This window comes from Eucalyptus grandis, chromosome 1, assembly GCF_016545825.1.
Source record: "Eucalyptus grandis isolate ANBG69807.140 chromosome 1, ASM1654582v1, whole genome shotgun sequence".
Taxonomy (NCBI): Eukaryota; Viridiplantae; Streptophyta; class Magnoliopsida; order Myrtales; family Myrtaceae; genus Eucalyptus; species Eucalyptus grandis.
Window position 1 is genome coordinate 18,975,387 of NC_052612.1, and position 72,089 is coordinate 19,047,475.

At 39.2% G+C, this 72,089-nt stretch overlaps 6 protein-coding genes and 1 pseudogene across 6 annotated transcripts; 4 read left to right on the top strand and 3 right to left on the bottom strand.

Annotated features, from left to right (window-relative positions):
* Nucleotides 1-208: 208 nt before the first annotated feature.
* LOC104425367 (gamma-interferon-responsive lysosomal thiol protein) lies at nucleotides 209-4,274 on the top strand. Its single transcript, XM_010038086.3, has 5 exons — nucleotides 209-515; nucleotides 2,495-2,560; nucleotides 3,315-3,452; nucleotides 3,580-3,672; nucleotides 3,824-4,274. The coding sequence occupies exons 1-5, from the start codon at nucleotides 243-245 to the stop codon at nucleotides 3,989-3,991; spliced, it is 738 nt and encodes a 245-aa protein (XP_010036388.2). The 5' UTR covers nucleotides 209-242; the 3' UTR covers nucleotides 3,992-4,274.
* A 591-nt stretch (nucleotides 4,275-4,865) lies between these two features.
* LOC104453210 (protein NODULATION SIGNALING PATHWAY 2) lies at nucleotides 4,866-6,458 on the bottom strand. Its single transcript, XM_010067737.2, has one exon. It carries the CDS (start codon nucleotides 6,456-6,458, stop codon nucleotides 4,866-4,868), a length of 1,593 nt encoding a protein of 530 aa, XP_010066039.2.
* An 18,866-nt stretch (nucleotides 6,459-25,324) lies between these two features.
* LOC104453202 (lectin-domain containing receptor kinase VI.4) lies at nucleotides 25,325-27,846 on the top strand. The gene has a single exon (XM_018871184.2). It carries the CDS (start codon nucleotides 25,557-25,559, stop codon nucleotides 27,654-27,656), a length of 2,100 nt encoding a protein of 699 aa, XP_018726729.2. The 5' UTR covers nucleotides 25,325-25,556; the 3' UTR covers nucleotides 27,657-27,846.
* A 4,537-nt stretch (nucleotides 27,847-32,383) lies between these two features.
* Nucleotides 32,384-38,082, bottom strand: LOC104453191 (annotated as a pseudogene).
* Nucleotides 38,083-50,215: 12,133 nt separating this feature from the next.
* On the top strand, nucleotides 50,216-52,704 carry LOC104425283 (lectin-domain containing receptor kinase VI.4). Its single transcript, XM_010037971.3, has one exon. The coding sequence runs from the start codon at nucleotides 50,442-50,444 to the stop codon at nucleotides 52,542-52,544; it is 2,103 nt and encodes a 700-aa protein (XP_010036273.2). The 5' UTR covers nucleotides 50,216-50,441; the 3' UTR covers nucleotides 52,545-52,704.
* A 6,660-nt stretch (nucleotides 52,705-59,364) lies between these two features.
* LOC104453182 (lectin-domain containing receptor kinase VI.4) lies at nucleotides 59,365-61,946 on the top strand. Its single transcript, XM_010067702.3, has one exon. It carries the CDS (start codon nucleotides 59,600-59,602, stop codon nucleotides 61,676-61,678), a length of 2,079 nt encoding a protein of 692 aa, XP_010066004.3. The 5' UTR covers nucleotides 59,365-59,599; the 3' UTR covers nucleotides 61,679-61,946.
* Nucleotides 61,947-65,753: 3,807 nt separating this feature from the next.
* On the bottom strand, nucleotides 65,754-70,185 carry LOC104425200 (importin subunit beta-1). The gene is made up of 3 exons (XM_010037858.3): nucleotides 69,945-70,185; nucleotides 66,344-68,774; nucleotides 65,754-66,260 (listed from the first exon to the last, which is right to left on the bottom strand). The coding sequence occupies exons 2-3, from the start codon at nucleotides 68,761-68,763 to the stop codon at nucleotides 66,062-66,064; spliced, it is 2,619 nt and encodes an 872-aa protein (XP_010036160.1). The 5' UTR covers nucleotides 68,764-68,774; nucleotides 69,945-70,185; the 3' UTR covers nucleotides 65,754-66,061.
* Between the last annotated feature and the right edge of the window lie 1,904 nt (nucleotides 70,186-72,089).

Genomic DNA, 72,089 nt, shown 5'->3' on the forward strand with positions numbered 1-72,089 from the left:
CTCGTCTAAATGGGCAGCCGGTGCTTGGTCGACACTCTAATCCGAACATGTCTGCGGATGAGTCAGATCCCAACCCCTTCAAGTCCTTTTTTCTCATTTTAAAAAGGTGAGAAGAATTTATGAACCAGAAGAAAAAAAGAGATGAGTTAAAAAAAAAAAAAAAACAACAGAACTTACCCATATAAATAATACTTCATTAAAGCCCGAGAGAGAGAGAGAGAGAGAGAGAGAGGGAGGGAGAGATGGGCAATGGCAGCTTCTGTCGCCGCTCTCAACTCGCCGTGACGAACCTGGTGCTCGTGCTGCTGCTGCTGCTGCTGCTCGTATCTCCGTCGCAGTCGGATCAACGAGTCAAGCTCAGCCTCTACTACGAGGCTCTCTGCCCCTACTGCGCCAACTTCATCGTCAACTCGCTGTCGAAGGTGTTCGACACCGGGCTCATCTCCATCGTCGACCTCAGGCTCGTCCCTTGGGGCAACGGCTGGATCTCGCCCGACGGCTCCCTGTCTTGCCAGGTCTGGCTTACTTCCCCTCCGCTTTGCTTCGTCCCCTCCTGCCTGCCCTCGACATTTCTCTCCGTTGTTTCCTTGCTAACATCCTTCGATTTATCTTGAAAAGCTGCAACCTGTTCCCATCATTACTCGATTTGGGGTCCTCACATCTACTGATGTACATGTAATTAATAGATGCTATCCTTCCATTAATTACGTATTAAACAATATGATCAGTTGATAACAAAAAAAGAAAAAAAAATTGACATGTAGTTTGATTAAGTGGGTAACTTTTCTTGATATGTTGACAAATGCGGAGTTATAAAGTATACTCGAACACACAACGATACTAATCCTTATCAATTAGTAAATAATTGTTGTTTGCAGAACTCGGATACAAGCTTGGTTTTCATTTTATATGCTCTTTATATATGTAAGTTTCAGTTCGATACAACTATCAAATGAGTTACAAGCGCCCATGGGTCAAGAAATTGAAGTTGGTGTGGCCAAGAAAAAAATTATTTAGGAAAAGAAGTCGATAAAAATCCTAAATTATACTCATTGAGATACACTTACCTCATTTTTTTTTTCTTATGACACTGAAAATATCAAACTTATAATCGTGCGACATATTTATCTTTTGTCGAGGTTTTGTCAAGAAGCACCATAAAAAATATAATTACATAAACGCCTGAAGAGGAAACGGTGTTGGTATTGAAAATGACGTTATTTTGGTTGAAAAAACATTTAAAGAAACTTTGTTGGAGGGTAAATGTGTTAAAAGTGGAGTTTTTTATATCATATGAAATTTATGGTAAATATATCTGGGTTGGCATAATCTGGGATTTTTGATGAAAAAAAGCTCAAGATAAATATATCACTTTCTGCATAATTTAGAATTTTTTTATGATTTTTCACTTTTTGTTCAGATACTATCTATTTTGAATAATTTGTACCTACGAGGACGTGAATACTTCAAAACTTAGCAACAACGGACGGTGGCTCCATAAATTTCACTATAAAAACTTCCCTAATTTCCATAATTCAACTTTACTCTAATTTTTTATACTCTTTTATGGTGACTTTGCATAAAAAAATTAAATATAGTTGGTACGGTGGGGCGAGAGCAATAAATGGTGTCAGAGGTTCTGCCCCCAACGGTCCGCTGCACAATGCACGTGATGATTGCTTCTAATCTTTGGAGGTATTTTAAAAAGAGAAATTATTTAGTGAAATTTTAGTAATTTTGGAGTTTAAATTGTCAGACTTAGCAATATAACACGCGATACTCACGTGTACCTCGTCATTTTCAATAACTGCACATTTAATTTAATACATGCTAGTAGAAGAAATGCACATGTCACACTTGTGCTAGAGAATAATAAAATATACCAATTAAATTTCCCTCGCAAAAATATTTTTCCAGGAAAATAGAAAATGATTTAGTGGACATAAGTAAAATGACATTTTTATCCCTCCATAAATACGCTTTCGAGTAGCTTCGACATTCACTATAAGGACCGGAATGTGTTTAGTGAGAACATGGCTATTTTGGTCATTTGAAGGATATTTCACTGAATTTTGAAGTTGGCTTTATATATAATATACGATAGACACTATACGTATTAATTTCTTTAAAATGGCATGCCTTTCACATCAGTCTTGCCGATATACCAATTTTTAAATATTTATAGTCGAACTTTTTTTCACTTGTTTCTTTTAGGTACATCATATTTCACGGTTTTTTGTTTTTTTGGTCGTAATATGTGTTGTGTGAGCAACATTCATGAGATTTTTCATTAATTCTTACAAGAGCAATTTGAAAGGTCTATCATAGTATGATAAAATGTATAGTTTAAAATGTTAAAAAATGGGCTATTTGACACTTCAATTTTGAATCTAGCATGTTTAATTGGATGAAGAAAATATCATTTTTTTTTTCATCTGTAATCTTTTCTCTTCAATTTTTTTTTCTCCATCTGAATATTGTGCAAAATTTGCAGCATGGACCAGATGAGTGTCTACTGAATGCTATTGAAGCTTGTGCCATTACCATCTATCCGGACGTGGTGAGATGTAGAACTGCATTAATATACTGGCATATGCATCCTTATTTATTAATTAGTTTGTAAATATAAATAGAATGTAGCCAACCATGCTCATAAAAGTAATATCAGCTTCTTTGAGAATTCTATCAAATAGATATATGAATTTAGAATTGTAGTCTCCAAATTGTCAAGCACTAAGATTTGGAAATGCCTAAAATTAATTTCTTATCACAAAATTTCCATAAAGAACCGTATTGCATGATTTATAATAGTTTCTTGACCAATGAAATAGTTGAGTTGAAATTCATAACATGATTAAGATATTATTACCCAAAATATATATTTTTAGAAAAATAATTATCACGTGAAGATGAAAAACAAAAAGTTTACATACCTATTTATCTCTCACCAGACTATTTATATATAGTATTTCGTTGTTAGATATTGTGAAACTACATATAGATTGTTGCGTCCTAAAAAATGTTAGAAATGGTGTTATTTAATGAGTAAGATTTAGTATATCTTGGCTCAATAGAATTGGTGGATTCAGCGATGAATCAATGTTGCTGCTTGATCCAATGGTCCGTCGATTCGCACATAAATGAATCAATGTTGCTGCTCGATCCAATGGTCCGTCGATTCGCACACTGGATTTATGGATGTGACTTAGAGTTTGAATTGAATTGAAATGTCCATGGCGATATGACGTGTATAAATGCTAAGAATAGCACAATGCACATATTATATGACACATTGACTTTCACAATCTTTGTAGAACCGGCATTTCAGGTTCATCAATTGCGTGGAGCAATTGACCCTGCAGGGTAGGCAAGGCGAATGGCGCAATTGCTTGGGCGCGACGGGCGTCGGCAATGCTCCGGTGGATTGTTATAATGGAGGCTTTGGAAACAAGGTGATTTTGCTCGGTTCTAATTATAATTCACGCAAAAAATTCTTCATTTTGTATCCCTGCTATATCTTTGACATGGCAATCTGAAATTTAAAAAAGAAAATTTCAAAAAATCTGCTCTCCGTGGCAGCTTGAGCGGACGAACGCCGACGAAACTGGTCGTCTCAACCCGCCGCACAGATTCGTCCCGTGGGTGCTTGTTAACAATCGACCACTCCAGGAGGTTAGTTAACACATCTTTGTTTGATCATGCATGTAAACATGCACGCGCGAGACACTGAATCAACGCAATGACGAGTTAAATTGTAAATTCCGTCATCGTCGTTGTAGTCTATCGGACATAGATTATATATATGTATCTCTCTCTGTCTCAGGAGTTCCCGAATTTCATGAGCCATGTATGCAAGGCCTACAAAGGCGATTGCGTACCGGCGGCGTGCAAGTCGCTTCCGGCGACCGTCGATTCCTCCGGGGAGGAGATTAGGTCCATTCCGGTTTGCTATCCAAGCCAAGCAGGAAACGTCACTTCTGGGCTCCAATAACAAAGATGGTATTAAATTACCAGCAATCAGAAAAAATAAATTAAAAAAATGATGGTATTGCTGTTTATTTATCTCTCTAGGGAGTGATTATAGCTAATTTCTCGTGCAATGGAAGGGTGATGCAGATACAATTGATTTTGCATCTTATAACATATGATGCTGCTGAAGTCAGCTGTGGTTAGTGATTCTTTTTTTATATTTTGCTGTTCTTTTAAATCCACCTCTGGAGCTTGAAATGTCAAAATCATCTTATGATATAAAAGCTATTTACCACTTGTCCAAATATAACAATAATATAAATTTGCATCGACCACTCATGTCCTGCCACGTAAGCATAAATCAGAAAAGTAATTCTCTTTCTTCTCCTTCAAGCTGATATGGCATATTAGAGACGGTACTCGTTCGAACCCTGTAATGACGTATTTATATAGACATATAAAATATGATTTGATGATTTATAACATGAACGAGGAAATAATATAAACTATTCGTGATTACGTATTTCGCAAGCACACGTATTGTTTTGAGATGAAGACTGTATTCGGTTGAGAGTTACTGGATTGCTCCTGGAATTAGTCCTCTCATTTCAGATGAACACGGCTCTTCAGCATCTTCTTTTCTCATTCTCATGCCAGTTATTTGTCTAATCTAGACTCTAGTACATGATGCTCAGACTGATTAAATTAATCATTGAGATCACAATTCAAAGACAGGACAAAGTACTGGTTTAAAAAAATGTCGAAATCATTCGATTATCCGGCCGGGCGATCTTTACAACGGAATCTGTAATTACCGAGTTAATTTAATCTTCTTTTGTCTATCAACATATTGCTGCAATTTGCTTCTATGAACATGTTTCGGAAAGAAAACTTGTCTACCATCTCTTGGGTCTATATTCCCAGGAGGAAAATCTGGCCAGTTCATGTCCTTTCCATTCCAGGAACATCTCATTCCCTTGTTCTCCAAGCTTCACCTCATAGGATGTCTTACCTTTCAGCATTTCCTGGGCTTCCACTACGCTCTCTCTGGCTATTCGCAGCCGGTCTAAGCCTTGCGCAACCGGGGCGTCTGTGCCATTTCTCATTTCGCCCCATCTGTGGAGCCACGAGAGAGACGAGATGAACGGCGCGACGAAGAGCATCTCCATGGCAATTCGTGACTCTGAAAGCTGGGGAGGAAAATCGGACTGCATTGACTCTAAGATTGAATGGTATCGCCTTAACAAATTGTCAAAAAAATCCCCCAAGGTCGAGCAGTTCTTGAGCTTCTCGAATCCGTTTCCATCGCCGAAAGTTATGATCCCTGCGGTATGAGCAAACCAATCGGCGCGATCGGCCAAAAATTCCTTGGCCACTCTAAAGAAATCATTCACTCTTCTAGTTGTCGTAGTCCTTCCCATGTGGGGCAATCCGACCATGCAATTGAAGACCATCCACTCTTTGTTAGCGTCTCCTTCATTCCTCTTCCTCAGCTCATTCACTAGATTCGCAATGTTCATGCTATCAACCGTCAAATTTACGCCAAACGATCGGGCATGATCGTGAAGTCGCCTCTTTGTATCGTCAAAATTCCAGTTCAATTGAGCATCTTGACCACGACGCTCTTCGTCGCAAGTCAATGATGTGAGCTTCAACGTTTTGTTCCTCTGCGCGACGGCCTCGATCACCGGTGGCCATTGAATACCTTCTCCCATATCGAAATCCACGATATGGATTGTCTCTACCCCATCGGGCATCGCCTCGAGTAAGGCTGAGTTTGCAGCGAAGTGAGCGAACCTTCCGTAGGGAAACGCCTGGTAAAATGCGAAGAAAGCTGCCTCAAAGTTCTTGCACGACTCGCGTGTCAAGCAATCGCTCCGGTTCTCAGGAGTTTGGAACAAGTAGAAGGCAAGCCGCTCCAGCGCCTCGCCCAGAGGGCTCGATTTCTCAGCGATGCGCGTCGAGATGACCTCCATGAGCTCCTTTTGCTCGTGATTCCCGGCCTCACAATAGGCCTTGAGCAGGTGATGGAGGCTGAGCAAGTTGTCAACCTCCATTTCTTTGGCGGGCAAGGTCCAGGGCAACCGTGTCGTCGCAGACGCACCTGCAGAATTAGACTCTTCCGACTTTGACAAAGTGCTCGTTGGGCTCCATGCCTCCGCCGCCGCTTTTTGCGAAGCAAAACTCCCGTCACTCATCTCCGAAGTGTTCTCAGGTTCATCACCATTCAAAAAGGCCTCCAATCCTTCGAAATCCATGGTGAAATCCTCAAGCTCACACCCGACTCCTGGCGATGCATCGAAAGCAGTATGCATGCCGAACTGGACAATCGAATCGTCGGTAATATCGCTAATCGGCGAAGGGATCATACCATAATCACCAACCTGGAAATCAAAATTGGAGCTATAGTTTCCAAGTGGGTTGATCGTCGAAGTGGTGAGGTTGTGAAATGGCCAGGAAGCTGGAGGAGACCCTGATTGCATCACCATCTTTCAGGAAGGTCTCACCTTGTTTTAGCTGAAGAGATGGAAATCTGGATGAAGTTGATTAGACGATAAGGATCAGGACTATTTATATTAGATCTATATGATTAAACAATTGAACAGAAAAGGACATGATATAAAATAAAACCAATCAATCATTCTGAGTCTTTTACGTATTTTTCTATTAGAGTTTGGTTCCAGCCTAATTCCTTGTTGAAATCTTCCCCTTTGCTTGGCAGCTGCTAAGACGTTTCCAGGTTGCGGACGATGTATTTTTCACGAATGATCAAATTGATTTTACGTTACTATCATATTTAGTCTGTTGTTTTCAGTGTCGCTAGCATTAGGACCCGGGAAGGAATACCAGTCTTGTAAAACTGCTCGTCCTGAAAATTAGTGAGAAAACGTGAGCAAAGACAGCTACGGTCAACAACGTTAGGGAATATTTACGGGTCGGTTAACGTGTTGTGTAAGTAAATATATGTGGGGAATTTAACAATAAGTAAACTCAAAGGTGAAAGTTCCGAACAAAAATTCGAAACTAATCTCGTCTTCGATTAGTCCTAGGCAGGTTTTGTTACCGTGACGCAAATATCACCAAGCACAAAAGGACACCATTGGGGTCCAAAGCACAGAGTCGCAATTTGGTCTAGGACGCTTCTACTTTTTCATTTAAAAAGACGGGCTTTCTTTCACCGTGCTAGTAGATTTCTAAATAAAGTTTGTACGTCTTAAAACATCACTAATTAGAAGTATTACCGGTGACTTGATTTCCCTAAAACTTTGTTGCGATAACTTGCTCGTATTCTGGTGAAGTTACCAACTTTGTCCAACAGGTTGCAAATTATCGATATTTTCGTATCTTTTACTTCTTCTTTTTTTTATTACGAAGACTTTATACTTACCAACTCTCATTTAAATAAATTAGTCTTTAATTAGTGACATACCAAGTTTTTTTGATTAAATTGTCAATAAGTTTTGGATTACTAATTCTAATTTGAGTTAATTACTAACTTCATTTTATTTTCTTAAAATTCATCAACTTTTGTTATCTTTTACCAACTTTATTTGTTTTTCGGACAAAACGCATTAAGGTCACGAACTCGTGTAAAAATTTGCGGACCTTTGTTTGTGTGACTTACTACCGTTTTTCCAATTAGGTCACCAATTAGTTTTCATTTAAAAACTTAACATTCGATTTGCTTACATACATTTATTTGTTTCAACATAAAATTACCAACTTCACTATTGAGTTTCCTACTTTTATTTGACAAGCTTAACACTCCATTAATTTACTAACTCATTTTATAAAATTTCGACCTTAATTAGAGTAATTACTAACTTTTTTCCAATTAAATTACCAACTTTTTTTGTTGCACTAACTCTTATTAGAGTTAGTTACAGGCATTTTTTTTTCCATGAGTATGGTATACGTATAAGAGTTGGGATAATTTTTCAAAAAGTCGTAAACCTATCCTAATTTAGTTATAAGCATTTCAATTTGGCCAATTTAATTCGAAGCATTTTGACAATTTGTTAATTTAGTCCTTTAGGCCAATTCTCGATGTAAATTGACCATATGGATAACAACTGTCTTAAGTGGCACGGTTAGCGTTGACATGAACATTTTTTGCAATTTTTTTTTTTTTTTTATAAAAACTAAATTTTTCATAATTTTTATTTTCTTTTTTTTTTTTTGCTGTGCTTTTTCCCAAAAGGTCCAGCCACAGTCACCGACCAATAAGGGAGGGCCGAGGCGGCCTCGCTTTTGTGTGAGGCGAGGGCTATCGCCACCATCAATAAGGCCCCATGAACCTCTGAGGAAAAAGAACAGTAGAAAAGAAGAATAAACAAATAATTAAAAAAAAACTCACAAATAATTTCACATCATCGCCAACCATATCACTTAGAATGATCAATGTCTACGACATCAATATCCGGCCAAAATTCGTGGGAATGACTAACTTGGCAAATTATCAAAAGATTTATGATTAAATTTGCTAAATTAAAAGGTTTAGTGTTGAATTGACCATACAATAAGTTTAAAAAAAAATTGGACATTTTTCCTTTTAAGAGTTAGTTAAGGCAAAAATTCGTTAGTACTTTAATATGACAAAAGTTAGAAGTCACCGATGTCTAGGTTAGTAAATTAATGTAAAAGATAGTAAATTCGAAGCATTAATAAGTTATGCAAATAAATATTGTAAGTTGATAGAAACATTGTAATTTGCAAACTATTGAATAATGCTTCATAAAAATCTTAATTAGTGACTTGCCACTTTCTCAAAATAGTAAGTTATGCGTCATTTTATTTATCAAATTTTACCGGGATGGAAAAGAGTCAATTTTTGGGCTCGAGACAATAGAATTTTGCCCTCGTCTTTGACCACAAGTGTCATGCCCTGATCCTTCGAGCGCATGCCCATCCCGGCTTGGTCAATTAAATAGCGATGTCCCAGAACGCATTGCCAACCCATTCATTTTTATACGCATGCGGAAGCACATAATAATTCCCAGATAATAAGAAGATGGAATAGAAAAGCAGGGCCACAATTCACAAATAAAACAAGCCTTTTATAAACAAACAGGTTTATATATAATATCATGCTGTTTACAAAAATATCGGCTCAACAAAAAGGGAACCGTCCTTTGACCCACTAGTCAGACACTTTTGCCAATTCTTCGATCTCCACCTTCCCAGACTCCAGGGGTTCCGGTCCTCCACGATCGCCATCTAGGGACGTGAAATTGTTATCCCACAATGGGTTGAAATGACATCTCAGCGAGTTCACCCCCTAAGATCGGATTAGAAAGAAAATACGACCTAAGGGCTGTCTAAGCACAAACACGAGTCAGAGGACTTACCTTGGCCTTAGTCCTTTCCTGCAAGTCAATAAAATATGCACTTCATTGAATCACATCAACCAACCAAATCACCACATCAAATTGAATAATCGATAAATCGACTCAATCGACTCCATATCATCAAGACCATTTCCCGGTCATCTCAATCAATACTATCTATAAAGTTCGATCATAATCAGGACTGCTCACTCGAAACTGATAATAGATAGTATAGCTCACCAGAAACTGCCAAATATACTGATATAGAATACTAATAATGTTTACAAAAAGCTACCATATATACTATCATCATCAAATCATTTCACCATTTTTATCATACCCAATAAAAATAATCACGTGTGGATACACGGTCAACCTTAGCCAAAATACAATTTTCTGCCGCTTATAAATCCCACCAATTTTAATAGTCCACAAATCCATTTTTTGCGCTGGAAACCGACGCCCAATGATTTTCCCATTTAATTACTAAAATTGAATAAATTTGGGATAAATCCCCAAAATCACAAATCACACTCAATTTGCACAAAATAATAGTCAATTAAATAAACAGATCACACCATTGCAATCAGCACGAAATTCTGGCCACCGGCTATCTTGATCTAATTTCCGAAAAATAAATAAATAAATAAATAATTACGAAAATTAATTATTAAATACTAAAAATAGCAACTTAGGCCAGAAAAGTCTAAATTAAAAGCCGAGACAGGCCCGGAAAATTTCCGAACCACTCTAGATAAATACTAGAGCTTGTCCGACCCTAATTACACCACTCTAACCACCTAACATACAATAACGATTAATTAAATTGCTAATCTACTCTAACTATCCACCTAGTCCATACTTAGTCTAAACTAATTAATCCTTAAGCGTCATTAACTTACTAAGCATGGATTATTGAGTTAAACTCACTTGATTAATGATTCGCTTGAATCAAAACGATGGGGACGTAAAGGGGCTCAATAAATTCCAAAGCGGGACTACCAATCAAAGTCCAAAAAGCACCAAAGCGGGCCAAAACAGAGGCTGAAAACCCAGGGCTGACCGGTTCTGTTCTGGGCAGAGAGAAGTTGGACCAGTGGTTCGGCTAAAGTGGAGGCAAGTAGGGAAGGACGGAGGGGCTGAACCGGGTCCAGGCGGAGGTAGGCGGCGACTCCAGCGGTCACAGCAGAATGGACTATGTCTTGGTGAGCTGCTGGACGCATGAGCTAGGTGAGACGGTGGCCTAAGATGCACGGCGAGGAGGGGCAACACTCGATGACTTTGCGGCTGATGTGAGGCGAGCAACGGAAAACGGTGGTGGGAGGGGGTCCGGCGGGCTTCGATGGGCAAAAGGGGCTGCTGGTTCAGTTTCCTAGGCTTGTTGAGAGTTTCTTCAGTCTGTACAAGGAGGAGGGATTGACGGATTGGGGATGAAGAAGGAGGGGGGGACCGGTTGGATAGAGGGGACCACTTTGGTCTCTCTCTCATCCCTTTGTCTCCCTTAACTTGGTCCCACATGCAAGTTGTCCTCACAGCTAATTTCCAACCCTCAACACATCTTCTAGAAGCCTTGAAGTAGTCCAAAGGTTGGGTCCATGGGGGCATACGAATTTTGGTTCAATTTCCTTAATTTGAACTTCAATCCTCCCTTGAACCAACCCAATTCGACTCGATCAATTTGGTATTTTTCCTTACCAATTGAACTTATTTGCATCCAAATTTCGTGATAAAAAACGGTCATCTACATTTTTCAGTCGAAAACGGCCCTATGTCGACTTTTTCTGCCAAAACCTCTGTTTGCAGAAAAATTTTGGGAGACTGAGTCGATGTTCTTAAAATAACTCGTGACATGACAGAACTTTCAATTTCTAAAATCGGATTCAAATTCGCGGTTAATTTCAATTTAGTGCGATTTTAGCGCGACCTAGTATACCGGGTAACTTTCAGAAATTTTTAGTATAAATGACTAATGATCGATTTTCTTTGAGCCACAATGAAACTCTTCAACACATTGACAACTCTCGATTGTCGTGAAAATTTTGAGATTTTGATTACGGACACAGGGTACCAAAACGACAAAAAAATCAGTCTAGTGCCGATTGATGAGAATTTTGCTAGTTAGTGGAATCACCCACATTTAGCAACACATCTCAGTCAAATCGACTTATCTCTGATCTCTAAGCGATTTTTAACTGTGCCGTAATGATTTCTGCAGATGAGCATGGTCGAGTAGTCAATTCTTGGTCGAATCCTCAACTCTATTGCATTAAAATCCTTTAATGACTTTCCCAAATAGTCCAGTTATCTCAAGAGTGATCAGCTTTGAGAATAGCACTATAAGCGCGTCAATGAAATGTCTGATTAATTTAATTGAAAGCAGAACTAAAAAATCCATGATGTCACAATAAAGGTTACGGAAAACTTGTCCAAAAAATCATAAACTTTTCCAATTCAGTCATAAACCTTTTAACTTTACCAATTTAGTCCTAAACATTTTCACTTCTTGCCGATTCAGTCTATCCAACCAATTTTGGCCGGAAAATGCTAACGTGGATGTTGGTGGTGCCATGTAGGACTTCCGGCGCTAACGTGGACAATTTTTAATAATATTTTAATATTGTTTTGAATTTTTTGAATTTTTTTCTGTTTTTTCCTTCTTCTTCTTTTTTTTTTGGCTTTCTTGGCCTTTTCCAATGGCGGGCCATCACCTGTGGCCGGTGGCCGGCCACTGAAAAAGGCCAAGAAAGCCCAAAAAAAAAGGAAAAAACAGAAAAGATATTAAAAATTCAAAAAAAAAAAAAATATTATTAAAAATTGTCAACGCGCCGCGACGGTCCTACATGGCACCGCAGCAGCATCCACATTAGCATTTTTCGGCCAAATTTAGCCGATGGACTGAATCAATAAGAAGTGAAAAAGTTTATGACTAAATTGGCGAAGTTAAAATATTTAGAACTGAATTGGTAAAAGTCAAATAGATTTAGGACTTTTTGGACAATTTTCCCCAAGGTTGACCATACATTGGCCATGGCATTTAGGGTTAACCATAAAAGAGGCTCTTCTTAGAATGTCTCATTCATGAAAAGACTTAGGATAGAGATACAAAATATGGTTGGTCATATGATTTTGGTTGATTTTTGGTAGTTTTTCATGGACAAACTATTGGAGATTTAGTATTCTAATTTTTGGAATTAGAAGGCGAATTGTTCTTCTTGTATATTTGACAGAGTCAGTTGAGTTTAAGCCACTAGAAAGCCATTGAATCCCTAGGCCAAATGATAAATTTTACTCAAATGCAATTAAAATATGAATCGATTAAAGAAAAATGGTATTTACCCAAAATATCACTTGAGAGTGAACTTCAATTCAATTATCGTGTTTGGTGTTTGACAAGAGTTTCAATTCATTTAATTTTGATAAGGTAGTGATTATTATATAAATCTTTGGAACTACAAATTTGGAATTATGGTACAATACAAAAACCTTCGAATACAAATTCCTGCTAGTTGTCCTCAGTTGATAGAAGATTGAAAACAAACAATAAACGCTTTCATCCTCACAATTACTTAAATGACTTGAGGACTCTTTTGACTTCTTGCTTCATTTGTAGGCCATGCACAAGAATCTTGGTATGAAATTAGATGATCCAAATCTCTACTCCAATATAAAAATGACAAATTATGCTAGCAGATAAATATGGAATTTTTTAGGGTGGTCATTAATTGAGAAAGTTGGAAGTTGACTGGAATTTTCATCTTTTCAACAGGATATACTTGCCATTTAAGAGAAACCATGAGAAAGACCTATTCCCATAATTTTGAGGGTTGAGGACTCTTTTGGCTTCTTTCTTTGTTGGTAGGCCATGAAATGGGGGATTTGCACGCTTTTGCCTACAATATTTTGTGTTTCTTCTTGAACACTAGTTCCTAACTCATACACGCAATTCATATAATTATTATATGCATAATATATTCAATTTGCGGGATGTTAGGTGAAGCCTCCCGTCAAAGAATTAATATAATTTAGAGCGGTTAAATTATCAATTTAAAATTTTCAATCAATGTGGCTCATTATAAAGGTCTTGAAACTCTGGATTCTTTCTTAATGCTATCCTCAGGTTAAAGCCCCCATTTGTTTAATAGAAAATGAATTTTTTGAAAATCATTTTTTCTAAAAATGATTGCCTATATTGCTTTTGCCTATATTGCTTAAAATAATTAGTCAATAAAAATGTTTCATTGTCGACAATAATTTATGTATAAATATTTTCATAGACGATGATAATATTTTTCGTTTATTCGTTTGTAAGCGATACTAACAATCATTTTAAAGAAAATAATTTCCAAATTATTCATTTTTTTGTGAAATAAATGCACTCTAAAGGTATCATAGATCTATTGCGCATCCAAATGTGTCATAGTTTTGCATCTAGCCAAAGGTTGGTTCGAAAGTACAAAATGCATAATGTTATTTTTGACCCTGAGGAGCTCTTCAGCCCTTTTATATCGACCCTATCATCTTGTGGAGTTTTGAGAGGCCCAAGTTAGGGTAAAGGCCCCGGTTAAAGGCCCAATCTTCAATAAATCATGTTCTTGTTGAATGGGAAAATCTAGATACAAACCATATAAAAGAACATAACATAAATGAAACTCCATCTCAGTTTATGCAATTCAAATATGTATTTATAATTGGTTTTGCACGATTTTTTTTTTACTTTATACTAATATTTTTTTCGAAACAACTTCTAAACCTAATTTGACAAAATAATTTCACGAAAATCCATATCTATCTTAAGATGACAATTACTATTAGTTTATTAATAGTACTAATGAGAAATTAAACGCCATAATAGTGTATATAAACAACCATGTGACCATTTTCAGTCACAAAGACATGACTAATACATGATAAACGTCATTTAAGTTTCTTTCTTTCTTTTGAAAAGATGACATTAATAAATAATACCCACTAGTTGTGATTGATTTTATTAGTCTTTAGTAAAAAAGAAAAAAAAAGAATTCTTATTTGAGATGTAACATCCAAAAGTTTTTATGTATGGTAATGATATTTTCAGACTTGTTAGTATTGAGAATAGACACCGATTTGCTTGTTACATATTAATTTTGTAGATACTTTGGTAACCTAACAAATATTTTATTATGAAAATCTTATAATTGAATCAATTGGCAGTTTTTCCATTTGTGTTTTTCTTCCTATTCTCCCTAAATATTTAACCTCTCACATGTTTTACTCTTAAAGACATGGAACTTGGCAATGATGAGGTCATGCATTGACTTATGAAACTTGGCCTTAGTTCTTTAATGCTTGAAATGATTATTGCTCACACTTGGCCTAATAAAATGAAGCCTTCTATCATTCACATAAATATTTCTTTTCTTGACTTATGATATCAAGCCATTTGCACCTCAGCTATTAGCATTAGGGGGGGGTTGGAGCACTACCCTCTATACTTATTGTTCTAACCCTAAGACAATTAATGCCTTTAACCATGGTTAAATCGATTCCACTCTGTTCTTCCTTGTTTTAGTTGATTTGAGTAGAGGGGAGACTTTTAAAAGAACACAAGCCCCACTTCATTAATTTTACTAATCAACTCATTTCTTCAACTTAGGTCCTCAAAACCATGAGTAAAAGCCAATGCCCCACACCCGTATTATAAAAGTTTATGTCTCAATCTTTCAAGTTGGACGATGTGACCCTAAGACAATTAATGCCTTAACCATGGTTAAATCAATTCCACTTTTTCTTCCTTGTTTTAGTTGATTTGGGTAGAGGGGGGACTTTTAAAAGAACACAAGCCCCACTCATCAACTCATTTCTTCAACTAACATCTTCAAAATTTTGAGTAAAAGCCAAGGCCCCACACCCGTATTATAAAAGTTTCTGTCTCAATCTTTGGAGTTGGACGATGTGACTGAAGCCTTAAATTGCCTAATCTTTTTTAAGGTAAGTGAAAACTCTAGGGAATAAGTTAGGTTAAGCTACTTAGTATTCTTGATATGGTTGATAAATGTAAATTTTGACTAAATTTTTTTTTATGTAAAGTGCCATTAGGTTCCAATAATGGTATGTTGAGTTGTTATGTTTCCTTGATTTATATTGATGAGTTTGTTATGCTCTTTTTTTTTATTATTCGGTCTTACTCTAACTCTCACTCTCAGACTTTTGTCATGTCTCCTTACTGAACGTGAGAGTCAAATCCCATGCCTAAAGCTAAATCGTCCCCATCCCAACTTCCTAAAAAGATGGGGATTCAAACCCCCTGCATCTCCCTTCCAATGGTTTATGCTCCTTGATTTGTATTGACAAGTTATATATTTTGGGAGTAAATAAGTTAATTTCAAGAGAAATAAGTGGTACGTTGATGGAAAAGTGTGAAAAGAATTAAAGAAAACTTAGTAGACTAAGTGTGGAAAAGGGTGAAGATGTTGACTAGGAGGAGTCGAGGCTGGTTTTATAAATTTTGCTTAAATTGACTTATGAACATCTAATTTGTCGATTTTTCAAAATAATGATGACGATGACGATGACAATGATGTCGGTTTTTGGAAGTTGCCAATTTTTTTTTTTTTAAAGATGCTAAATTTTGAAGAGTTGTTGATTTCAATGGGGGAAAAGTTTCCTTATTCTGAGGAAATTTCCTAAAGTTGTGAAATTTGAGAGGTTTGCTTTAAATTTGAGAGATTAGGGGTGAGCATCATTCTATGGTTAACCCTGAACCGACCTTGAACCAGCCCAACCCTACCGATCTTGGTCCAATTCCTAGGGAGATGGGGCGGTCCTTGGTCTTGGGATCCTTAGACCAACACTGTGCAGGTTGGTCCTCGGTCTTAGAAGTTTAGGATCGGTCCAACCTAGACCAACCCTGACTATATATAATATATCTAATATATTATTTATAATTTTTTTTATATAGTGAAAACCCTAAGTCAAATGGTGTCAAAAGCATTTAAACAACTCCTTAATGAGGAGTTGAAGTAATTTTACATTGTTCTTTAATAGCTTAGATTTTTAATGTCTTTTACGGCATCAACAACCATATTTACAAATGAGGAAAATGTCTCTGTGAGGAGTCCTCAAGGTATCCTCACCGCGTAAATAGCTTCTCATGGTATCCTTTTCCAATACTCGTTCTCTTATGTCTTTTTTTTCATTTTAGTCTTCAACTTACCAAAATTGAAAGAAACAATTTCTCTGCTCGCCATTCGACACTTGCCTCCCTCACTTTTGGTTGCTTGCGCTACTCACCGCTCGACACTCGCTCCACTCGATGCTCGCCGCTTGCGCCACTTGCCTCTCTTCATTGACCTGGCTTTTCATCGAACCTATTGGGTCAGTTCAATCCTCGGTCGCCTTTTTAAGAAGTGCAAAAAATGAAACAAAAAAATTATCGGTCAATCCCGGGTTGACCTTAGAACCAAACCAAACTTATTGGGTCGGTCCGGTCCTTGGTCTTAGGCTCAATAGGGTTAGTCCTTGGTCCCAAAAATTGAGAACCAACACTATGCGAGTTGGTCCTAGGATTAGGGGGTGGACCGGCCCAACCCAGACCATACTCACCCCTACCTAAGATGCTTACCTTTGGTGGACAATTTCTAAGTACCCATCTTAAGTTGATGATTATTTTGATCACTAATTCTTATATTGATTTTCTATGGATATTATCATTTCTTGCTTGAGGAAATAAATGAGGTAAATATGGTGTCGTTTATGTAAATGATCTGTGAGCAAACCATGGTGTGTGTATCCCAGTGATGTTTTGAGTAAAATGATGTTAATTACTTAACAAGGATTTTGAACATCTTTATGTGCAATATTATTGTATGATAAAATTTGTAAAATACTATAAAGTATTCTGTCATCCTCACCGTAGTGGAGACAATGCCCTAGTGTGTAATCGTGATGCCTTGCTTTGTGATTGTAATACCTTGGGAGTGTTTAGGGTTGTCTTGGAAGTTTCAAGATGCCCCATGAGTTGGGAAGTCTTGGAATTGAGATGCCCTGATATGTGATCAGAATGACTTGGGAGTGTTTGAGAGAAGAAATAATAATGAATATAATACATGATCATGTGTATACATATATTCACACATTATTTAAATTAGTGTTAGCCATGGATCACAATATGATATGCAATCTGCTTGTAGTGGACTTAAATGATTTTGAATATTGTCACTAATAGTTTTCATTGGCATAAGTTGTTTGGTGATATTGGTGCACCATGATGTAATGTAATATATATTGGTATTGGCAAATCATAATAACAAAGGTAGATTACTCGTTTATGCATTCATTTTACCTGGTCATTTGATTTGAGTATATTGATTGTTGATACTAGATTAAGTAGTAAGATGATTTTCTACATTAGACTTAGAGATTTCATTTATTTGGCCTCAATTCACTCCGTTATTTTTAGACATGTATGATGGATCTCCCACCGCCACCACTTTTTAGAGCTCCCAAACTAGTCGATTGTGTCTTTGAAGATGTGTCTGTACTTGGGTTTGCTATAATATATGGTTGGCTTATAGAGTGGATTCCCCATTGGAATGTTGCTTGGTATGTTAACATAGAGGGCAAGTTGGTCGGACCACTTAGAAGCTTTGATGGTTCTCTAGATTTTGACGACGATGGTTTATCAAGGAGTGAAGTTGTCAACCCTCAGTTGATGGTCCAATAGTGTATAGGCAGGCTTTTGGGAGTAAGAGTATAGTGACATAATTAGGTGACTTTGACCTTTCCTGGGAATTATGTATTTCATATTCGCTTAAATGTTATATAAAGATAATAACCACTAAAGTTTGTATAAAGAGGCATATGTATATTATTTTTAACTTGTGCAATTTTCTCGTATGGATTGATGTGAGTATTTTGTTGTGCTTCCACATATTATGAAAAAGAAAAAAAGATGTAATTTCTTAGGACGTGTGTCACATATGACGTTGTGGGGCATCACATGAGACAATTATAGACTATATGGCTAAAAAACATTAACTATTTTGGCCCATTTATATTGAAAGGTTAATTAGTTTTGGGAGAAATACCAAAAAATTTCTAAACCAATTGCAATTGTGCCTATTCAATTCCAAACTTTTTTTTTTTTTGCCAATTGAGTTATAAATATACATTTGTGTCAATTCAATCCATTCGACAAATTTCGAACTGAAACCACCGACGTAGATGTTAGCCGTCCAAAGTGGTGCAGCGGGCATAGATGTAAACAAATTTTTATAGTATTTTAATATTTTTCAAATTTCTTTTTTTTTTTTAAATTGCCTTCTTTGGTTTCTCACTGTGGCCAGCGAGGTTCACTTGAGCTTACTAGCCATTAAGCGAGGGCTATTTGCCTACCATCAATGAGGGTCACAACCCTCACCCATATCTTGGTGAGGCTATGGCCGCCGTCACCCACAGGTGAGAACCCATCTACTTCCTCCTCTCAAATGTTTATAATCAAGCAATGCAATCGTAGAACCTCAAAATCCAATTACGATGAAAACATAGTCATAAGGATTTGGTTGAGGCGGGCTCGCCTATGGCCATTGTGGCCTTGCCTAGTGGCCAGTGAGCTCTGACACCCCTTGTTGGCCATAGTGAGAAACTAAAAAAGGAAGGAAAAATTTTAAAAATCAATAAAAAAAAAATTAAAAAAAAAATTAATTGACGTCAACTCTAGTCACATAACATAGGACAATCAGTGTCCACAACAGCGATTTTCAACCAAAAGTAGTCGAATACACTAAATTGGCACAAATGTAAAAAGTCTAAGACTCAATTGGTAAAAAAAATAAATGTTTATGATTGAATTAGCGCAATGACAATAGATTTATTTCTTTTTTTTTTTTGGCAATTTTCCCATTCGTTCTTAGGTGGATCGGTTCCCAAGTAGAAAATATAAAAATTACACAATTTTATTACAGAAAAATATGTTAGTCAAATTGTTGTGTTGTTTCTTCATGCTAAAATCCACGATTCTATTCTGGATGAGTATAAAAGTATTTTTTTTTCTTTTAAAAGAGTCTTTAGAACATAAACTGAACTTGTGAAATTAAGAACAGATTTTCCCTAAAACCGAAGTTGAATCTCAGCCCACTCTTTTATTTTTAGACATGTATGATGGATCCCCCACCGCCACCACTTTTTCAAAACTAGTCGATTTTGTCTTTGAAGATGTGTCTATACTTGGATTTGCTGTAATAGATGGTTGGGTTATAGAGTGGATTCCCCATTGGAATGTCACTTGGTATGTTAACATTAAGGGTAAGTTCGGTCAAACCACTTAGAGGCTTTGATGGCTCTCCAGGTTTTTATGATGATGGCTTGTCAATAGGTGAAGTCGTCAACTTTTAGTTGATGGTCCAATAGTGTATAGGCAAGCTTTTGGGAGTAAGAGTACAGTGATATAGTTAGGTGACCTTGACCTTTCCTTGGAATTATGTGTTTCATATTTGCTTAAATAGTGTGTAAAGATAATAAGCACTAAGGTTTGTATAAAGAGGCATATGTTACTATTTTTAACTTGTGCAATTTTCTTGTATGGATTGATGTGAGTATTTTGTTGTGCTTCTGCATGTTATGAAAAAATAAAAATAAAAGATGTAATTTCTTAGGACGTGTGTCACACATGACATTGCGGGGCACACACGAGACAATTATAGAACTCTATGACTAGAAAAACATTAACTATTTCGGCCCATTTATATTGTAAGGTTAATTAGTTTTGGGAGAAATACCAAAACATTTATAAACCAATTACAACTGTGCTTATTTAGTTCTAAACATTTTTTTTGTTAATTAAGTCCTAAATCTTTTACGTTTGTGTTAATTAAGTCCATCCAACAAATTTAGATCGAAAATCGCTGACGTAGATGTCAGTTGTCCAAAGTGGCATAGCCGGTGCTAATGTGGACAAATTTTAATAGTATTTTAATATTTTCAATTTTAAAAAAAAATCGTTCTTTGGTTTCTCGCTATGGCTAGCAACGGTCACTTGAGCTTGCTAATCACTAGGGGAGGGCTACTTGCCTACCGTCAACGAGGGTCGCAACCCTTGCCCAGATCTTGGCAAGGCTATGGCCGCCTTCATCCGCGAGTGAGAACCCATCTACTACCTCCTCTCGAATGTTCATGCTTAAGTAATGCAATCGCAGATCCTCAAAACCCCATTACGATGAAAAAATAGTCATAAGGATTTAAGCAAAGTGACCTCGCTTGCGGCCATTGTGGCCTCGCCTAGTGGCCAACAAGCTTCGACGCCCCTTGCCGGCCATAGTGAGAAACAAAAGAAGGAAGGGAAAAAGTTTAAAAATTAATAAAAAATCAAAAAAAAAAAAAAAAATTGTCGATGTCAATACTGCCCGCATAACATAGGACAGCTAGTGTCCACACCAACAATTGTTGACCAAAATTAGTCGGATTAATTGAATTGGAACAAATGTAAAAAGTTTAAAACTCAATTAGCCAAAAAAAAATGTTTATAACTGAATTAGCTCAATGACAATAGATTTGTGACTTTTTTGGTAATTTTCCCACTAGTTCTTAGATGGATATAAAAATTATACAATTTTATGACAAAAACATGTGTTGGTCAAATTGTTGCATTGTTTCTTCATGCTGAAATCCATGATTCTATTCTCGATGAGTGTAAAAATATTTTTTTTTTCTTATAAAAGAGTTTTTAGAATCAAAAACCAAACGGGTGAAATTGAGAACCGGATCGATTCTCCCTAAAATCGAAGTTGAACCTGTAGGTCCGGTCCAATACGATTTGAATTCTGGATAGATCTTGATTTAGTGCACATCCCTACTAAATTGCAAAGATTCTACTACCATTACAGGGAATTCACTTGGAAAATATTTAAGCCATGATGCTAACGTGGTCATGTCATGCCATGGAAAAACCCGATATTTCCAAAACCACCCTTTACTTAAAGCTGCGGAATGGGGGTTCGAATTTATTCAAAGAGGCTTGCGGAATTAAAAGTCAGCTAAAGTAGGAACTATTGTCCTTCTTTAGGATGATGTCCAATAACTGTCGTGTACCCCTATCGCTTTCGAAGTTTCCATTGAAAGACTTCGAAAGTCGCATTGACTTTTGCGTAAAGCTTGCTCATTAATGACGAGCAACATGGTGGGCTTAAGATACCTATTAAATATATTCAATTTAAAGATTTTTTTCTTATTTCCATGTCATTTACTAAATATGATATAGCAAAAAAAAAATAGTATAACGATAAATTTGAAATATATTTTAGATTGCTTAACAAGCATTATCTTGAGCACTCGCACGGTGGAGTTGCAGTAGCAGGTTCATCTCGTGGGTAATTGATGTTTCGTCGGTGTCTTAAACTAAACATTATAGCAGAGGATAAGGCATGTTTCAGTCTTGTTTGAACCCTTTTCTATAAGACAAACACAAGGCTCATAAATTTATTATGTTAAAGTGATACAAAATCATTTTTCAACTTTACTTCTCATGACGATGGTATAAAAGCCTGTAATTATCATCCTCATTTTTTACAATGAATTTGAAGTTGCATCATCTAGACATAATTTACCAAGTCGCCATTTTATTTCCCAAACAACCTTTTACGACGTTAGCGTTGGGCTGTCTCGAGTAGTGGCGGCAAAACGCTGTGGGGTGGCTCTCAATTGTCATCGTGCCGTATTGCTATGTGTGGGAAGAGAGAAAGGGTTGGAAAAGAAGAGTGGGAAAATGGGTTTTTAAGTTGGGAAGATGCAAAACGGAAATTTTTAAGTCCGACTAAATATTTCATATGAAGAGTAATTGAGGATAATTTTGTAAGGGCTACTAATACCGAGAATCTCCATCTCATATATCTGCACTACATTTACTTTAAATTAATTTTTGTGTTCCAAAAACTCTCAAATTGATACTTATACTATATTTATTACAAACTAAATTTTAGGTAACAAAAAATCTCAAATTAGTACATTCATTATCACATATATATGATATACGCACATTACATTTACCTTAAATTATGATAAACCTTGGATTTTTTTAGGTAAATGTGGTGCGAATACATCGGTTTAGAATAATATGATACGGTTGCACTTGTTTGAAATTTTTTGTAATATAAAACTTAGATTTGATTTATATAATGTCAGTATCAAGATATAAATATACTCATTTGAATTTTTTGTGATATTAACCCTTCCTGTAATTATGTAACTTATCCGTTTAGCGCTGCTTCTGCCGCAAGTGGGAAGGGACGCGCTAATGATATTCTTCTCCCGTCAAAGCAACACAGCGAATCGATCAGTGGACGCTGACAGCTCTCCTCTCATACATCATTCAGTCTTGTCAAATGGCTCGTCTTGAAAGAAAAAAAAAATCGAGAAAATAAAAAAGAAATATATATAGAGAAAAATAGATGTTAGGTTACCATTATTTAGATGTGAATCATACTTCCTTCTTTAAAAATAGGATGTGTATCTACTCGATATCTTATTTGTATTCTTATAATAAGGGAAACTTCCCCTGAAAGGAACTTTATTAAATTAATCCCTGCTTTTTTCCGGATGCGAAATACATAATCAAATCAAAAAATGAATTTTTGGGAGATTAGCATTTATCATGCCCTGTTAATTGTTTTAGTTACATTATAAGAACTGTGACTTTTTGAAACTAAATATGGCATTTGTCAATTGGATTTTATTGTTTGTACAGTTCTATTATCTAATCCGTTTCATGCAAGTGATCACTATTAGCGATGCTATCGAACCCTAACTTGGCATTACTAGATGCTCACTCGCAAATAGGGCGTGGCAGCGGGCAACCTCCCAGCCCCTTTTATCTTCCATTGTCTCCTTTTCCCTTCGTTACCCTATTCTCATGTTTGGTGCTACACCATATATATGGTGCTACCTCAGGACAATATGTTCCTTTCGCGTCGTGTTAGTGACGTCACCCCAACAATTTTATCATTTTTATGGTGATGAATAATGAAAGGATTTGACCACCGGCCATGGTGGCTCCACTGGATAAGGCTCACCCCAAAATCCAGGGAAGGCAATTTTATCATTTTTATGTCACCTGTGATGAATAATGAAAGGATTTGATTCCACAAATTTACACGGATGAAGAGTTAAAAGACTAAATTGTACAAATAATGAAACTTGAAGGACTAAAACTTCACTTTACCTAAAAGATATCGATGTACATAAGGGACAAATAAGTTAGTGGCTAATTTAGCATTAGGATATAAGTGTCCCCCATGTAGAGGGATAAGTATACTATCAGTGTCAAAATTTATGTACGACGCTCACTTTGGTACCAAAACTTTATTTTAGATCACTTAAATGCCAAATCAGAGGAAAAAAGATCACTTTGGTGCCACCGGCGTGAGATTTCGGCCAAAATAATTACGTAGTTTTTATATTTAAAAAAAAAAAAATCAAACATGACTTTTAAACGACGTCATTTTCCGTCCTCCTTAAGAAAACAACATCACTTTGCCATCCTAAGTGGATGGCCTCACAAAAACGACGCCGCACAACTCATTTGGGGATTGAAATTAAGGTTTCTTTGTCCGATCCTTGCCCAACGCCAACCTAGCTCGCTTGGCCGCCATCGCTCGGCCACCATCACTCGGCCTCCATCGTAGTTGCTCGACTAGGTGAGTGAGGAGAGGCTGAGGTTGTTCTCGGGTAAGAAGCGACGGGAAAAATAGGAGGTGAGGGTGGAGGAGGAGGAGGAAGAAGGGGGGTTGAAGATGGAGAGAGCGAAGACGAGGAGGGCGAGGGAAACAAGGAGGGTGCAAATGGAGATGGCAGATTGGGCTCTGCTCAGGGAGCGGTTGAAGTGGGTCCTTTTGAAGGGGGAAGGAGGAGGAGAGGAGGAGGAGGACAAGAGCTTAGACTTGTCAACAAAGTCAGATGAACCGAAGGTGGAGTTGTGCTGGCGTTGGTGCTGGGGCACTGTTGGTGTCGCTACTGGCTCTCTCTCTCTCTCTCTCTCAATTTGGGGATTTAGGGTTTTGAATTAGGGGAGAGACACCAAACGGCGTCGTTTTGTTGTTTAAATGCTGACTGTACTCTCCGGCAAGCCATATCAACTTCAAAAATTAATAAAAAAATGCAACGTCAGATTTCCGGTCAACCAGATCGGCGTTGACACTGAAATGATCATTTTTCAAAAGTTTTGACAATTAAATAATCCAAAATAAAGTTTTGGCACTAAAGTGAGCGCCGTACATAAGTTTTGGCATTGATAGTGTACTTACCCCCATGTAGATTAACTTCACCTAAGTGGAATTGAATCTTTTCTTTTTATAGGTTTCCATATTATCAATGAGTATTACCTAGACTCAATGAGTATTGCCTAGACTCATTATACTAAATCAAGCAATCTATATAGCTACACCAAGTTACCTAAAACACAGATTTTCATCGAATTCAATTTTCTATTTTTCAAATCCCCTTCTTTATACATAAATATATATATATCCTAATTTGCTGACCCTTTTCTCTTGTAGTATGAAAGGGACCCGAGGAAATGACCCCGTCTTTTACAAATTGACAAGCATTCAATATCGAGAACGAAGTTTGTGGTCCATAACGAAGCACAACCATTCAACAATATGAGAACGTTGCTCACGGTTGTACGTAATTTCTCTTAACAAAACAACAATATACTCAAGGACCCGCTATTTCGCATTCAAACCTGGATATTAAAGGACGGGAAAAATTCAAATTCAAGACCTCTTGCTTCTTTTTTATCGTACATAATTATTTATCACAATCTTCCCGAAAGATTAATGCTTTCATCACCGAAAATTTCCAAATGCCTTTGCCCGACGTTCACATCATACCCAAGTGGAGGTCCTTCTCACAACCGCCACGATGCCTGTAGTAGGCCGGTCGTCGATTGACGTCCTCAAACGCATCGTGATCGCAATCTCGGGTTGGGGGACAAAAAAAAAAAAGCATATGTTGATGAATCTCTAGAAATAGAGGAAAATTCAAACGGTTGCCCCAGCACGGCAAGTCGCCAAGCAGTCACTCCTTTTGCTCTTAAGCGATGACTAACCACCCGAACCATTTCCCCACAAAAGCACAGACTTAACGCGCTCTTCTGGTCTCGCCATCGCCGGAATATGTTGACTTTTGACCTCTTCGCCACTGTCAAGTCTCTCGAAGGGCCACCTACAAAACCTGCAGAATCTCTTCCCGGATGCTCTCGTCTTCTCCTCCTGCTCCTTCTCCTCCCAGATTATGCAGAAACTCTCTGCTTTGGGAATGGCGAAACATGGCGCTCTCTCCTTTTGCCTCCATTTTTTCTCTTGCTTCCTCGTCCTTGCCGTGTCCCAGTCTCAGCCTGATGATCAGTTCATCTTCAATGGGTTCAACGGCTCCACCGACTCCAACATTACCCTCAATAGAGCCTCCATCATCAAGTCCAGCGGAGCTCTCAAGCTCACCAACAGGTCGAGCGACGACGTCGGCCAAGTCTTCTACCCTCGGCCTTTCCGGATGTTGGCCGAGGCTTCCGGTGGCTCCACTGCCGCTGTCTCCTTCAGCACCCACTTCGTGTTTGCGATTAAGCCGCCGAGCTCGGGCGACGGCGGCTACGGCCTTGCGTTCGTGGTAGCCCCCAAGACTTCCTTCCCCGGGGCCCAGGCCGACCACTACCTTGGCCTCTTCAGTTCCTCGAACGATGGGAACTCGTCGAACCACATGCTTGTGGTGGAGTTCGACACCGTGAAAGGGTACAGAGAGACCTCGGACGAGAAGGGGAACCACGTCGGGATCAACATCGACGGCATGGAGTCGAAAGGCTCCAAGCCGGCTGCCTATAACATAGATGGCAAGGACAACGACGAAGAGATAACGCTTGAGAGTGGCCTGCCCATTCAAGGCTGGATCGAGTACGACGGCCCGCAGCAATTGATGAACGTCACTATATCTCCAATCGATGTGCAGAAACCGGTGAAACCTCTCTTGTCCATGACCGTTAACCTCACTTCCATATTCAAGGACAGCATGTATGTCGGGTTCTCTGCTTCGACGGGGACCAAGAGAAGCTTTCACTACGTTCTAGGATGGAGCTTCCGAATGAACGGAACCGCGCCTCCCCTCAACCTGACTCAGCTTCCGCTGCCACCTGACCAGACAGATTCATCTGATTCATCTTCCTCTTACAAGCCACAGGTGATAGCCCTCATTGCCACTTTATGCAGCATAGCGCTGTGTCTTTCGGGAATCTTGTTCTTCTATACTGTGATCAAGAAGAGGATGCATCAGGAGAATCTAGAGGACTGGGAGTTAGATTGTCCTCACAGGTTCAGGTACAAGGACCTTGACCAGGCAACAAAAGGGTTCAAACAGAGCGAGGTGATCGGGACCGGTGGCTTCGGCGCAGTGTACCACGGCATCTTGCCGACTAACAGGTGCGAGGTCGCTGTCAAGAAGGTGTCTCGCAACTCAATACAGGGAATGAGGGAGTTTGTGGCCGAGATCGAGAGCTTAGGCCGCTTACGGCACAAGAACCTCGTGAATCTCCAAGGTTGGTGCAAGCAGAAGGACGAGCTCCTCCTCGTGTACGACTACGTGCCTTACGGGAGCCTCGACTCGCTGATTTTCAAGCGGAAGGACGGCTTTGTGTTGAACTGGGAACAGAGGTTCCGCATCATCAAGGGCGTCGCGGCCGGATTGCTGTACCTCCACGAGGAGTGGGAGCAAGTCGTGATCCATCGGGACGTGAAGTCCAGCAACGTCCTGATCGACGCAGAAATGAACGCGCGGCTCGGGGATTTCGGCCTTGCCAGGCTATACGAACACGGCAAGATGTCGCACACCACCCACTTAGTCGGAACCATAGGGTACATTGCCCCGGAATTGGCCCGCTCGGGGAAGGCTTCGACGAGCTCCGACATGTATGCTTTCGGCATTCTGCTGCTCGAAGTGGCCAGCGGCAGGCGTCCGACGGGCCAATTCTTGCTGATGGATTGGGTGATAGAATGTTACGGGACGGGTCGGATTCTCGACGCCGCGGATCCCAAGTTACGTTCCGCCTACGATGCTGAGGAGATGGAGATGGTATTGAATTTGGGCCTAGTTTGTTCCCAGTACCATGCCCAAGCTAGGCCTACTATGAGGCAGGTGATTCGGTGTCTGAACCGGGAGGAGCCGGTACCCGTCTTTGTCGATGATTCGAGCTCCGCTGGCTCTCGAAGAACCGACGACATGAGCTTCGGATTCTTGGAAATAGTTTCTTCCGATACAACCGGTAAGTCTCATGCGTCGACATCATCCTACGTGTCATCGTCGGTCCGTGGCCTCTCCTCCACTTCTTTAGGTGGTTCTGGTAGATAATAGGTTGAGATTTACATGTACAGAGATTTTACAGCAATTACAGCTCTCTAATTTACATGCAAATTCGCTTTCTGGGTTTCTTCTTTCGAAATTTCAGGCTTAATGTTACTCCCAGAATTCTTTCAAAATGTTAAGCGAATATCATCTCAATCGAGAAATTTAGATAAATGCAATGTTATATTGTTCCGAATTGGATTACTTCTTGTATTACAGTATCCTGTATCGTCTAAACACTATATGCATCTCTCTCTCTATCTATTAGTTTAAACTTTTCGGATTGAATACTCTAACATGATTTGAGAATTATATTATGTCATAATATTTATATGTTTTACATATACATATAAATTTGGACCCACTTGGAGTTTCCGAGAAGTTAGGGTGACCCTATAAATAATATCATCCATAAATTTTAAATTTATTTAATATAGTCTCTAAACTTCTCAAACGGCAAATTAGATGTTGTCTGGTGATGTGGATCATTATTTATGGTGACTCGACATGTCCATTTTTTTTAAACATCTACTTTAAAATAGGAAATAAAGAAAATTAGGATGTCAATATATCATTCATTATGTGATGATGTGAATTATTATATTCTAATTTGAAATGGATACTTCACATGAATAATTCATGTGTAAGGTTTTCAATCGCTTCATGGACGGTGTGATTTTATGACAACAATTTATGACAGTATAATGAGTAAAACACGCAGTGGCTTGGTCAAAGCACACATATTTTTGGCTATATCTTGATGACTTCTCGTTAAGCAAAGGTATTTCGGCAGTATTCACTGTCAACATTTGCCGATTCATCAAGAGGTGTATCTGTCTAATAACCACGTTTCAAGGAATTTTCGAAAATCGGAAAAAGATATTCCTAAATTTCGTCGCAGGTAAAGAGAAGCTTCATCTCAAATTTCAAAATTAAAATTCAATCTATTTATCTAACCAATCTTGACCTTGCGAGTGCTTTTTTGCAGTACGTTTCTAGTTTAAATATCACTTATTTTGTGTTTTCTTTTGAGCTTTTCATGTGTAAATTGCAAAATGGGGGTTGAAATACTTGTTACGTATTCTTCACTTTCAGACTCGGTCAAATTATTTCAAACATAAATTAAAGCATATTATAATGTTTTAATCCTTTCGTTATAAGATTGAATCTACAATCAATGTTAATTACTTTTATGGTAGAAGTAAAACATCAATAATGCTCCATTCGTTTCATGAAAAATAACTTCCAGTAAAATGTTTTCTGAATTTTTCTAGCGTTCATTTCACGGAAAATGAATTGCTTGGGAAAAACGTTTTTCATGAAAGGAAAAAAGTTTTCTAAACTAGGGAAAAATGTTTTTCGCTTTTGAAAAGTGGAAAATATTTTCTTCACTTGATCTATCTTATTTTACATTCACATGCCCTCATTTCCTCCTCCCCTCCTCCTTCTTCTTCTTTTTCTAATATATTTTTTAAATTCGAATTATATTTTCCTTTTTCTTTTTCTTTGCTTTGTTTTCCTTCTTCTTCTTTCTTGGCCGGTCCCCGGCCATGGCAGTAGCCAACAACCAACCACAGGCGAGCCTCGAGCACAGCAGCAAGAGCACGAGGCTCGCCCACCTCTGGCGAGCAACATCGGCAAGCGTGAGCGTCAAGCTTGAGGCTTGTCAATCTAGCAATGCTCGCACTCACCGATCCGGCAAGGCTCGAGGCTAGCGAGCTTGAAGCTCGCCAATTTGGTGAGGCTTGAGGCCGGTGAGCCTAAGCTCACCGGAGATGGCCAAGCCTTGTGCTCGTTTGTGGCCAATCGCTAGAAGAAGAAGAGAAGGAGGAGGACCAAAAGGAGGGGGAGGAGGAAATTAAGAAGAGGAGGAGGGAAACAAAGAAAAAAATAAAAATATATATATGAAAAACGAAAATGAATTAATAATCATTTTTTAAAATAAAAATAATTAAAATTGATTTAAAAAAATAATAATTGATTTAACAAATAAAAAATTGATTTTAAAAATAAAATAAATTTAAAAAGAGTGTAGGGAGGAAATTATTTTATTACTAAACAGTGGAAAATATTTTTCACTTCATTTTTAGATTTCATCTGAACACCGAAAAATAATTACATTTTCCTAGAAAATGACTTATTGGAAAATATTTTTCAGAAATGCTACATTTTCTGCAAAATAAACAAAACCTAAGTTTCTTTTTCCCCCTTTTTTGTGCTTTTCTTTTGTCAATATTTAGATATGATCAAGCATAAATATATTTAACATTTGATCATGCTTCTAACAAACTAATTTTTTTCCATTTGTTTTATCGATTTTCATCAAGATTGGCTAAAAATTGGATTGAATTTCAATTTTCAACTTTGAAATGTAGTCTTAGACTATTTAATAAGAAATAGGCAATTAATTGTGTGTTCCCAAATCTTCAAAAATTGAAATTACTAATCCTTTAGATTTTGTGATTAAAAATATGAGACCCTAAATTAAACTTAACAACCTTCGCTAAATAAAGCGATGACAAGATTCAGGATAAGATGATATCTAGTTGGGTGTAATAGCGCATTTGTATTTTGAAATTGAGGAGAGAGATGATAGAATTAAATGTAGTTTGATAATATAAAAAAAAAAAAATGGAGAGAGAAGTGGGGGGGATATATTAGCCATTTAACTAAAATGAGCATCTTAACCAAAATAGAGATGGAAATAATACTTTCATTCTGATATAATTCAAAGCACTTTATATTACATGTACACCCTTCAGGAGTTTCAAAGATTCAAAAATGTCAAGAGTAGGATTTTTCTAATAGTTAATACCACAAAAATTACTAAATTGGTAAATCCATGAAAAATCGACCCTCCATTAGGCTCCATCTAATATTTCATTAATTTGTTGACGTGGACATATATGTGGCCAAAAACCTTAGATGATTGGCGTGATGTGATTCGACGTGGAAATTCAATATCAAAAGATCTTATAAATGACGTCACTTTGGAAAAACCATATATGAAGAAAATGAACTAAGACTGGGAAACCTACTAATTTTACCCCGAGAGCTCGCTCATGTTTTGAAAATCAGCAAAACCCCTAATTTTGCCTCAATGGTGCCACAAAGGTTTTGATAAATTTTTCACGGATATATCATTTCAGAATTTTCTTGCCAAAAATATTGATTTAGGATTGCGATATAAATGTACTAGTTATGAGTTCTTGTGAAACGGAATTTAGTCTAGGGTAAATGCGACACGGGACCACCAATTTGGGATCTTTTGCAACACAAAAATGGGTTTATGGGTAAATACAACAAGATTGCACCAATTTGAATTTTTGTGTGTTATTAACTCTTCTTTTACAAGGAAAGAAAGAAGAAGATTCCGGTGCATAGTGTCAAGTAGAACATGCAAACCTTCGAAGAAAGGAAAGGTTGTGAATTATATACACGATACTTTTCCCGATTTCTGATTTCCATCGAGCCACGGACGGTAATATAAGAAAAGTCGACCCAAATTGGTAAACCCGAGAAGGCACATCGCTTTAATTAATCAATTAAGAGAAGCCTTCCAATATCTAGAGACGGCAAATCCCAGTCAAGACCCGTCAATCACGACGGCGGTCGGCCTGTTCTGTCATAAGTGCCGCTTTGTCCCGCTCAAGCTTATTGATCAATCACGCTCGCTGGTCGCGTTCTATCGCGTGCGAACTGGAATGAAATCTCGCACCAACTGCACGCGACATGCTCGACAATTAAACGGGCCACACAACTCTCAGGAAACTTCACCTATATGAACTTTTATCCCGTGAAAACGGCAGCCCGACGCATGGATAGGACCAGGTCGACTGGCGTATCTCCCTGAAATAAACCGAGCTTGTGAAGCTTTCCCGAAATGACTGCGATTTTATCTTCAGTATTTCAAAGCCTACGTCTATTCTCTTTTGTGATTTTGGAGAAGTACTGATATGCAACAGTATCACTCATGAGCAAAACTCGAAAATTTCTGCTCATCAAGCAGATCAAAGGACAACAGTTCCCAAGACGCCACTAAGTGTTGGACGCAAATTGCGCAACCAAGATCTCCATAATTAGAACAAAAACATGCATAATTGAGTAGAAATATTAACGCACCTGTTCTAAAATCTATCGAACATAAAGCGGAAACATAAAATGGGTAATAACATAAAAAGGATTACCCACATATATCAAGGGGATCCACGCATCAAGTCATTCTCCTCTATTGCCCTCCGTATCACTGGCTCAATGAGGCGGCCCCTCACTTTTAGCGTTAGGTAAACACCCTGAGGATACATGTGAGAATTAGGATTAGAGGAGAGACTTGAGCACTATTTATAGAGTTTCCAGCCAGCCCCCTCATTACGGGTCAGCTCAACTCGGCCCACACTAGCCAAAATGCATTAGGGACTAATTAAGAAACCTTCTGTCTCTCTTTAGACCAACCCTGTTTTACGGTAACCGTAAAAACAGTAAATTACAATATCAATTAATTTAGTCCACATTAGGAAAACTCTTACACTAAGAACTTTAGAGCAGCATGCATGGATGTCGATATGTATTCATTCTTCCTGAGATTTATCTGCGAATGCTTCTTCACGGCAAGGTTGAAGTTCTTCCCACTGTCCCGCATGCATACCGCAAAGGCAGGAGGTTTCAGTAGGTATGTGGCCCTATTGACTGTGCGAAAATACGCAAGACGAATGCAGATAAGACAGATGCAAGAATATAGGATCAAAACGACCTGAAAATGACTTAAAAAACCACCGATTTGGTGGCCGAATAACTGAAGAGATGTCCAAATCCCAAACGGCCTATGAACATTACAAATGCACTCCCTAAAATCTTCCCACTCCCAGATGACTCACATCGCAAAAACAATCGGGAGCTCAGGACTAACATCCTAGACCATATGACACTGAACATTATAAATTTTTTGAATCGCCAGGAACATTTTACCAACAAGACGAAGCCGCCCACTTGAGAAGAATAGAGATCAAACATATTTGGACAACTTGCTCCTCATCACGAGACCATAACACGTCCAATCATCCCCTGGGTCTAAGTCGCTGTTTCCTTGAGCTGCTCGTCATCAGATTGCAGACACTCACCCAAGAGATCATTCAAGAATGCACGGTCTTTGAATAATAACTTAATGTTTGGGTCCCCTCGGATTGCCCAGGGTTTACGTCGCCGGCTGCTGACTGTAAGGGGGTTCCCGGGTCACCAAAAAAAAAAAAAAACTTTATGTTTGGCCCCAGGGCGTCAGCGAGATCACCTGTCACCACAACTGCAGCCTTTGTGACAGACTCGTCCCTGTAATATGGATAACCAAATTGAATTTTCTGAACCGAATAACAATTCATACATGAGCAAAAGGAAAATCAATAGATAATTACCTTTGCCTGTCCTTGAAGACCAACTCAATGAATTGCATGAGATGGGACGCGTATGGCAACATCACCTCAGACTTCGAATCCTTAAAGCCCTGGAGTATTCCAGAATAAGCTTCAAAAATGCTACGCTTGAGCTGATAACCATATTCCATCAACTCTTCATCATCCGTGTCCATCTGGGCACAAATTTCTGCAGCTCCTTGCATCATTGGCAGTGCATAGGAGACATATTTCTCAAAGCGATCTCCAATTGCAAGAGCAACATCACCAAAGCAGGAGAAAATGGGAGGCTTAACAGACCGGTGCAGTACCTCACTACGGAGATCACTGAGAAGGAGCTCCATAATCCCATCACAAAATGGAAGCACCTTGTCATCCAAGGCACGGCAAATATCACCAACTACACCCACAGTAACTGCACAGACCTGGTATTCCTCAAAGTTCTGCAATCCCATCTCCAAATAATTGTAGAACTCTGGCATATATTTCAGAAAGTCTGCACCTGTAGCATAAGCAAGCGCACCAATAGCAAGCACAGCTTCTTCATGCACTGTAGAGCTGTGGCAGGCAAAAACTCGAAGGAATAGTAACATAATCTGATCTGCATACTGTATTATTATGGGTTTTGTTTCATCAGTGTTACTTAGTTTCTGAATAATGACTTGAAGAACACTGCAGAGAGAAGCCTGCAGATCACTTTGCTTTTCTCTATCATCTAATGACACGATTTGGAGCTCAAATGTCTGTGCCAACTTATTCATGATGGCAGGAAGGAGTTGCGCTATAATTTGAGATGCTTCAGCAATATTGGCGCACCTAACTACCTCATTGATAGTTTCATATGCAGATGTCCTGAGCTTGGAGTCACCACTATCTGTCCGATCAGCAGCTGCAACAAGATATGTCATGATGTCTGGAAGTTATGGTGAGAGAAGTGAAGCACTTGTTCCAGCATCTTCAAACCCCTGGGCAAGGTAATAAATTGCCCCACAAACCTTCTCTGCAACATTGGGCGCATCCTGTATGCTCCCCAATAGTACTTTAACAACCCTTGGGAGGTTTCCAGGAGAGAGTACTGAAAATCCATTGGCTGGACTACGCAACAACTCAAAAACGCGTGTGAGTGTCCATGCGGTTGTATCATGGACATGATTGTTCTCATCCGTCATCAGATTAAGAAGGAAATCTAAACCTGCATTAACCAAAGGAGAGAGTTTCTCAAATTTTGGCCCGTCAAGGATTGAACCAAGAGCATATGTGGCAGCTTCATGACTATGCCAATCCGGCTTCCTTATATTATCCTCCACAAAAGGCATCACAAGGGGAACAATAGGATGTCCTACAGTTCTAGAAACAATACCAAGACAAGTTCCACCGGCCATAGATATATTCCAAATGCTATCATCCTGATCCTGATCCTCTTCCTGCTTTAGCAAAGTCTCCAGCAGCATGGGAACTAAAGCAGGCAGAGCTTACTCAATAAACCGTGAATGAGGAGACCCAGAATCTGCACTTTCAGAACTCTCAAACTCTTGAAGCTCTATTTCTTCGTCGCAAATAGAGCTCCAAAACTCCACAGCTTGAAGGGCAACAAATTCCTGCCAGTTGTCCTCAGTTGATAGAAGATTGAAGACAAACAGTAAACGCTTTCATACCCACAAATTACTTGATGACTTGAGGACTCTTTTGACTTCTTGCTTCGTTTGTAGGCCATGCACAAGAATCTTGGTATAGAATTCGATGATCCAAATCTCTACTCCAATATAAAAATGACAAATTATGCTGGCAGATAAAATATGGAATTTTTTAGGGTGTCATTAATTGAGAAAGTTGGAAGTTGACTGGAATTTTCATCTTTTCAACAGGATATAGCTGCCATTTAAGCGAAACCATGAGAAAGACCTATCCCCATAATATTGAGGGTTGAGGACTCTTTTGGCTTCTTTCTTTGTTGGTAGGCCATGAAATGGGGGATTTGCACGCTTTTGCCTACAATATTTTGTGTTTCTTCTTGGACACTAGTTCCTAACTCATACACGCAATTCGTATAATTATTATATGCATAATATATTCAATTTAAGCGATGTTAGGTGAAGCCTCCCATCAAAGAATTAATATGATTTAGAGAGGTTAAATTATCAATTTAAAATTTTCAATCAATGTGGCTCTGGACGTTATAGAGGTGCTGAAACTCTGGATTCTTTCTTAATGCTATCCTCGGGTTAAAGCCCCCATTTGTTTAATAGAAAATAAATTATTTGAAAATCATTTTTTTTTCTAAAAATGATTGCCTATATTGCTTAAAATAATTAGACAATAAAAAATGTTTCATTGTCAACAACAATTTATGTATAAACATTTTCATAGACGATGATAATATTTTTCATTTATTCATTTGTAAGCGATACTAACAATCATTTTTAAGAAAATATTTTTCAAATTATCCATTTTTGTGAAATAAATGCACTCTAAAGGTATCATATATCTATTGCGCATCCAAATGTGTCACAGTTTTGCATCTAGCCAATGGTTGGTTTGAAAGTACAAAATGCATAATGTTATTTTTGACCCTAAGGAGCTCTTCGGTCCTTTTATATTGACCCTATCATCTTGTGGAGTTTTGAGAGGCCCAAGTTAGGGTAAGGGCCCTGGTTAAAGGCCCAATCTTCAAATAAATCATGCTCTTGCTTAATGAGAAAATCTAGATACAAACCATCTAAAAGAACATAACATAAATGAAACTCCATCTCAATTTATGCAATTCAAATATGTATTAATAATTGGTTTTGCACGAAATCTTTTTTACTTTATACTAATATGCTTTTCAAAACAACTTCTAAACCTTAAAATTTGACAAAATAATTTCACGAAAATCCATATCTATCTTAAGATGACAATCACTATTAGTCTATTAATAGTACTAATGAGAAATTAATCACCATAATAATGTATATAAACAACCATGTGGCCATTTTCAGTCACAAAGATATGACTAATACACGATAAACGTCATTTAAGTTTATTTCTTTCTTTTGAAAAGATGACATTAATAAATAATACCCACTAGTTGTGATCATTTTTATTAGTCTTCAGTAAAAAAGAGAAAGAAAATAATTCTTTTTTGAGATGTAACATCCAAAAGTTTTTATGTACGATAATGATATTTTCAAACTTGTCAGTATTGAGAATAGACACCCGTTTGCTTGTTACATATTAATTTTGTAGATACTTTGGTAACCTAACAAATTTTTTATTATGAAAATCTTATAATTGAATCAATTGGCAATTTTTCCATTTGTGTTTTTCTTCCTATTCTCCCTAAATATTTGACCCCTCACATGTTTTACTCTTAAAGATATGGAACTTGGTAGTGATGAGATCATGCATTGCCTTATGAAACTTGACCTTAGTTCATTAATGCTTGGAATGACTATTGCTCACACTTGACCTAATGAAATGAAGCCTTCTATCCTTCACAGAAACATCTCTTTTCTTGACTTATGATATCAAGCCATTTGCACCAATTTCATTGGAGCACTACCCTCTATACTTATTGTTCTATTAGCATTTAAATCAATTCCACTATGGGGGGGTAGAGGGGGGGGCACATGAATCAATTTCATTGGAGCACTACCCTCTATACTTATTGTTCTAACCCTAAGACAATTAATGCCTTAACCATGGTTAAATCAATTCCACTATGTTCTTCCTTGTTTTAGTTTATTTGGGTAGAGGGGGGGGGGGGCACATGAATCAATTTCATTGGAGCACTACCCTCTATACTTATTGTTCTAACCCTAAGACAATTAATGCCTTAACCATGGTTAAATCAATTCCACTATGTTATTCCTTGTTTTAGTTTATTTGGGTAGAGGAGGGACTTTTCAAAGAACACAAGCCCTACTTCATTAATTTTACTCATCAACTCATTTCTTCAACTTACGTCCTCAAAACCATGAGTAAAAGCCAAGGCCCCACAGCCGTATTATAAAAGTTTCTGTCTCAATCTTTCAAGTTGGACAATGTGACTGAAACCTTAAATTGCCTAATATTTTTTTAAGGTAAGTGAAAACTAGGGGTGATCGGGTCCAGGGTGGATAGGGTCTAGACCTAGACCCAGTTATAACCGGTTCCTTTTTACCCTATACCCGACCCTATTTGTATTGGACCAAATACCTGACTCACCCTATTTTTCCGATCTGGTTCTAAGGTCAACCATGTTTCCATTGGGACTTGTTTTGCAATCTCCCGATATCCTATACGACTTCGAATTTTATATTAATAAGCAAGAAAATAACTTAATCCTCCTAATTTGTATTGAAATATTAAACACTTATAATAAATAAATATATAAACTTTTTGACTAAACGAAAAATTAAAGATCCACAAGACTAATTATATAAATAAAATCATAAGCCAAAGAATTAACAATAAACATGGGTCTAATATTAGTCTTATTCCCACAACTACCACATAAAGCAACTCATTTATGCAAGCATAACTCCTCCTACAAAAGAGAAATTAGGCGAGCCAATCCATATGATACACAAGAATTTGGCGGCGACGAACACCATCCGTCCATCGAACGGTGCGAAAGGGAGCCGGTGAGGCTCAATTTCATTGGAGCACTGCCCTCTATACTTATTGTTCTAACCCTAAGACAGTTAATGCCTTAACCATGGTTAAATCAATTCCATTATGTTCTTCCTTGTTTTAGTTGATTTGGGTAGAGGGGGGACTTTTCAAAGAACACAAGCCCCACTTCATTAATTTTACTCATCAACTCATTTCTTCAACTTACGTCCTCAAAACCATGAGTAAAAGCCAAGGCCCCACACCTGTATTATAAAAATTTCCAACTCAATCTTTCGAGTTGGACGATGAAACTGAAGCCTTAAATTGCCTAATCTTTTTTAAGGTAAGTGAAAACTAGGGGCGATTGGGTCCAGGGTGGGTAGGGTCTAGATCTGGACCCTGTACCTGACCCTGTTATAACTGGTTCCTCTTTTTTTGACCTTATACCCGACCATGTTTGTATTGGACCCTGTACTTGACTCACCCTATTTTCCCGATCCGGTTCCAAGGTCAACCATGTTTCCATTGGAGCCTGTTTTGCAATCTCCCGATATAGATATACAACTTCGAATTTTATATTAATATCCGAGAAAATAACATAATCCTCATAAATTATATTGAAACATTAAGCACTTGTAATAAATAAATACATAAACTTTTTGACTAAACGATAAATTAAGAATCCACGAGGCTAATTATAATACATAACTCCTCCTATAAAAGAGAAATTAGGCGAGCCAATCCATATGATACACAAGAATTTGGCGGCAACAAAACACCATCCGTCCATCAAACGGTGCGAAAGGGAGCCGGTGAGGCTCAATTTCATTGGAGCAATACCCTCTATACTTATTGTTCTAACCCTAAGACAATTAATGCCTTAACCATGGTTAAATCAATTCCATTATGTTCTTCCTTGTTTTAGTTGATTTGGGTAGAGGGGGGACTTTTCAAAGAACACAAGCCCCACTTCATTAATTTTACTCATCAACTCATTTCTTCAATTTATGTCCTCAAAACCATGAGTAAAAGCCAAGGCCCCACATCCGTATTATAAAAGTTTCTGTCTCAATCTTTTGAGTTGGACGATGTGATTGAAACCTTAAATTGCGTAATCTTTTTTAAGGTAAGTGAAAACTAGGGGTGATCGGGTCCAAGGTGGGTAAGGTCTAAATCTAAACCTTGTACCAGACCATGTTATAACCGGTTCCTCTTTTTTGAACCCTATACCTGACCCAATTTGTATTAGACCCTATACCCAATCCTATTTGTATTGGACCTTATACCCAACCCACCCTATTTTTCTGATCCGGTTCCAAGGTCAACCATATTTCCACCGGAACCTGTTTTGCAATCTCTCGATATCCTATACGACTTCGGATTTTATATTAATACGCAAGAAAATAACATAATCCTCATAATTTGTATTGAAACATTAAGCCTTGTAATAAATAAATACATAAACTTTTTGACTAAACGATAAATTAAGAATCCACGAGGCTAATTATAATAAATAAAATCATAAGGCAAAGAATTAGCAATAAATATGAGTCTAATATTAGTCTTATTCCCACAACTACTACATGAAGCTACTCATTTATGCAAGCATAACTCCTCCTACCAAAGAAAAATTAGGCAAGCCAATCCATGTGATACACAAGAATTTGGCGGCGACAAACATCGTCTGTCCATTGGACGGTGCAAAAGGGAGCCGATGAGGGAGGGAAGCAAGTGAGGAAGAGGAATGACAAAGGAGGAGTGCCGTGCATGTTTGAAAGAGCCAAGATGAAAAAGGTCATGTGATTACGGGAGTAAGAATATAAATCGAGGAAAAAAAAAAAAAAAAAAAAGAGTTTGGACCTCTACTTACAAAACCAGTCCAGGAACTAGTTTTCGGATGGGTAATCACTCAGAACCTGTTCCCAGACCGATTTAAACTTGTTTCGAATTTTGGGAACCGGTTCCCGACCCTATTTTCTAGGTGGGCCGGTCTAGGAACTGGGTATATCCAATCCGGTTGCACACCCCTAGTGAAAACTCTAAGGAATAAGTTAGGTTAAGGGCGCGTTTGGCAACGATTCTGTTCCCGAAAGTAGATTCTGATCAAAACTGATTCTTTTTTATTCTGTTCTTGGGAACTTATTCTAAGCATTTTAAGTTGTTTGGTAGCTGTCCAAAATTTCTAATTCTGGAATAGAATTGCGTTTGGTACCATGCTCATTAATTTTGTTCCAAATCAATTTTTTTACTTTTTACTTTTTTTTTACTTTTTCTTTTTTTTCTTTTTTTCATTTTTTTTTTTTCATTTTTCTTTTTTTTTTTTTTTTTCTTTTTATTTTTCTCATCTTCTTCTTCTTCTTCTAGCCGGTCCGCCGGACCGGCGACCGGCCAGACGAGGGCCGACGACCTCACCGGCTGCCGCCGACACCGGGCGAGGCTCGCCTAGCCCCGCCGGTGGCTGAGCCGGCCTCACCGGGGGTTCGGTGAGGCCCCGCCATGCCACCGGCGGGGCTAGGCGAGCCTCGCCGGTGGCCACGCGAGCCTCGCCTGGCCACCGGTGGGGCCGGGCGTCGCAAGGCTTGCCCAGCCCACCGCCCCGGCCCGCGAGGCTCGACCTCACCAGATCCGGTGAGGCCGAGCCTCACCGGTGGTTGGGCAAGCCTCCGCGAGCTCGCCGATGGCTAGGCTTGCCTCCGACGAGCTCACCGGACCTCGCCCGGTCCGGCGAGCTCGCCGGACCGGCGAACGGCGGCGCCGATGGAGGGCGATGGTGGACGGCGGTCACGAGATGGCCAAGGAAAGAAGAAAATTTCTTGATTTTGATTCTCAAATTTGTTCCCAGAACAAGAATCAACTTTTTTTTTGTTCTTGATTCTATTCCCAATCTGTTCTCGGGAACAAATTTGTTTCCGAGAACAAAAATTTTACCAAACGCGATTCTAAGCCCAAACCGATTCCGGAACAAAGAATCAAAATTTGGCCCTATTTGGATGGTTACCAAACAAGGCCTAAGCTACTTAGTACTCTTGATATGGTTGATAAATGTAAATTTTGACTAAATTTTTTTATGTAAAGTGCCATTAGGTTCCAATAATGGTATGTTGAGTTGTTATGTTTCTTTGATTTGTATTGATGAGTTTGTTATGCTCTTCTTGTTTTTTTTTTTTTTTTCATTCAGTCATACTTTACTCTTACTCTAACTTTTACTCTCAGATTTTTGTCATGTCTCCTTGCAGAACTCGAGAATCAAATCTTATGCCTAAAGCTAAATCATCCCCATCCCAACTTCCTAAGAAGATGGGGGTTCGAATCCCCTATATCTCCCTTCCTATGTGAGAAGGGTGGCTATTGGGACAAACCCTAATGGTTTATGCTTCTTGATTTGTATTGACAAGTTATATACTTTGGGAGTAAATAAGTTAATTCCAAGAGAAAGTAGTAGTATGTTGATGGAAAAGTGTCAAAACAATTAAAGAAAACTCAGTCAACTAAGTGTGGAAAAGGGTGAAGATGTCGACAAGGAGGAGTCGAGGTTCGTTTTTTTAAATTTTGCTTAAATTGACTTATGAACATCTAATTTATCGATTTTTCAAAATAATTATGATGATGATGATGATGATGTCATTTTTTGTAAGTTGCCAACTTTTTTTTAAAATGCTAAATTTCCTGAAGTAGTGAAATTTGAGAGGTTTGCTTTTAATTTGAGAGATTAGGGGTGAGCATAGGTTTAGGGTTAACCCTAAATCGACCTTGAATCGACTCAACCCTGCTGGTCTTGGTCCGTTTCTCAGGGAGACTAGGTGGTCATTGGTCCTGGGATCGTTGGACCAGCACTATACGAGTTGGTCCTCGATTCTAGAAGTTTAGAGTCGGTCTAACCCGGACCAACCCTAACTATATATAATATATTTAATTTATTATTTATAATTTTTTATATAGTGAAAACCCAAAGTCAAACCGCATCAATAACATTAAACGACTCCTTAATGAAAAATTCAAGTAATTTTACACTGTTCTTTAATAACTTAGATTTTAATGTCTTTTACAGTATCAACAGCCATATTTACAAATTAAGAAAATGTCTCTGTGAGAAGTCCTCATGGCGTACTCACAACGTAAATAGCTTCTCATGGTATCCTCTTCTAGTACTCGTTCTCTTATGTCTTTTTTGTCCTTTTAGTCTTCAACTTACCAAAATCGAAATAAACAACTTTTCTGCTTGCTATTCGAAACTCGGCTCCCTCGCTTTTGGTCACTTGCGCTACTTACCGTTTGACGCTCACCCCACTTGATGCTCGTTGCTCACGCCGCTTGCCTCTCTTCACTGACCTCACTCGTTGCCGAACCTATTGGGTCAGTCCGATCCTCAATTGCCTTTTCAAGAAGTGCAAAAAATGAAACAAAAAAATTATCGGTCAATTTTGGGTTGACCCTGGAACCGAACCGAACCCATTGGGTCGGTCCGGTCTTCAATCCCAAAAATTGAGGACCAATACTATGCGGGTTGGTCCTAGGGTTAAGGGATGGACCGGCCCAACCCAGACCATGCTCACCCCTACCTAAGATGCTTACCTTTGGTGGACAATTTCTAAGTACCCATTTTAAGTTGATGATTATTTTGATCATTAATTTTTATATTGATTTTCTATGGATATTATCATTTCTTGCTTGAGGAAATAAATGAGGTAAATATGGTGTCGTTTATGTAAATGATGCATGAGCAAACCATGGTGTTGTATCCCGGTGATGTTTTGAGTAAAATGATGTTAATTACTTAACAAGGGTTTTGAACATCTTTATGTGCAATATTATTGTATGATAAAATTTGTAAAATACTATGAGTATTCCGTCATCCTCACCATAGTGGAGACAATGCCCTGCTATGTAATCGTGATGCCTTGCTTTGTGGAGTGTTTGGGGCTGTCTTGGAAGTTTCAAGATGCCCCATGAGTTGTGATGTCTTGGAATTGAGATGCCCTACTATGTGATCGAAATGACTTGGGAGTGTTCGAGAGAAGAAATAATAATAAATATAATACATGATCATGTGTATACATATATTCACATGTTATTTAAATTAGTGTTAGCCATGGATCACAATATGATATGCCATATGCTTGCTTGCAGAGTGGACTTAAATGATTTTAAATACCGTCACTAATAGTTTTCATTAGCATTAGTCGTTTGGTGATATTGGTGCACCATGATGTAATGTAATATATATTGGTATTGGCACATCACATTAACAAAGGTAGATTACTCGTTTATGCATTCATTATACCTAGTCATTTGATTTGAGTATGTCGATTGTTGATACTAGATTAATTAGTAAGATGATTTTCAACCTTAGACTTAGAGATTTCATTTATTTGGCCTTGGCTTACTCCTTTATTTTTAGACATGTATGATGGATCCCCCACCGCCACCACTTTTTAGAGCTCCCAAACTAGTTGATTGTGTCTTTGAAGATGTGTCTGTACTTGGATTTGTTGTAATATATGGTTGGGTTATAGAGTGGATTCCCCATCGGAATGTTGCTTGGTATGTTAACATAGAGGGCAAGTTGGTCGGACCACTTAGAAGCATTGATGGTTCTCCAGGTTTTGACTATGATGGTTTATCAACGGGTGAAGTTGTCAACCCTTAGTTGATGGTCCAATAGTGTATAGGCAGGCTTTCGGGAGTAAGAGAATAGTGACATAATTAGGTGACCTTGACCTTTCCTAGGAATTATGTATCTCATATTCGCTTAAATGTTATATAAAGATAATAACCACTGAAGTTTGTATAAAGATGCAAATGTATATTATTTTTAACTTGTGCAATTTTCTTGTATGGATTAATGAGAGTATTTTGTTGTGCTTCCACATGTTATGAAAAAGAAAAAAGATGTAATTTCTTAGGAAACATGTCACGTATGACGTTGTGGGGCATCACATGAAACAATTATAGACTCTATGGCTAAGAAAACCAATTTATATTGAAAGGTTAATTAGTTTTGGGAGAAATACTAAAAAAATAAAATAAACCAATTGCAATTGTGCCTATTTAGTTTCAAACTTTTTTTTTGGGCCAATTGAGTTATAAATCTTTTACATTTGTGTTGATTCAGTCCATTTGATAAATTTCGAACTGAAACTACTGACGTAGATGTTAGCAGTCCAAAGTAGTGCAACTGGCATAGATGTAGACAAATTTTAATAGTATTCTAATATTTTTCAAATTTCTTATTTTAAAAAAAGAAAATTGCCTTCTTTGGTTTCTCGTTGTGGCCAATGAGGTTTGCTTGAGCTCGCTAGCCATTAAGCAAGGGCTATTCACCTACCATCGATGAGGGTCGCAGCCATCACCCATATCTTGGTGAGGCTATGGCCGCCTTCACCCACAAGTGAGAACCCATTTGTTTCCTCCTCTCAAATGTTCATAATCAAGTAATGCAATTGTAGAAAATATAAAAAAAATTATACAGTTTTATGACAAAAACATGTGTTGGTCAAATTTTTGCGTTGTTTCTTCATGTTGAAATCCATGATTCTATTCTCGATGGGTGTAAAAGTACCTTTTTTTTTTCTTTTAAAAGAGTATTTAGAATCAAAAACCAAACTGGTGAAATTGAGATGTGGCATCCTAGAATTTCATGTCAACCCCTAGATGTGCTATGAACCATGGATAGGTAATGGAAGCACCATCAAGTTGTATTGTGGCCATTTGATCCATGATTTGCAATAAGATTAAGGTCAAGCTTTTAGTAGATAGTTATTTGATAGGAAAGAAAATTCTATTCTTGGCCATGTGTTTTATAGGTTGGATTTTATTAATTTATGTTGCAAGTTTTATGATTTTATAAATTTCAATTAGGTATTTATATAAGTGGGGAATTAGAATAGCTTATTAAAGGAAGGAGTGGGTCGAAATTTTAGCCCAAGACTAGCCCACAAGAGCCCCACCATTCGGCCACTAAGGCTTGGCCCGCGAAGCCCAAAGGGAGGGGGAGCTGTCATCGACCGAAGGGGGAGAGGCCTGGCCCAAGGGAGGCCCATCAACCTACATGAAAATTCCCAAGTGGCAAGAGAAGCTTGCCGAGTGTTAGTCCATTGTAGCCAAGTGTAAGAAACCATGCAAAATCAAATGATTGCAAATCATTGAGGGGGAAAGAAAAGAGGAGAGACGGATTGGGAGAGAGGGTTATCGTCCAAGAGAGAGAGAGAGAGAGAGAGAGAGAGAGAGAGAGAGAGAGAGAGAGAGAGCTATCATGTGAGAAAAGGAGAGGAAGAGAGGAAGAGAGAAAGGAAGAGGGAGGCCGTTCGCTGCCGTGCGTGCGCAGAGTCACTGCCGTCGAGCCGCCTTGCCCCGCCGTTTGCTTGCTGTGTTTTTGCTTGGATTAGAGGCAAGTAGAGTCCATTGATCTACCATTTTCTTGTTGTGTTTTGTGTGTGATGAATGGTGAATTTCGGATGTGGATGAAGTGTGAAATTTCGAAATTATAGGAGTTGTGTTTTAGCCTAGTATTCTGTTTCTGGGAAAAACAGTCCGACCTTTTGTGAATTCGTAAATTGCATGCGATATTCTAGTTGGAATCTGACTTTGACTTCTTAATGAAAGTTGTAGAGGACTTCTTGGAGAGTAACATATCAAAATTTGAGAGGAAAAAAACAAGTATAGGTTGGTTAAACCATTTTTCTTTGAAGAAGCTAGATTTGGAAACTGTTATGTTGATCTGTTGTGATTCCGTGGATTTTGTGAAATTATCCAGTCCGAATGTGATCTCGTGTTCTTGATAAGAGTTGCAGAAAAAATCTTAAGGAGTAACATACTAAAATTTGAGAATAAAAAGACAAGTATTGATCGGGGAAAACGATTTTCTTTGAAAAGGATGAATCTGGACAGTGAACTGAGAGTTAGGGAGAATTATAAAACATTATAGATTTTAATACAGAAGTAATTATACTTTTATTTCTTCATGAGACTTTTACCTCTAGATCTCAGCTATGACATATTAAAATCTCAGAATTTTCGGAGTTCATTTAAGGGTTTAATCGAAATTATTTCTGAAACTGTGCAAAAGTGGCGTTGGAAATTATTTTGCTGTGATGTGTGGATCTATGTGATTCATGTGGAACTTTCTTGACATGGTGTTCTTCATGAAATATCTTCCTCTGGATCTTGTTTACATCATGTCAAATTTTCAGAATTTATTGAGATTTTTTACTAATTTTCCAAGAATTTTTACTAAAGAGGTGCATTATGTTTTACCCGAAAATTGGTTCTATTTTCAAAAGCCAATGAATTTCTTTATGAAATGTGATATTGTGGGTGTTATGTGTGTTGCATATATGGTGACGTTTGGCATATCATATGACATCAAAAAGCTGGTTTAGACCTTTGATATTGTTGCATCAAATGCCATGTTAAAAATGAGGCATATATGTGATCATAAATTGTAATAATAACAAGACCGTCGGAGGTGTGACCCGACGATGTCCCGGGAGTGTTGGGATGCCCGGTTGTATTACGATACATGCCCGGAGGTCCTCAGGGGTTTCGAAATGTCCGATGGTATACGGTACGTAATGTCCAGGGGGAATACCTAGTGGTATGGCGGTACATAATTCCGGAAGCCCTAGAGGTTTGTGCCGGGGGGATTCCTCGTGATGCTAGTTGGGATGCGAGATGCCCGGAGGTTTGTGCCGGAGGCTCCTCGCGATGCCAAGTTGGGTGCGGGCAATAAATTGTGGGATGCAAACATTGGTCCCTAGAAAAAAAAAAAACTGATGAGATCCTTGTGAAAAATAAGAATTGAAATTGAATCATGTGCATGGGTCTACGCATATGGCATGATGCATGATCTGCTTATGAAAGTAAATTGATGCTATTTGATATTGAGGATGCGATCATGAAGGCTTAAATGGATCTCATGGGGACGTATACATGATAGCATGGATAATATGAATCATGAGTATGTATGTGCATATGGCATGGAATGAACCTCATGGAAATACAAGTATGATTACATTGTGGTATATGCACGATGGCATGGTGAGATATGCATGATTGCATGGTGATATATGCACGACTAAATGGTGATGTATGCTTGATAGCATGGATAATATGTGCTTTACTCGTGATATATTGATTGTCTTGCTTGTTGCATTGTGTAGTTTGATGAATCTTTATTGCTGAGTAATTGTACTCACCCCTTTGGAGACTAACATTTCAAATTGAAAAATGCATCTATCACCCGTCACGCGTGGTACGTTTTATGGTTTACCGTCTGATATCGAGGTCAAGTGCTCGGAGCACCCCTATGTCGGTGTTCATGGTTTGGTGTTTATCCGCGTCCGTGTTTTGGTCATGTACAATATGAGCTTACCTGATGGCCTTGTAGTACAAGAGTTTTTGTCTGTCCATGTTCATCGAGATGGGAGAATGATGGGAATGTTGCCAACGCTGCCGGCTGATGCACCGGGATGGGTGTGATAGGAGCGTGTGACTAGTGAATGTTGACACTTTTTGGGATGGCCGACACTAGCTGATGGATAGATGTTCATGTTTAATGTATAGTCGGATTTCTTTTTGGGTTTAGCCGAGCTTACTTAAAGTCTTGGCCCTTTTGTTGTACCGATTTGTGAAATCCATCTTAGTATGTAAATAAAAGTGATTTGACCCTAAAATGCATAGAAATGTTATAGTTGGTGTGTATTGCATCATATTATTTAGTTTGTATACGGGTTAGGGAGATGATGAATATGCTTCCGTTATATGAACTGTCGCTGGGACCAATTTAAAAGATATAAACCCCCAAGTTGTATGGACCCGCTGTAATTGAAATGATACCAGAGTGACATGTTATTAGAACAAGTGATAGGTGAGTAAGCTGTGGCAACCCTAGCGGATCGGGGGCCGTGTCGAGGGGTGCCACATGAGAACCGGACCGATTCTCCCTTAAACCAAAGTTGAACCTATGGGTCCGTCCAATATGATTTGAATTCCGGATAGAGCTTGATTTAGTGCATATCCCTACTAAATTGCAAAGATTCTACTACCATTACAGGGAATTCACTTGGAAAATGTTCAAGCCGTGATGCTAACGTGGTCATGTCATGCTATGGAAAAACCTGATATTTCCAAAACCACCCTTTACTTAAAGCTGCGGAATGGGAGTTCGAATTTATTCAAAGAGGCTTCCGGAATTAAAAGTCAGCTGAAGTAGCAACTATTGTACTTCTTTAGGACGATGTCCAACAACTGTCGTGTGCTCCTGTCGCTTTCGAAGTTCCCACTGAAAGTCGCATTGACTTTTGCGTATAGCTTGCTCATTAATGACCAGCAACATGGTGGGCATAAGATACCTATTAAATATATTCAATTTAAAGATTTTTTTCTATTTCCATGTTATTTACTATATATGATATAGCAAAAAAAATGGTATAACGACAAATTTGAAATTTGTTTTAGATTGCTTAACAAGTATTATCTTGAGCACTCCCACGGTGGAGTTGCAGTAGCAGGTTCATCTCGTGGGTAATTGATGTTTCATCGGTGTCTTAAACTAAATATTATAGCAAAGGATAAGGCATGTTTCAATCTTGTTTAAAACCCTTTTCTATGAGAAAAACACAAGGCTCATGAATTTATTATGTTAAAGTGATACGAAATCATTTTTCAACTCTACTTCTCATGACGATGGTATAAAAACCTATAATTATCATCCTCATTTTTTACAATGAATTTAAAGTTGCATCATCTAGACATGATTAACCAAGTCGCAATTTTATTTCCCAAACAACCTTTTACGACGTTATCGTTGGGCTGTCTTGAGTAGTGGCGGCAAAACACTGTGGGGTGGCTCTCAATTGTCATCGCGCCGTATTGCTATGTGTGGGAAGAGAGAGAGGGTTGGAAAAGAAGAGTGGGAAAATGGGTTTTTAAGTTGGGAAGATGCAAAATGGAAATTTTGAAATCCGACTAGATATCGGGTATAATTGAGGATAATTTTTGTAAGGGCTAATAATACTAAGAATCCCCGTCTCATATATCCGCGCTACATATATTTTAAATTAATTTTTGTGTTCCAAAAACTCTCAAATTGATACTCATACTATATTTATTACAAACTAAAATTTACATAACAAAAAATCCCAAATTAGTACATTCATTGCCACATATATCCAAACTCATATAACATTTACCTCAAATTATGATAAACATAGAAATTTTTTAGGTAAATGTGGTGCGAATGCATTAGTTTAAAATACTATGATATGGTTGTACCCGTTTGAAATTTTTTGTAATATAAAACTTAAATTGTGATTAATATAATGTTAGTACCATGATATAAATATACTCATTTAAATTTGTTGTGATATTAACCCGTCCCGTAATTATATGTAACTTATCCGTTTAGGGCTGCTTCAACCGCAAGTGGGAAGGGACGCGCTAATAATATTCTTCTCCCGCAAAGCAACAAAGCGAATCAATCAGTGGACGCTGACAGCTCTCCTCTCATCATCATTCAGTCTGGTCAAATGGCTCGTCTTGAAAGAAAAAATATATATATTCGAGAAAATTAAAAGGAAATATATAGAGAGGAAAATAGATGTTCGGTTACCATTATTTAGATGTGGATCATGCTTCCTTCTTTGAAAATAGGATGTGTACCTACTACAATAAGGGAAACTTCCCCGAAAGGAACTTTATTAAATTAATCCCTGCTTTTTTTCCGGATGCAAAATACATAATCAAATCAAAAAATGAATTTTCGGGAGATTAGTATTTATCATGCCTTGTTGATTGTGTTAGTAACATTATAAGAACCGTGACTTTTTAAACTAAATACGGCATCTGTCAATTAAATTTTATTGTTTGTACAGTTCTATTATTTAATCCGTTTCATGCGAGTAATCACTATTAGCGATGCTATCGAACCCTGACTTGGCATTATTAGATGCTCACTCGCAAAGAGGGCGTGGCAGCGGGCAACCTCCCAACCCCCTTTATCTTCCATTGTCTCTTTTTCCCTTCGTTACCCTATCCTCGTGGTTGGTGCTACACCATATATATGGTGCTATATATATTGTAGTATGAAAGGGGCCCAAGGAAATAACCCCATCTTTTACAAATTGACAAGAATGCAATACCGAGAACGAAGTTCGTGGTCCATAACGAAGCACAACCATTCAACAAGATGAGAACGTTGCTCACGGTGTTTGTACTTAAGTTCTCTTGACAAAACAACAATAAACTCAACGACAACTATTTCGCATTCAAACTTGGATATTAAAGGACGGGAAAAATTCGAATTCAAGACCTCTTGCTTCTTTTCTATCATACATAATTATATATCGCAATCTTCCCAAAAGATTAATGCCTTCATCTCCGAAAATTTCCAAATGCATTTACTCGACGTTACTGTCGTACCCAAGAGGAGGTCCTTCTCACAACAGCCACGATGCCTGTAGTAGGCCGCAACGGCCTCAATCGTCGATTGACGTACTCAAGCGCATCGCGATCGCAATCACAGGTTCGGGGACAAAAAAAAAAAAAAAAAAATACATGTTGATGAGTCTCTAGAAATAGAGGAAAATTCAAACAGTCGCCCCAGCACGGCCAGTCGCCAAGCAGCCACTCCTTTTGCTCTTTGGCGATGACTGACCACCCCAATCATCTCCCCACGAAAAGCACAGATTCAACGCGCTCTTCTGGTCTCGCCATCGCCGGAATATGTTGACTTTTGACCTCTTCCCACCTACAAAACCTGCAGACTCTCTTCCCGGATGCTCTCGTCTTCTCCCCCTGCTCCTTCTCCTCCCAGATTATGCAGAAACTCTCCGCCGCTTTGGGAATGGCAAAATATGGCGCTCTCTCCTTTTGCCTCCTTTTTTTCTCTTGCTTCCTCGTCCTTGCCGTGTCCCAGTCTCAGCCTGATGATCAGTTCATCTTCAATGGGTTCAACGGCTCCACCGACTCCAACATTACCCTCAATAGGGCCTCCATCATCAAGGCCAGCGGAGCTCTCAAGCTCACCAACCAGACGAGCGACGCCATCGGCCAAGCCTTCTACCCTCGGCCTTTCCGGATGTTGGCCGAGGCTTCCGGTGGCTCCGCCGCCGCTGTCTCCTTCAGCACCCACTTCGTTTTCGCCATTAGGCCTCCGAGCTCGGGCGAGGGCGGCTACGGCCTCGCGTTCGTGGTCGCCCCCAAGACGTCCTTCCCCGGGGCCCAGGCCGACCACTACCTCGGCCTCTTCAATTCCTCGAACGATGGGAACCCGTCGAACCACATGCTCGTGGTGGAGTTCGACACCGTGAAAGGGTACAAAGAGACCTCGGACGAAAAGGGGAACCACGTCGGGGTCAATTTCAACGGCATGGAGTCTAACACCACCAAGCCGGCCGGCTATAATATAAATGGCACGTCTAGCGTCGACGACATAACGCTGGAGAGTGGCCAGGCCATTCAAGGCTGGATCGAGTACGACGGCCCGAAGCAACTGTTGAACGTCACTATATCTCCGATCAAGGTGCCGAAACCGGCACAACCTCTCATGTCCGTGCCCGTTAACCTCGCTTCCATATTCGAGGATAGCATGTATGTCGGGTTCTCTGCTTCGACGGGGACCACGAGAAGCTTTCACTACGTTCTAGGATGGAGCTTCCGATTGAACGGAACCGCGCCTCCCCTCAACCTGACTCAGCTTCCGCTGCCTCCTGACCAGACAGATTCATCTGATTCATCTTCCTCTTACAAGCCGCAGATAATAGCCGTCATTGCCTCTTTATGCAGCATAGCTCTGTGTCTTTCGGGAATCTTGTTCTTCTATACTGTGATCAAGAAGAGGAGGCAGCAGGAGAATCTTGAGGACTGGGAGTTAGATTGCCCTCACAGGTTCAGGTACAAGGATCTTGACCAGGCAACAAAAGGGTTCAAACAGAGCGAGGTGATCGGGATCGGTGGCTTTGGCGCAGTGTACCACGGCATCTTGCCGACAAACGGGTGCGAGGTCGCTGTCAAGAAGGTGTCTCGAAACTCGATACAGGGAATGAGGGAGTTTGTGGCCGAGATCGAGAGCTTAGGCCGCTTACGGCACAAGAACCTCGTGAATCTCCAAGGTTGGTGCAAGCAGAAGGACGAGCTCCTCCTCGTATACGACTACGTGCCACACGGGAGCCTCGATTCGCTGATTTTCAAGCAGAAGGACGGCTTCGTGTTGAACTGGGAACAGAGGTTCCGCATCATCAAGGGCGTCGCGGCCGGATTGCTGTACCTCCACGAGGAGTGGGAGCAAGTCGTGATCCATCGGGATGTGAAGTCCAGCAACGTCCTGATCGATGCGGAAATGAATGCGCGGCTCGGGGATTTCGGCCTCGCCAGGCTATACGAACACGGCACGATGTCGCACACCACCAACCTAGTCGGAACCATAGGGTACCTTGCCCCGGAATTGGCCCGCTCAGGGAAGGCTTCGACGAGCTCCGACGTGTATGCTTTCGGCATTCTGCTGCTCGAAGTGGCCAGCGGCAAGCGTCCGACGGGCCAATTCTTTCTAATGGATTGGGTGATAGAATGTTACGGGATGGGTCGGATTCTCGACGCCGCGGATCCCAAGTTACGTTCCGCCTACGATGCTGGAGAGATGGAGATGGTATTGAATTTGGGCTTAGTTTGTTCCCAGTACCATGCCCAAGCTAGGCCTACCATGAGGCAGGTGATTCGGTATCTGAACCGGGAGGAGCCAGCACCCATCTTTGTCGATGATTTGGGCTCCGCTGACTCTCGAAGAACCGACGATATGAGCTTCGGATTCTTGGAAATAGTTTCTTCCGATACAACCGGGACGTCTCATGCGGCGACATCATCCTACGTGTCATCGTCGGTCCGTGGCCTCTCCTCCAATTCTTTAGGTGGTTGTGGTAGATAATAGGTTGAGATTTACGTGTACAGAGATGTTTCTGGATGTGGGCATTCTCGTGCAGTATAGCATAACACACAATACACAGACACAAATGCAATTAGCTTGTCAGAATTTTTTCTGGTATATAGATTTTACAGCAATTACAGTTCTCTAATTTACATGCAAATTCGCTTTCTGGGTTCTTCTTTCGAAATTTCAGGCTTAACGTTAGTCCCAGAATTAATTCAAAATGTAATCATAAGCGAATATCATCTTGATCGAGAAATTTAGATAAATGCTATGTTATATTGTTCCAAATTGGATTACTTCTTATATTATAGTATCCCGTATTGTCTAAACACATATCTATATGCCCTTTATATACTATACACATGTCTCTCTCTATTTATTAATTTAAACTTTTCGGATGAACACTCTAATATGATTTGAGAGTTATATTATGTCATAATATTTATATATTTTACATATACATACAAATTTGGATCCCCTAGGAGTTTCCGAGAAGTTAGGGTGGCCTGACTTCAGTCAATGCATAGGAATCATCATCTTCTTTTGGGAAAAAAACAAAGATAGTAGTCAAAAAAGAAGTTCCTATATTTCTTATACCAGAACTCCGATGATTAAGAAGATTGATATTGTATTATTTTTTGTGTAATGTTCAGTGGACTCGAAAGTCTTTTGGAAATGAGGGAATCACTTCCAAAAGTGGTCTAAACGTAGAGTTTTCAGTGCGCTACTAAACAATGAAAAGGAAGATTTTTAAAGTTGGGAATCATTTTTATTTTAAGTAAATTCAACCCTCTGTCAGATTTTCGCAATAAAATGTCAGATTTCTAGCATACAGCCTTTTTTCACAAAGGGAAAATAACATAAATTATTTATAAATATTGATCCTATAAATAATATCATTCCTAAATTTTAAATTTATTCAATATAGTCTTTGAACTACTTAAACGGCAAATTAGATGTTGTCCGATGATGTAGTGAGTCAATATGTCCATTTTTTTTAATACATCTACTTTAAAATAGGAAAAAGGAAAATTAGGACATCAATATATCTTTTATTATTTGATGATGTGAATTATTATATTCTAATTTGAAATGAATACCTTACGTGAATAATTCACGTGTGAGGATTTCAATCGTTTATGGACGGTGTGATTCTATGACAGTATAATGAGTAAAACACGCAGTGGCTTGGTCAAAGCACGCAGATTATTTGATGATGTAAATTATTATATTGATGACTTCTCGTTAAGGAAAGTTATTTCGGCAGTATTCACTGTCAAAATTTGCCGACTCATCTAGAGGTGTGTCTGTCTAATGACCACGTTTCAAAGAATTTTCGAAAATCGGAAAAAGAGAAGCTTGTGCGTGCAGGTAAAGAGAAGCTTCATCTCAAATTTCAAATTTTAAATTCAACCTATTTATCTAACCAATCTTGACCTTGTGCGTGCCTTTTTGCAGTACGTTTCTAGTTTAAATATCACTTATTTTGTGTTTTCTTTTGAGCTTTTCGTGTCTAAATTGCAAATTGGGGGTTGAAATACTTGTTACGTATTCTTCACTCTCAGACTCGATCAATTATTACAAACATAAATTTAAGCATATTATAATGTTTTAATCCTTTCACTATAAGATTGAATCTACAATTGATGTTAATTACTTTTATGGTAGAAGTAGAACATCAATGAGACTTCGTTCGTTTCATGAAAAATATTTTTCAGGAAAATATTTTTTGGATTTTCCAAATGTTCATTTCACAAAAAATGAATTGTTTAAAAAAACATTTTCCATGAAAGAGAAAAAAAAAAAGCCTTCTAAACTAGGGGAAATTGTTTTCCACTTTCAAAAAGTGGAAAACATTTTCTTCACTTGGTCTCTCTTATCTTATATTTCTACAAATCCCCTCTTCCTCCTCCCCCTCCTCCTTGTTCTTCTTTTTTAATATATTTTTTTTAAATCGAATTATTTTTTCTTTTTCTTTTTTTTTTTCTTTCTTTTCTTTTGTTTTCCCTCTTCTTCTTTCTTGGCCGATCGTCGACCACAGCGACAACCAATGATTGACCACAAGTGAGCCTCGAACTCAACAGCGAGCATGAGGCTCGCCCACCTCCGGCGAGCTCAGGCTCGCCTCTCTCCACTCGCCAAATCGGCAACCGTAAGCGTCAAGCTCAAGGCTCGTCGATTTGGCAACGCTCGCGCTCGCCAATCTAGGGAGGCTCAAGGCTTGTGAGCTCGAGCTTGCCGAACCGGTGAGGCTTGAAGCCAACAAGCCTGAGCTCGCCGAAGGTGGGCAAGCCTCATGCTCGGTTGTGGCCAATCGCTGGCCATCACTAGCCAAGAAGAAGAGGGAAACAAAGAAAAGAAAAAATAATGAAAAATAATTTAAGTAGATTTAAAAATAATTAAAAAATGATTTAAAAAATTGAAATTTTATTTTAAAAATAAAATAAATGAAAAAAAGAGTGTATGGAGGAAAAGATTTTGACCAATTGAGTTATAAATCTTTTACATTTGTGTCAATTCAGTCCAATCAACAAATTTCAAACTAAAACCGCCGACGTAGATGTTAGCCATACAAAGTGGTGTAGCTGGCATAGATGTAGACAAATTTTAATACTATTTTAATATTTTTCAAATTTCTTTTTAAAAAAAAAATTGCCTTCTTTGGTTTCTCGTTGTGGCCGACAAGGGCTACTCACCTACCATCGACAAGGGTCGCAACCCTCGCCCATATCTTGGTGAGGCTATGGCCGCCTTCACCCACAGGTGAGAACCCATCTGCTTCCTCCTCTCAAATGTTCATACTCAAGTAATGCAATCGTAGAACCTCAAAACCCAATTACGATGAAAACATAATCATAAGGATTTGGGCTAGGCGAGCTCGCTTGCGGCCGTTGTGGCCTTGCCTAGTGGCCAATGAGCTCTGACACCCCTCTCTGGCCATAGTGAGAAAATAAAGAAGGAAGCGAAAAAATTTAAAAATCAATGAAAGAATTTAAAAAAAAGATTGTCAATGTTGACTTTGGTCACATAATGTAGGACAAACAGTGTCCACACCAGCGATTTTCAGCCAAAATTAGTTGAATACACTAAATTGGCACAAATGTAAAAATTCTAAGACTCAATTGGCAAAAAAAAATATTTATGATTGAATTAGCGTAATGGCAATAGATTTATTACTTTTTTGGCAATTTTTCCATTAATTCTTAGATGGTCCGGTTCCCAAGTAGAAAATATAAAAATTACACAATTTTATTACAAAAAAATATATTGGTCAAATTGTTGTGTTGTTTCTTCATGCTAAAATCCATGATTCTATTATGGATGAGTATAAAAGTATTTTTTTTTCTTTTAAAAGAGTTTTTAGAACTAGAAACCAAACTTGTGAAATTGAGAACCGATTTTCCCTAAAACCGCAGTTAAATCTCAGCTCACTCTTTTATTTTTAAACATTTATGATGGATCCCCTACCACCACCACTTTTTAGAGCTCCAAAACTAGTCGATTGTGTCTTTGAAGATGTGTCTATACTTGGATTTGCTATAATATATGGTTGGGTTATAGAGTGGATTCTCCATTGGAGTGTCGCTTGGTATGTTAAAATCGAGGTTAAGTTGGTCAGACCAGTTAGAGGCTTTGATGGCTCTCTAGGTTTTGACGATGATAGCTTGTCAATAGGTGAAGTCGTCAACTTTTAGTTGATGGTCCAATAGTGTATAGGCAAGTTTTTGGGAGTAAGAGTGCAGTGATATAGTTAGGTGACCTTGACATTTCCTAGGAATTATGTATTTCATATTTGCTTAAATGTTGTGTAAAGATAATAACCACTAAAGTTTGTATAAAGAGGCATATGTTTACTATTTTTAACTTGTGCAATTTTCTTGTATGGATTTACAAGAGTATTTTGTTGTGCTTCCACATGTCATGGAAAAAAAATGTAATTTCTTAGGACATGTGTCACGCATGACGTTGCAGGGAACACATGAGACAATTATAGAACTCTATGACTAGAAAAACATTAACTATTTCGGCCCATTTATATTGTAAGGTTAATTAGTTTTGGGAGAAATACCAAAAAATTTATAAACCAATTACAATTGTGTCTATTTAGTTCTTAACTTTTTTTTTTTGGCCAATTGAATCCTAAATCTTTTATATTTGTGTTAATTTAGTCCATTCGACAAATTTCGATCGGAAATAGCTAATGTAGATGTTAGCCATCCAAAGTGACACATCGTCTTTGATGTAGACAAATTTTAATAATATTTTCAATTTTTCAATTTTTTTTTGTTTTTTTTTTTTTTAAATTTCGTTCTTTGGTTTCTCGCTATGGCCAGCAAGGGTCGCTTGAGCTCGCTAGCCACTAGGCGAGGGCTACTAGCCTACCGTCAACGAGGGTCGCGACCCTCGCCCAGATCTTGGCTAGGCCGTGGCCGCCTTCACCCGCAAGTGAGAACCCATCTACTACCTCCTCTCGAATGTTCATGCTTAAGTAATGCAATCGCAAAACCTCAAAACCACATTACAATGAAAACATAGTCATAAAGATTTAAGCAAGGTGGCCTCACTTGCGGCTATTGTGGCCTCGCCTGGTGACCAACAAGCTCCAACGCCCCTCGCTAGCCATAGTGAGAAACAAAAGAAGGAAGGGAAAAAGTTTAAAAATTAATTAAAAAAATCAAAAAAAAAATATTGTCGACGTCAATACTGCCCGCATAACATAGGACAGCCAGTGTTCACACCAGCAATTTTCGACCAAAATTAGTCGGATTGACTGAATTTGCACAAATTTAAAAAGTTTAAAACTCAATTAGCAAAAAATATATATATTTATAACTAAATTAGTGCAATAGCAATAGAATTGTGACTTTTTTGGTAATTTTCACATTAGATCTTAGATGGACCGGTTCCCAAGTAGAAAATATGAAAATTATACAATTTTATGAAAAAAAACATGTGTTGGTCAAATTGTTGCGTTGTTTCTTCATCCTGAAATACATGATTCTATTCTCGATGGATGTAAGAGTATTTTTTTTTTCTTTTAAAAGAATCTTTAGAATTGAAAACCAAACTGATGAAATTGAGAACCGGACCAATTCTCCCCAAAATCAAAATTGAACCTGTAGGTCCGGTCCAATATGATTTGAATTCCGGATGGAACTTGATTTAGTGCACATCCCTACTAATTGCAATGATTCTACTACTATTACAGGGAATTCACTTGGAAAATGTTTAAGCCATGATGCTAACGTGGTCATGTCAAATGGCTCGTCTTGAAAGAAAAAGGATATTCGAGAAAATAAAAAAGAAATATATAGAGAGAAAAATAGATGTTCGGTTACCATTATTTAGATGTGAATCATACTTCCTTCTTAAAAAATAGGATGTGTACCTACTCGATATCTTATTCGTATTCGTACAATAAGGGAAACTTCCCCTGAAAGGAACTTTATTAAATTAATCCCTGCTTTTTTCTAAATGCGAAATACATAATCAAATCAAAAAATGAATTTTTGGGAGATTAGTATTTATCATGCCCTGTTAATTGCTTTAGTTACATTATAAGAACTATGACTTTTTGAAACTAAATATGGCATTTGTCGATTGGATTTTATTGTTTGTACAGTTCTATTATCTAATCCATTTCATGCGAGTAATCGCTATTAGCGATGCTATCGAACCCTGACTTTGCATTATTAGATGCTCACTCGCAAATGGGGTGTGGCGGCGAGCAGCCTCCCAGCCCCCTTTATCTTCCATCATCTATTTTTCCCTTCGTTACCCTATCCTCGTGTTGGGTGCTACACCATATATATGGTGCTACCTTAGAACAATATGTTCCTTTCGCATCGTGTTAGTGACATCACCCCAACAATTTTATCATTTTTATGGTGATGAATAATGAAAGGATTTGATTCCACAAATTTACACAAATGAAGAGCTAGAAGACTAAATTTCACAAATAATGAAACTTGAAGGACTAAAACTTCACTTTACCTAAAAGATATCGATGTACATAAGGGACAAATAAGTTAGTAGCTAATTTAGCATTAGGATATAAGTGTCCCCCATATAGATTAACTTCACCTAAGTGGAATTGAATCTTTTCTTTTTATAGGTTTCCACATTATCAATGAGAATTGCCTGGACTCATTTTACTAAATCAAGCAATCTATATAGCTACACCGAGTTACCTAAAACACGGATTTTCATTGAATTCAACTTTCTATTTTTTGAATCCCCTTCTTTATATATATATCCTAATTTGCTACCCTTTTCTCTTGTAGTATGAAAGGGACCCGAGGAAATAACCCCGTCTTTTTCAAATTCACAAGCGTGCAATATCAAGAACGAAGTTTGTGGTCCATAACGAAGCACAACCATTCAACAAGATGGGAACGTTGCTCACGGTGTTTGCACATAATTTCTCTTAAGAAAACAACAATAAACTCAATGACCCGCTATTTCGCATTCAAACTTGGATATTAAAGGACAGGAAATTCGAATTCAAGACCTCTTGCTTCTTTTCTATCATACATCATTATATATCGCAATCTTCCCCAAAGATTAATGCACTCATCTCCGAAAATTTCCAAATGCATTTGCTGGACGTTCCCGTCGTACCCAAGAGGAGGTCCTTCTCACAACAGCCACGATGCCCGTAGTAGCCTGCAACGGCCTCGGTCGTCGATTGACGTACTCAAACGCATCACGATCACAATCTCGGGTTCAGGGACCAAAAAAAAAAAAAGAAAAAGAAAGCACAAGTCGATGAATCTCTAGAAATAAAGGAAAATTCAAACAGTTGCCCCCGCACGGCAAGTCTCCAAGCAGTCACACTCCTTTCGCTCTCTAGCGATGAGTCGATGACTAACCACCCGAACCATCTCCCCACAAAAGCACAACGCGCCCTTCTGGTCTCGCCATCGCCGGAATATGTTGACTTTTGACCTCTTCGCCGCTGTCAAATCTCTCGAAGGGCCACTTAACAAAGCCTGCAGAATCTCTTCCCGGATGCTCTCGCCTTCTCCTCCTGCTCCTTCTCCTCCCAGATTATGCAGAAACCCTCTGATGCTTTGGGAATGGCGAAACATGGCGCTCTCTCCTTTCGCCTCCTTTTTTTCTCTTGCTTCCTCGTCCTTGCCGGGTCCCAGTCTCAGCCTGATGATCAGTTCATCTTCAATGGGTTCAACGGCTCCACCGAGTCCAACATTACCCTCCATAAGGCCTCCATCATCAAGTCCAACGGAGCTCTCAAGCTCACCAACCAGACGAGCGACGACATCGGCCAAGCCTTCTACCCTCGGCCTTTCCGGATGTTGGCCGAGGCTTCCGGTGGCCCCGCTGCCGCTGTCTCCTTCAGCACCCACTTCGTGTTCCAGATTAAGCCGCCGAACTCGGGCGAAGGCGGCTACGGCCTCGCGTTCGTGGTCGCCCCCAAGACGTCCTTCCCCGGGGCCCAGGCCGACCACTACCTCGGCCTCTTCAATTCCTCGAACGATGGGAACTCGTCGAACCACATGCTAGTGGTGGAGTTCGACACCGTGAAAGGGTTCAAAGAGACCTCGGACGAAAAGGGGAACAACGTCGGGGTCAATTTCAACGGCATGGAGTCGAACACCACCAAGCCGGCCGGCTACAATATAAATGGCACGTCTAGCGTCGACGACATAAGGCTGGAGAGTGACCAGCCCATTCAAGGCTGGATCGAGTACGACGGCCCGAACAAAGTGTTGAACGTCACTATATCTCCGATCAAGGTGCCGAAACCGGCACAACCTCTCATGTCCGTGCCCGTTAACCTCGCTTTCATATTCGAGGATAGCATGTATGTCGGGTTCTCTGCTTCGACGGGGACCACGAGAAGCTTTCACTACGTTCTAGGATGGAGCTTCCGATTGAACGGAACCGCGACTCCCCTCGACCTGAAACGGCTTCCGCTGCCTCCGGACCAGACGGATTCATCTGATTCATCTTCCTCTTACAAGCCGCGGGTAATAGCCGTCATTGCCTCTCTATGCAGCTTAGCTCTGTGTCTTTCGGGAATCTTGTTCTTCTGTACTGTGATCAAGAAGAGGAGGCAGCCGGAGAATCTTGAGGACTGGGAGTTAGATTGCCCTCACAGGTTCAGGTACAAGGATCTTGACCAGGCAACACAAGGGTTCAAAAAGAGCGAGGTAATCGGGATCGGTGGCTTTGGCGCAGTGTACCACGGCATCTTGCAGACTAACGGGTGCGAGGTCGCTGTCAAGAAGGTGTCTCGAAACTCGATACAGGGAATGAGGGAGTTTGTGGCCGAGATCGAGAGCTTAGGTCGCTTACGGCAAAAGAACCTCGTGAATCTCCAGGGTTGGTGCAAGCAGAAGGACGAGCTCCTCCTCGTATACGACTACGTGCCTCACGGGAGCCTCGATTCGCTGATTTTCAAGCGGAAGGACGGCTTCGTGTTGAACTGGGAACAGAGGTTCCGCATCATCAAGGGCGTCGCGGCCGGATTGCTGTACCTCCACGAGGAGTGGGAGCAAGTCGTGATCCATCGGGACGTGAAGTCCAGCAACGTCCTGATCGATGCGGAAATGAATGCGCGGCTCGGGGATTTCGGCCTCGCCAGGCTATACGAACATGGCACGATGTCGCATACCACCAACTTAGTCGGAACCATAGGGTACCTTGCCCCGGAATTGGCCCGCTCAGGGAAGGCTTCGACGAGCTCTGACGTGTATGCTTTCGGCATTCTGCTGCTCGAAGTGGCCAGCGGCAGGCGTCCGACGGGGTCGGGCCAATTCTTGCTGATGGATTGGGTGATAGAATGTTACGGGACGGGTCGGATTCTCGACACCGCGGATCCCAAGTTACGTTCCGCCTACGATGCTGAGGAGATGGCGATGGTATTGAATTTGGGCTTAGTTTGTTCCCAGTACCATGCCCAAGCTAGGCCTACCATGAGGCAGGTGATTCGGTATCTGAACCGGGAGGAGCCGGTACCCATCTTTGTCGATGATTCGGGCTCAAGAACCGACGACGTGAGCTTCGGATTCTTGGAAATAGCTTCTTCCGACACAACCGGGACGTCTCATGCGGCGACATCATCCTACGTGTCATCGTCAGTCCGTGGCCTCTCCTCCACTTCTTGAGGTGGTTCTGGTAGATAATAGGTTGAGATTTACATGTACAGAGATGTTTCCGGATGTGGGCATTCTCGACCAGTATAGGATAACACATAATACACAGACACAAATACAATTAGCTTGTCAGAATATTTTCTGGTATATAGATTTTACAGCGATTACAGTTCTCTAAATTACATGCAAATTCGCTTTCTGGGTTCTTCTTTCGAAATTTCAGGCTTAATGTTAGTCCCAGAATTCATTCAAAATGTAATCATAAACGAATATCATCTTGATCGAGAAATTTAGATAAATGCTATGTTACATTGTTCCGTATTGGATTACTTCTTATATTATAGTACCCTGTATTGTCTAAACACGGATCTATATACTCTTTATATGCTATACACATATCTCTCTCTATTTATTAATTTAAACTTTTTGGGTTGAACACTCTAACATAATTTAAGAGTTATATCATGTCATAATATTTATATATTTTACATATACATATAAATTTGACCCTATGATTAAGAAGAATGACATTGTATTATTTTTTGTGGAATGTTCAGTGGAGTTTTTGGAAATGAGGGAATCACTTCCGAGAAGTCAAGGTGGCCTGATAAAATGTCAGATTTCTAGCATACAACCTTTTTTTCACAAAGGGCAAATAACATAAATTATTCATAAATATTGACCCTATAAATAATATCATCTCTTAATTTTAACTTTACTTAGTATAGTTTCTGAACTACTCAAACGGTAAATTAGATGTTTGATGACGTGGATTATAAAGTCAACATGTCCATTACAAGCCCTCACTTCCCCCTCCCCCTCCTCCTCCTTTTTTCAATATATATTTTTTTTAAATTCAAATTATTTTTTTCTTTTTCTTTTCTTTGTTTTCCCTCTTCTTCTTTCTTAGCTAGTCACCGGCCATAGCGATGGCCAACAACCAACCACAGGCAAGCCTCAAGCTCACCGGCAAGCACGAGGCTCGCCCACCTCGGCGAGCTCGGCTTGCCGCTCGCCAAACCAATGAGCGCAAGCATCAAGCTTGAGGCTTGTCGATCTAGCAACGCTCACCCTCGCCGATCTGGCGAGACTCAAAGCTAGCAAGCTCAGAGCTTGCTAATTAAGTGAGGCTTGAGGCCAACGAGCCTAAGCTAGCCAGACGTGCGCGAGCCTCGTGCTCACTTGTGGCCGATCAGTGGCCATCACCATGGCCAATTATTGGCCAAGAAGAAGAAGAAGAAGAGGAAACAAAGAAAAGAAAAATGAAAAATAAATAAATAATTTAATAATCAATTTATAAAAATAATGGAAAATCAATTTTAAAATAAAATAAATGAAATAAGAGTGTATGGAGGAAAATATTTTCCTTACCAAACAGCGAATTTCTCACTTTATTTTAGATTTCACCCAACATCGTAAAGTAATTATATTTTCCTATAAAATGGCTTCTTGGAAAATATTTTTCAGAAACGCCATATTTTCCCTTTTGTGTGCTTCTCTTTTTCAATATTTAGATATGGTCAAGCATAAATATGTTTAACATTTGATCATGCTTCTAACAAACTAATTTTTTCAATTTTCTTTTTATTTATTTTTACCAGGGTTGGCTAAATAATTGGATTGAATTTCAATTTCCAACTTTGAAATGTAGTCTCGGACTATTTAATAAGAAATAGGCAATTAATTGTGTGTTCCTAAATCTTCATAAATAGAAATTTCTAATACTAGACTCCGTTCGTTTCACGGAAAATGACTTCCAGGAAGACGTTTTCCAGATTTTCTAGTGTTCATTTCACGGAAAATGAACTACTCAAGGAAAATGTTTTCCATCGTTGAATCAACCTTTAAAAGTGAGGAAAATGTTTTCCACTTTTCAAAAGTGGAAAACATTTTCCATAACTTCTTTCATCTTGCTTCTTTTCACCAATACATTTTCGTTTTATTTTCCATAACTTCTTTCATCTTGCTCCCGATCCAAGTGAGCCCGAGCTCCACCGCCAAATCCAGCAAGCTCGCAGCTCGCCAAAGCCCGGCAAAACTCTAGTGAGCTTGGGCGAGATTGGCCCGAGCTCACCAGAGTTCAAGTTTCACTCAAAGTATTTCTACTCAAAGTTCAAGTTTTAGCCGAACACCGAAAAATATGATCATTTTATTGGAAAATGACTTCTCAAAAAATATTTTTCAGAAACGTGATATTTTCCGCGAAACAAACGGACTAGATTTAGTGATTAAAAATATGAGACCCTAAATTAAATTTAACAACCTGCTCTAAATAAAGTGATACAAGATTCAGGATAAGATGATATCTAGTTGGATGTAATGGCGCGTTTGTATTTTGAAATTGAGGAGAGAGATGATAGAATTAAATGTGGGTTGATAAAAAAAATGGATAGAGGGGGGGATATTTCGGCCATTTAACTAAAAACAATGAGTATCTTAACCAAAATAGAGATGGAAATAATACTTTGCATTCTGATATAATTCAAAACACTTTATATTACCTGTACACCCTCAAATTTCTGGAGTTTCAAAGATTCAAAAATGTCGAGTAGGATTTTTCTAATAGTTAATACCACAAAAATTACTAAATTGTTAAATCCATGAAAAATCGACCCTCCATTAGGCTCCATCTAAGATATCCTTAATTTGTTGACATGGACATACTTGTGGCAAAAAAACCTTCGATGATTGGCGTGATGTGATTTGATGTGGAAATTCAATATCAAAAGATCTTATAAGTGACGTCACTTTGGAGAAACCATATATGAAAAAAAATGAACTGAGATTGGGAAATCTACTAATTTTACTCCATGAACTCACTCACGTTTTGAAATTCTGCAAAAGTCCCTAATTTTGCCTCGATGGTGCCACAAAGGTTTTGATAAATTTGTCATGGATATATCATTTCAGAATTTTCTTGCAACAAATATTGATTTAGGGTAAATGCGATATAAATGTACTAGTTAGGAGTTCTTGTGAAAGGGAATTTAGTCTTAGGGTAAATGCAACCTGGGACCACCAATTTGGGATCTTTTGCAACACACAAATGAGTTTATGGGTAAATACAACAAGATTGCAACAATTTGAATTTTTTTGCGTTATTAACTCTTCTTTTAAAAGGAAAAAACAAAAGAAGAAGATTCCGGTGCATGGTGTCAAGTAGAACATACAAACCTTCGAAGAAAGGGAAGGTTGCGAATTATATACACAATACTTTTCCCGATTTCTGATTTCCATCGAGCCACGGACGGTAATATAAGAAAAGTCGACCCAAATTGGTAAACCCGAGAGGCCGGGGACAACAAGGCACATCACACATAGGTCCACATTCTACCACCGACCATCAATCGGGACCATCGCTTTAATTAATTAATTAGAGAAGCCTTCCAATACCTAGAGACGGGCAAATCCCAGTCAAGATCCGCTAACCACGACGGCTGTCGGCCTGTTCTGTCATAAGTGCCGCTTCGCCCCGCTCAAGCTTATTGATCAATCACGCTCGCTGGTCGCGTTCTATCGCGTGCGAACTGGAATGAAATCTCGCACCAACTGGACGCGACATGCTCGACAATTAAACAGGCCACACAACTCTCAGGAAACTTCATTTATATGAACTTTTATCCCGTGAAAACGGCAGCCCTACGCATGGATAGGACCAGGTCGACTGGCGTATCTCCCTAAAATAAACCGAGCTTGTGAAGCTTTCCCGAAATGACTGCAATTTTATCTTCAGTATTTTAAAGCCTACGTCTATTCTCTTATATGATTTTGGAGAAACACTGTCTAGTACTACCAATCTCATGATATGCAAACAGTATCACTTCTCAGCAAAACTCGAAAAATTTCTGCTCATCAAGCAGATCAAAGGACAACAGTTCACGAGACGCCACTAAGAACTTCAGAGCAGCATGCATGGATGTCAATATGTATTCATTCTTCCTGAGATTTATCTGCAAATGCTTTTTCACGGCAAGGTTGAAGTTCTTCCCACTGTCCCGCATGCATACCGCAAAGGCAGGAGGTTTCAGTAGGTATGTGGCCCTATCGACTGTGTGAAAATTCGCAAGACAAATGCAGATAAGACAAATGCAAGAATATAGGATCAAAACGACCTGAAAAAGACTCAAAAAACCACCGATTTGGTGGCCGAATAACTGAAGAGATGTCCAAATCCCAAACGGCCTATGAACATTACAAATGCACTCCCTAAAATCTTCCCACTCCCAGATGACTCGCATCGCAAAAACAATTGGGGGAGCTCAGGACTAACATCCTAGACCATAAGACACTGAACATTATAAAAAATTTTAATCGCCAGGAACATTTTACCGACAAGACGAAGCTGCCCACTTGAGAAGAAAAGAAATCAAACATATTTGGACAACTTGCTCCTCATCACGAGACCATAACACGTCCAATCATCCCCTGGGTCCAAGTCGCTGTTTCCTTGAGCTGCTCGTCATCAGATTGCAGACACTCACCCAAGAGATCATTCAAGAATGCACGGTCTTTGAATAATAACTTTATGTTTGGCCCCAGGGCGTCAGCGAGATCACCTGTCACCGCAACTGCAGCCTTTGTGACAGACTCGTCCCTGTAATATGGATAACCAAATTGAATTTTCTGAACCGAATAACAATTCATACATGAGCAAAAGGAAAATCAATAGATAATTACCTTTGCCTGTCCTTGAAGACCAACTCGATGAATTGCATGAGATGGGACGCGTATGGCAACATCACCTCAGACTTCGAATCCTTAAAGCCCTGGAGTATTCCGGAATAAGCTTCAAAAATGCTACGCTTGAGCTGATAACCATATTCCATCAACTCTTCATCATCCGTGTCCATCTGGGCACAAATTTCTGCAGCTCCTTGCATCATTGGCAGTGCATAGGAGACATATTTCTCAAAGCGATCTCCAACTGCAAGAGCAACATCACCAAAGCAGGAGAAAATGGGAGGCTTAACGGACCGGTGCAGTACCTCACTACGGAGATCATTGAGAAGGAGCTCCATAATCCCATCACAAAATGGAAGCACCTTGCCATCCAAGGCACGGCAAATATCACCAACTACACCCACAGTAACTGCACAGACCTGGTATTCCTCAAAGTTCTGCAATCCCATCTCCAAATACTTGTAGAACTCCGGCATATATTTCAGAAAGTCTGCACCTGTAGCATAAGCAAGCGCACCAATAGCAAGCATAGCTTCTTCATGCACTGTAGAGCTGTGGCAGGCAAAAACTCGAAGGAATAGTAACATAATCTGATCTGCATACTGTAGTATTATGGGTTTTGTTTCATCGGTGTTACTTAGTTTCTGAATAATGACTTGAAGAACACCGCAGAGAGAAGCCTGCAGATCACTTTGCTTTTCTCTATCATCTAATGACACGATTTGGAGCTCAAATGTCTGTGCCAACTTATTCATGATGGCAGGAAGGAGTTGCGCTATAATTTGAGATGCTTCAGCAATATTGGCACACCTAACTACCTCATTGATAGTTTCATATGCAGATGTCCTGAGCTTGGAGTCACCACTATCTGTGCGATCAGCAGCTACAACAAGATATGTCATGATGTCTGGAAGGTATGGTGAGAGAAGTGAAGCACTTGTTCCAGCATCTTCAAACCCCTGGGCAAGGTAATAAATTGCCCCACAAACCTTCTCTGCAACATTGGGCACATCCTGTATGCTCTCCAATAATACTTTAACAACCCTTGGGAGGTTTTCAGGAGAGAGTACTGAAAATCCATTGGCCGGACTATGCAACAACTCAAAAACGCGTGTGAGTGTCCATGCGGTTGTATCGCGGACATGATTGTTCTCATCCTTCATCAGATTAAGAAGGAAATCTAAACCTGCATTAACCAAAGGAGAGAGTTTCTCAAATGTTGGCCCATCAAGGATTGAACCAAGAGCATATGTGGCTGCTTCACGACTATGCCAATCCGGCTTCCTTATATTATCCTCCACAAAAGGCATCACAAGGGGAACAATAGGATCTCCTACAGTTCTAGAAACAAGACCAAGACAAGTTCCACCTGCCATAGATATATTCCAAGTGCTATCATCCTGATCCTGATCCTCTTCCTGCTTTAGCAAAGTCTCCAGCAGCATGGGAACTAAAGCAGGCAGAGCTTTCTCAATGAACCGTGAATGAGGAGACCCAGAATCTGCACTTTCAGAACTCTCAAACTCTTGAAGCTCTATTTCTTCATCACAAATAGAGCTCCAAAACTCCACAGCTTGAAGGGCAACTTCCTCAACATCGCCTTTCACTGCGTTTGATGTGAGTTCAAATAAAGTCTGCATATAAGGTTCAAGCACCTCATAGTACGTTGAGGCGATAGAGACAAGACATTCAAAAGCTGCCTTCCTAATATCCACCTCCTTGGACAGAGCAGTTTCACATACCACCTTCATTATGTAGTTCCGTTCCATCTCATTTTCAAAGTTAGAGTGAGCAAAGCCTAAAGCATTACACAATGCCCTTGTTGCAGCAAGGCGAACTTCAGGACTGTGCTCAGCAAGGCTCATGCCCTGAACAACAGCAGTGAGAACAGTGTTTACTTCATCTTGCACCAGATCTTGATCAGATATCTCTTCACATACAAATCCAAGAGTCTCTAACGTTGCCTGCTTAAGTGAAGAAGGCTGATCACGCTGAGTCATGTTGTTAAGCAATGTTGCAATTAACTCTGGCCACTGCTTTTGAGGTATCTCAATAGAAGCAATTTTAGCAATTACTTGAGCAGAAGTATGCCATGCCTCTTGTGCAGATGAAGCAAGGGTCCTTAAAAGCAATTCTTTTATCTGAGACTTCATTGCAATCTCAATCCCTATCCATTGCTGGACAAGAATGTTTTTCCTGGAAGCATCTTTGGCATCCAAAGAGTTCTTAAGAATGATACCAGCCAACCGACGGGATTCAGTAGGCTTCTCATTATTTGACAGCTCAAATGACAATGATAGAAGAAAAACAGGCAAGTTCTGCTCTTGGAACTGCTTAAGACTGGTCTCTGCCTCAGTTCTAACTCTTGCATCGGCTGATTGAGCGGATAACAAAATCTGAGTGATTTCCATGGCCATAACTTCACAACCTAGAAATCCACAAACATTTTATTGAAGGCACAAAGCTATGTCAGATCTCACCAGAAACTAAATAGTGAAGTGACAATTCAGAAGATGCGTGTAAATTGAATTTGCTATAGGTTCAAATAGAAATGCCTATCTTTTCAACTAAACTTTACAACATTCACATTTTACAAAAATCAGAGTCAAATGTCACTAACATGGTAATAATGGTCTTCAACAGAGCACGGCAAACAATTTAAAATAAAGAGCAAAAGCAAGAATAGATTAACATTGGAACAACCTCCAATTACCGCAAATCCAATAGTTACCAAAAATACAACAAATTTAACTGTGGACAAAGAAAATTATGACGAAACCTTCCCATCGTGATAAAAAGTTACCCCCGAACACCCCCATTAAGGAAAATCGTGTATGTGCTCACAAATCTCCTTTTCTCTAATTTTCAGATGGAGATTCAATATCATGCACACTTCCTACAGAGAAACTTAAGTCATCTATAACTAGCCAATTGAATTGAGTCTGCAATGAAAAACAGAGAAATGATGAGGGAAGAGAGGTTTATCCATTTAACCGAGCCAAAGCAGGGGGCATACATAGTTTCCCCAGAAAGAACAACACAAACGCCACACAAAACACAAACACTTCAGCAGTTAAAAACAGACTAGTCCAAAGAACAGGTCGCAAATCAACACATTTTGGTGACAATCTGAACTTCGAGACCACAAAAGACCGAAATATCAGGCTCTCTCAAACAGTTCCGGCCACTATCATTTCCCACAAATCTCACTCTCATCTATCATCAGACTCTCTCTCTCTCTCATCTTTGCAGATGTACCATGACCAGATAAAGAAACACAGAACAGACCATTCAGAAACAAACTCAACCTCGAGAAATCCAGTCAAAACACCCTCGCCATACAAAACCTACTCAATGCACGACCGAAACCCCAAGCCAAACGACTCCGCCAAGCTCAACGGAGCTCCGGCTGAAGCCCTAAACCAGCAAGCGATCCGTCCTCCCCCCCCCCCGGGGCGCCCAAAACCAACTTCTTCCGCCGAGAAACGCTAAAACCCTAAATCTCGCCCCAGAAAAACCCCAAACCATCACCGCACGCGCCCCAAACAGCACGATCGCCCGAACAGAACCGCAGATCGAAGCGAGAGAAATCCCGTACCTCGCGCTCAAAAAAAAAGAAGAAACCCCCGCGCCCCGACGAAATCGAACGACCTCGAAACCGCCGCGAGCTAGGGCTCCTCCTCCCCGCCGCCTCGCGCTCCCTGAGAAACCTCGCCGGCCGCCGCGCCCGCCGCGATCGATCCCGGAGCAAGGGCTTCACCTAGAGAGAGAGAGAGAGAGCGAGAGGGAGAGGGAGAGAGAGAGGGAGGGAGGGAGAATCGGCGGAGGCGTGTGGATTTGAAGGCGTGCGAAAAAAAAAATTTATACAGAAATGAGAATTAAGAAAAACCTTTTTTTTTTTTTTTTTGGCGAAAATTTTCGAATGGCTGCGAGAAGCGGAGGGGCCGTGCGAAGGCCCCCCTGCGGGCAGGCGGGCAGGCGCTGCGGGGCTGCCCGAGCCTGCCCGGGACCAAACCCTAAAGGGAAATTTCAAATCTTCCCCCCACACGCGCGCTCCCCGCCGTCCCACGTGCGAGGAGGGCCCAAAGTGGGCCCATGTAATTAGGAGGCCCTTTTATTTTAGTCATCCCGGAGAAACTCTTTCTTTTGGGCCCTTTACTTTTCAGAAACAATAAGGTCCCATAAAGTACTCGGGGATTAGTGAGCCAATGCAGAAAAGCCCATGTAATTACAAGTTATTGCTTTTCAGCCCAAGGCCCTTTTCAACGAATATTCGTAGTCATCGCGCTATCCAAGTTGGATTGGGAAAGAGATTGTTCTTCAGATTATTTCCGTCCGGTGCCTTCCAAACTGCAGGTGAAAACTCTTCTTTCTTTTGATTCAGCTTCAAAGAAATGTATTTGGAGATATACAAAGGTCTTTGGCCTAAAGGAGTTTGGTGCCCCTGATTTGATGTATTTGCATACCGTTTGTCCATTTGTATGCTCCATTCAGGGCTTTATCGAAAAGAGGACAGAACGGTTGACAATTGCATCATAGGCTCCAGATAAAAGTTTTAATATTTTGCGGGGAAAGAGATTGGCCCTTTTGGTTCAGAGTATTTGAAATACAAAGGTCTTTAGTTTAAAGTAGACAAACACAATATAAAATTGGGGAAAGTCTTTTTGTGTGCCAATTTAAGTTTTTGAACTTTAATTTTTTTTTTAAATTGAAAAAAAAAAAAACAAAACAATGATCATACGTCCTAAGGAAAGAAATACATTGTTCTTATATATGATACATAAATTATATCATCAAGTCTGAATTGTACAAATTTTTGCTATGAACTTTATTTCACTATAATCCTAAAATAAAACGTTATCCATCCTTAATTACCTTTTATCACTTTTTTGTGGCTAACAACTCGAGTAGCTTATCAATACAGGAGGGTCTAATTGATGGATTCAAAGTTGGGAGAAGGTCTAAGTTCATGAAAGAAATCATTTTTCTAAGTGGCTGAAATAGAATTGATAAGTTCCACAAGTTTGAATTGAACCGCAAGGTAAACACATATTTGCATAGGCCTTTCTACATCGAACAATGAATACACAACACATGAGGCCCTCCGCACTTATATATTAAAGTCAAATGATTCTATATAGAGGTTTTCATACAACAAACAAGATGATGTTGCAAACATATATGACCATAGATGCTATTCTAGCACCCGGCAACATTATGCATCCGTGGAAGCCACTTTCAAGTCCCCAGTGAAAAATAATTTCTTGTCAAGAATACCACGGCATCACAAAATGCCTCCTTTGTGCATCAATTCTTCCCCATTTTGATGTCTCGTCAAGAATGCCTCAGAATTCACTTGGTGAATGATCAGTCCTAGAAATTCACCCCCTTCTATGATTATCTTTAGTCCCCCAAATCATGAACGAAGTCAAATATCTAATGCCACCATATTAGGTTATGTGGCCTCAACATCCTTTGATGACCTTGCCATCTTCTAGTAATATGAACATAAACCAATTTGAGAGGCACAAAACAGAATGAGATGAAACCAGCAAACTAATAAAAACAAAACAACAACCCTAAATTAACTTGATAGAGCATGAATCGACAAACTAAAAGTGATTGCTACATAAACGTGAAAGTCCAAATGATAACAAGAACCACCATAGCCATTGAAGCCTAAAGTTAAGCAAACTCATATCCAAATTCACCTTAACATCCTCCCCACTACTTCCACAGCCTC

Bases quoted from the DNA above. Each gene is read 5' to 3' on its own strand.
- LOC104425200 (XM_010037858.3), bottom strand. From the start codon at position 68,763: ATGGCCATGGAAATCACTCAGATTTTGTTATCCGCTCAATCAGCCGAT. The intron at 66,261-66,343 runs GTAATTATCTAT...TCCATATTACAG, and splicing joins GTCTTCAAGGACAGGCAAAG to GGACGAGTCTGTCACAAAGG.
- LOC104425283 (XM_010037971.3), top strand. From the start codon at position 50,442: ATGCAGAAACTCTCCGCCGCTTTGGGAATGGCAAAATATGGCGCTCTC.
- LOC104453202 (XM_018871184.2), top strand. From the start codon at position 25,557: ATGCAGAAACTCTCTGCTTTGGGAATGGCGAAACATGGCGCTCTCTCC.
- LOC104425367 (XM_010038086.3), top strand. From the start codon at position 243: ATGGGCAATGGCAGCTTCTGTCGCCGCTCTCAACTCGCCGTGACGAAC. The intron at 516-2,494 runs GTCTGGCTTACT...CAAAATTTGCAG, and splicing joins ACGGCTCCCTGTCTTGCCAG to CATGGACCAGATGAGTGTCT. The intron at 2,561-3,314 runs GTGAGATGTAGA...CAATCTTTGTAG, and splicing joins TTACCATCTATCCGGACGTG to AACCGGCATTTCAGGTTCAT.
- LOC104453182 (XM_010067702.3), top strand. From the start codon at position 59,600: ATGCAGAAACCCTCTGATGCTTTGGGAATGGCGAAACATGGCGCTCTC.
- LOC104453210 (XM_010067737.2), bottom strand. From the start codon at position 6,458: ATGGTGATGCAATCAGGGTCTCCTCCAGCTTCCTGGCCATTTCACAAC.